The 72089-nt window shown below is 45.6% G+C and overlaps 1 long non-coding RNA gene across 1 annotated transcript; it reads left to right on the plus strand.

The window, feature by feature from the left end:
* Positions 1 to 36959: 36959 nt before the first annotated feature.
* LOC139068972 (uncharacterized) lies at positions 36960 to 38439 on the plus strand. The gene is made up of 2 exons (XR_011520202.1): positions 36960 to 38269; positions 38352 to 38439. It is a non-coding gene; the product is annotated as an uncharacterized lncRNA (long non-coding RNA).
* Positions 38440 to 72089: the final 33650 nt, after the last annotated feature.

Genomic DNA, 72089 nt, shown 5'->3' on the forward strand with positions numbered 1-72089 from the left:
GTCCTGATGTCACTTTAAATAAGTAGTCCAGTTACACCTTTGTTGGCTTGTAACTTGGCTTTTGAATATCCTAGAGAGGTAAGGTTTCTTTTAGAGTACTCCAATTAACAGCCCCCATTACCCCAAAAAGGAATGGAGTCATTAGCACTTATGGTTTTTAAATGGCACCCAGAATTATGTTGCACGAAGCACAATTTCACATCATTCTGGGTTCATTTGTGTGAAAACAAGGTCCAATCAGGCTGAAACGTTACAGGAAGGTAGAATCTATTGAGTTGTAAGTGATCTGAACGTTTCATGATGATAGCACTTTCCTAAGGGGGTCAAACCATGTCCCAAAGGTAACCGGATCTGGTGTCAATTTAAAGAAGTAGTCCAGTTACACATTTGTGGGCTTATAACTTGGCTTCTGAATGTCCTAGAGAGGTCCGGTTTGTTTTAGTGTACTCCAATCAACAGCCCCTACAACCACAAAAAGGAATGGAGTCATTACCACTTATGGTTTGTAAATGGCACCCAGAATTATGTTGCACGAAGCACAATTTCACATCATTCTGGGTCCATTTGTGTGAAAACAAGGTCCAATCAGGCTGAAACGTTACAAGAAAGTAGAATCTATTGAGTTGTAAGTGATCTGAACGTTTCATGATGATCGCACATTCCTATAGGGGGTCAAACCATGTCCCAAAGGTCACCGGGCCTGGTGTCACTTTAAAGAAGTAGTCCAGTTACACATTTGTGGGCTTATAACTTGGCTTCTGAATGTCCTAGAGAGGTCTGGTTTGTTTTAGAGTACTCCAATTAACAGCCCCCATTACCCCAAAAAGGAATGGAGTCATTAGCACTTATGGTTTTTAAATGGCACCCAGAATTATGTTGCACGAAGCACAATTTCACATCATTCGGGGTTCATTTGTGTGAAAACAAGGTCCAATCAGATTGAAACATTACAGGAAGGTAGAATCTATTGAGTTGTAAGTGATCTGAACGTATCATGATGATAGCACTTTCCTAAGGGGGTCAAACCATGTCCCAAAGGTCACCGGGCCTGGTGTCAATTTAAAGAAGTAGTCCAGTTACACCTTTGTGGGCTTATAACTTGGCTTCTGAATGCCCTAGAGAGGTCAGGTTTGTTTTAGTGTACTCCAATCAACAGCCCCTACAACCACAAAAAGGAATGGAGTCACTAGCACTTATGGTTTTTAAATGGCACCCAGAATTATGTTGCACGAAGCACAATTTCACATCATTCTGGGTTCATTTGTGTGAAAACAAGGTCCAATCAGGCTGAAATGTTACAAGAAGGTAGAATCTATTGAGTTGTAAGTGATCTGAACGTTTCATGACGATCACACATTCCTATAAGGGGTAAAACCATGTCCCAAAGGTCACCAGGCCTGGTGTCACTTTAAAGAAGTAGTCCAGTTACACATTTGTGGGCTTATAACTTGGCTTCTGAATGTCCTAGAGAGATCAGGTTTGTTTTAATGTACTCCATTCAACAGCCCCTACAACCACAAAAAGGAATGGAGTCATTAGCACTTATGGTTTGGAAATGGCACCCAGAATTATGTTGCACGAAGCACAATTTCACATCATTCTGGGTCCATTTGTGTGAAAACAAGGTCCAATCAGGCTGAAACGTTACAAGAAGGTATAATCTATTGAGTTGTAAGTGATCTGAACGTTTCATGAAGATCGCACATTCCTATAGGGGGTCAGACCATGTCCCAAAGGTCACCGGTCCTGGTGTCACTTTAAAGAAGTAGTCCAGTTACACCTTTGTTGGCTTGTAACTTGGCTTTTGAATATCCTAGAGAGGTAAGGTTTCTTTTAGAGTACTCCAATTAACAGCCCCCATTACCCCAAAAAGGAATGGAGTCATTAGCACTTATGGTTTTTAAATGGCACCCAGAATTATGTTGCACGAAGCACAATTTCACATCATTCTGGGTTCATTTGTGTGAAAACAAGGTCCAATCAGGCTGAAACGTTACAGGAAGGTAGAATCTATTGAGTTGTAAGTGATCTGAATGTTTCATGATGATCGCACATTCCTATAGGGGGTCAAACCATGACCCAAAGGTCACCGGGCCTGGTGTCACTTTAAAGAAGTAGTCCAGTTACACATTTGTGGGCTTATAACTTGGCTTCTGAATGTCCTAGAGAGGTCAGGTTTGTTTTAGAGTACTCCAATTAACAGACCCCATTACCCCAAAAAGGAATGGAGTCACTAGCACTTATGGTTTTTAAATGGCACCCAGAATTATGTTGCACGAAGCACAATTTCACATCATTCGGGGTTCATTTGACTGAAAACAAGGTCCAATCAGGCTGAAACGTTACAGGAAGGTAGAATGTATTGAGTTGTAAGTGATCTGAACATTTCATGATGATAGCACTTTCCTAAGGGGGTCAAACCATGTCCCAGAGGTCACCGGATCTGGTGTCAATTTAAAGAAGTAGTCCAGTTACACATTTGTGGGCTTATAACTTGGCTTCTGAATGTCCTAGAGAGGTCCGGTTTGTTTTAGTGTACTCCAATCAACAGCCCCTACAACCACAAAAAGGAAAGGAGTCATTACCACTTATGGTTTGTAAATGGCACCCAGAATTATGTTGCACGAAGCACAATTTCACATCATTCTGGGTTCATTTGTGTGAAAACAAGGTCCAATCAGGCTGAAACGTTACAGGAAGGTAGAATCTATTGAGTTGTAAGTGATCTGAATGTTTCATGATGATAGCACATTCCTATAGGGGGTCAAACCATGTCCCAAAGGTCACCGGGCCTGGTGTCACTTTAAAGAAGTAGTCCAGTTACACATTTGTGGGCTTATAACTTGGCTTCTGAATGTCCTAGAGAGGTCAGGTTTGTTTTAGAGTACTCCAATTAACTGCCCCCATTACCCCAAAAAGGAATGGAGTCATTAGCACTTATGGTTTTTAAATGGCACCCAGAATTATGTTAAACGAAGCACAATTTCACATCATTCTGGGTCCATTTGTGTGAAAACAAGGTCCAATCAGGCTGACACGTTACAAGAAGGTAGAATCTATTGAGTTGTAAGTGATCTGAACGTTTCATGATGATCGCACTTTCCTATAAGGGGTCAAACCATGTCCCAAAGGTCACCGGGCCTGGTGTCACTTTAAAGAAAGAGTCCAGTTACACCTTTGTGGGCTTATAACTTGGCTTCTGAATGTCCTAGAGAGGTCAGGTTTGTTTTAGTGTACTCCAATCAACAGCCCCTACAACCACAAAAAGGAAAGGAGTCATTAGCACTTATGGTTTGTAAACGGCACCCAGAATTATGTTGCACAAAGCACAATTTCACATCATTCTGGGTCCATTTGTGTGAAAACAAGGTCCAATCAGGCTGAAACGTTATAAGAAAGTAGAATCTATTGAGTTGTAAGTGATCTGAATGTTTCATGATGATCGCACATTCCTATAGGGGGTCAAACCATGTCCCAAAGGTCACCGGGCCTGGTGTCACTTTAAAGAAGTAGTCCAGTTACACATTTGTGGGCTTATAACTTGGCTTCTGAATGTCCTAGAGAGGTCAGGTTTGTTTTAGAGTACTCCAATTAACAGCCCCCATTACCCCAAAAAGGAATGGAGTCATTAGCACTTATGGTTTTTAAATGGCACCCAGAATTATGTTGCACGAAGCACAATTTCACATCATTCGGGGTTCATTTGTGTGAAAACAAGGTCCAATCAGGCTGAAACGTTACAGGAAGGTAGAATCTATTTAGTTGTAAGTGATCTGAACATTTCATGATGATAGCACTTTCCTAAGGGGGTCAAACCATGTCCCAGAGGTCACCGGATCTGGTGTCAATTTAAAGAAGTAGTCCAGTTACACATTTGTGGGCTTATAACTTGGCTTCTGCATGTCCTAGAGAGATCAGGTTTGTTTTAGTGTACTCCAATCAACAGCCCCTACAACCACAAAAAGGAATGGAGTCATTAGCACTTATGGTTTGGAAATGGCACCCAGAATTATGTTGCACGAAGCACAATTTCCCATCATTCTGGGTTCATTTGTGTGAAAACAAGGTCCAATCAGGCTGAAACGTTACAAGAAGGTAGAATCTATTGAGTTGTAAGTGATCTGAACGTTTCATGAAGATCACACATTCCTATAGGGGGTCAAACCATGTCCCAAAGGTCACCGGTCCTGGTGTCACTTTAAAGAAGTAGTCCAGTTACACCTTTGTTGGCTTGTAACTTGGCATTTGAATATCCTAGAGAGGTAAGGTTTCTTTTACAGTACTCCAATTAACAGCCCCCATTACCCCAAAAAGGAATGGAGTTATTAGCACTTATGGTTTTTAAATGGCACCCAGAATTATGTTGCACGAAGCACAATTTCACATCATTCTGGGTTCATTTTTGTGAAAACAAGGTCCAATCAGGCTGAAACGTTACAGGAAGGTAGAATCTATTGAGTTGTAAGTGATCTGAACGTTTCATGATGATAGCACTTTCCTAAGGGGGTCAAACCATGTCCCAAAGGTCACCGGGCCTGGTGTCAATTTAAAGAAGTAGTCCAGTTACACATTTGTGGGCTTATAACTTGGCTTCTGAATGTCCTAGAGAGGTCAGGTTTGTTTTAGAGTACTCCAATTAACAGACCCCATTACCCCAAAAAGGAATGGAGTCACTAGCACTTATGGTTTTTAAATGGCACCCAGAATTATGTTGCACGAAGCACAATTTCACATCATTCGGGGTTCATTTGACTGAAAACAAGGTCCAATCAGGCTGAAACGTTACAGGAAGGTAGAATGTATTGAGTTGTAAGTGATCTGAACATTTCATGATGATAGCACTTTCCTAAGGGGGTCAAACCATGTCCCAGAGGTCACCGGATCTGGTGTCAATTTAAAGAAGTAGTCCAGTTACACATTTGTGGGCTTATAACTTGGCTTCTGAATGTCCTAGAGAGGTCCGGTTTGTTTTAGTGTACTCCAATCAACAGCCCCTACAACCACAAAAAGGAAAGGAGTCATTACCACTTATGGTTTGTAAATGGCACCCAGAATTATGTTGCACGAAGCACAATTTCACATCATTCTGGGTTCATTTGTGTGAAAACAAGGTCCAATCAGGCTGAAACGTTACAGGAAGGTAGAATCTATTGAGTTGTAAGTGATCTGAATGTTTCATGATGATAGCACATTCCTATAGGGGGTCAAACCATGTCCCAAAGGTCACCGGGCCTGGTGTCACTTTAAAGAAGTAGTCCAGTTACACATTTGTGGGCTTATAACTTGGCTTCTGAATGTCCTAGAGAGGTCAGGTTTGTTTTAGAGTACTCCAATTAACTGCCCCCATTACCCCAAAAAGGAATGGAGTCATTAGCACTTATGGTTTTTAAATGGCACCCAGAATTATGTTAAACGAAGCACAATTTCACATCATTCTGGGTCCATTTGTGTGAAAACAAGGTCCAATCAGGCTGACACGTTACAAGAAGGTAGAATCTATTGAGTTGTAAGTGATCTGAACGTTTCATGATGATCGCACTTTCCTATAAGGGGTCAAACCATGTCCCAAAGGTCACCGGGCCTGGTGTCACTTTAAAGAAAGAGTCCAGTTACACCTTTGTGGGCTTATAACTTGGCTTCTGAATGTCCTAGAGAGGTCAGGTTTGTTTTAGTGTACTCCAATCAACAGCCCCTACAACCACAAAAAGGAAAGGAGTCATTAGCACTTATGGTTTGTAAACGGCACCCAGAATTATGTTGCACAAAGCACAATTTCACATCATTCTGGGTCCATTTGTGTGAAAACAAGGTCCAATCAGGCTGAAACGTTATAAGAAAGTAGAATCTATTGAGTTGTAAGTGATCTGAATGTTTCATGATGATCGCACATTCCTATAGGGGGTCAAACCATGTCCCAAAGGTCACCGGGCCTGGTGTCACTTTAAAGAAGTAGTCCAGTTACACATTTGTGGGCTTATAACTTGGCTTCTGAATGTCCTAGAGAGGTCAGGTTTGTTTTAGAGTACTCCAATTAACAGCCCCCATTACCCCAAAAAGGAATGGAGTCATTAGCACTTATGGTTTTTAAATGGCACCCAGAATTATGTTGCACGAAGCACAATTTCACATCATTCGGGGTTCATTTGTGTGAAAACAAGGTCCAATCAGGCTGAAACGTTACAGGAAGGTAGAATCTATTGAGTTGTAAGTGATCTGAACATTTCATGATGATAGCACTTTCCTAAGGGGGTCAAACCATGTCCCAGAGGTCACCGGATCTGGTGTCAATTTAAAGAAGTAGTCCAGTTACACATTTGTGGGCTTATAACTTGGCTTCTGCATGTCCTAGAGAGATCAGGTTTGTTTTAGTGTACTCCAATCAACAGCCCCTACAACCACAAAAAGGAATGGAGTCATTAGCACTTATGGTTTGGAAATGGCACCCAGAATTATGTTGCACGAAGCACAATTTCCCATCATTCTGGGTTCATTTGTGTGAAAACAAGGTCCAATCAGGCTGAAACGTTACAAGAAGGTAGAATCTATTGAGTTGTAAGTGATCTGAACGTTTCATGAAGATCACACATTCCTATAGGGGGTCAAACCATGTCCCAAAGGTCACCGGTCCTGGTGTCACTTTAAAGAAGTAGTCCAGTTACACCTTTGTTGGCTTGTAACTTGGCATTTGAATATCCTAGAGAGGTAAGGTTTCTTTTACAGTACTCCAATTAACAGCCCCCATTACCCCAAAAAGGAATGGAGTTATTAGCACTTATGGTTTTTAAATGGCACCCAGAATTATGTTGCACGAAGCACAATTTCACATCATTCTGGGTTCATTTTTGTGAAAACAAGGTCCAATCAGGCTGAAACGTTACAGGAAGGTAGAATCTATTGAGTTGTAAGTGATCTGAACGTTTCATGATGATAGCACTTTCCTAAGGGGGTCAAACCATGTCCCAAAGGTCACCGGGCCTGGTGTCAATTTAAAGAAGTAGTCCAGTTACACCTTTGTGGGCTTATAACTTGGCTTCTGAATGCCCTAGAGAGGTCAGGTTTGTTTTAGTGTACTCCAATCAACAGCCCCTACAACCACAAAAAGGAATGGAGTCATTAGCACTTATGGTTTTTAAATGGCACCCAGAATTATGTTGCACGAAGCACAATTTCACATCATTCTGGGTTCATTTGTGTGAAAACAAGGTCCAATCAGGCTGAAACGTTACAGGAAGGTAGAATCTATTGAGCTGTTAGTGATCTGAACGTTTCATGATGATAGCACTTTCCTAAGGGGGTCAAACCATGTCCCAAAGGTCACTGGATCTGGTGTCAATTTAAAGAAGTAGTCCAGTTACACATTTGTGGGCTTATAACTTGGCTTCTGAATGTCCTAGAGAGATCAGGTTTGTTTTAATGTACTCCAATCAACAGCCCCCACAACCACAAAAAGGAATGGAGTCATTAGCACTTATGGTTTGGAAATGGCACCCAGAATTATGTTGCACGAAGCACAATTTCACATCATTCTGGGTCCATTTGTGTGAAAACAAGGTCCAATCAGGCTGAAACGTTACAAGAAGGTAGAATATATTGAGTTGTAAGTGATCTGAACGTTTCATGAAAATCGCACATTCCTATAGGGGGTCAAACCATGTCCCAAAGGTCACCGGTCCTGATGTCACTTTAAATAAGTAGTCCAGTTACACCTTTGTTGGCTTGTAACTTGGCTTTTGAATATCCTAGAGAGGTAAGGTTTCTTTTAGAGTACTCCAATTAACAGCCCCCATTACCCCAAAAAGGAATGGAGTCATTAGCACTTATGGTTTTTAAATGGCACCCAGAATTATGTTGCACGAAGCACAATTTCACATCATTCTGGGTTCATTTGTGTGAAAACAAGGTCCAATCAGGCTGAAACGTTACAGGAAGGTAGAATCTATTGAGTTGTAAGTGATCTGAACGTTTCATGATGATAGCACTTTCCTAAGGGGGTCAAACCATGTCCCAAAGGTAACCGGATCTGGTGTCAATTTAAAGAAGTAGTCCAGTTACACATTTGTGGGCTTATAACTTGGCTTCTGAATGTCCTAGAGAGGTCCGGTTTGTTTTAGTGTACTCCAATCAACAGCCCCTACAACCACAAAAAGGAATGGAGTCATTACCACTTATGGTTTGTAAATGGCACCCAGAATTATGTTGCACGAAGCACAATTTCACATCATTCTGGGTCCATTTGTGTGAAAACAAGGTCCAATCAGGCTGAAACGTTACAAGAAAGTAGAATCTATTGAGTTGTAAGTGATCTGAACGTTTCATGATGATCGCACATTCCTATAGGGGGTCAAACCATGTCCCAAAGGTCACCGGGCCTGGTGTCACTTTAAAGAAGTAGTCCAGTTACACATTTGTGGGCTTATAACTTGGCTTCTGAATGTCCTAGAGAGGTCTGGTTTGTTTTAGAGTACTCCAATTAACAGCCCCCATTACCCCAAAAAGGAATGGAGTCATTAGCACTTATGGTTTTTAAATGGCACCCAGAATTATGTTGCACGAAGCACAATTTCACATCATTCGGGGTTCATTTGTGTGAAAACAAGGTCCAATCAGATTGAAACATTACAGGAAGGTAGAATCTATTGAGTTGTAAGTGATCTGAACGTATCATGATGATAGCACTTTCCTAAGGGGGTCAAACCATGTCCCAAAGGTCACCGGGCCTGGTGTCAATTTAAAGAAGTAGTCCAGTTACACCTTTGTGGGCTTATAACTTGGCTTCTGAATGCCCTAGAGAGGTCAGGTTTGTTTTAGTGTACTCCAATCAACAGCCCCTACAACCACAAAAAGGAATGGAGTCACTAGCACTTATGGTTTTTAAATGGCACCCAGAATTATGTTGCACGAAGCACAATTTCACATCATTCTGGGTTCATTTGTGTGAAAACAAGGTCCAATCAGGCTGAAATGTTACAAGAAGGTAGAATCTATTGAGTTGTAAGTGATCTGAACGTTTCATGACGATCACACATTCCTATAAGGGGTAAAACCATGTCCCAAAGGTCACCAGGCCTGGTGTCACTTTAAAGAAGTAGTCCAGTTACACATTTGTGGGCTTATAACTTGGCTTCTGAATGTCCTAGAGAGATCAGGTTTGTTTTAATGTACTCCATTCAACAGCCCCTACAACCACAAAAAGGAATGGAGTCATTAGCACTTATGGTTTGGAAATGGCACCCAGAATTATGTTGCACGAAGCACAATTTCACATCATTCTGGGTCCATTTGTGTGAAAACAAGGTCCAATCAGGCTGAAACGTTACAAGAAGGTATAATCTATTGAGTTGTAAGTGATCTGAACGTTTCATGAAGATCGCACATTCCTATAGGGGGTCAGACCATGTCCCAAAGGTCACCGGTCCTGGTGTCACTTTAAAGAAGTAGTCCAGTTACACCTTTGTTGGCTTGTAACTTGGCTTTTGAATATCCTAGAGAGGTAAGGTTTCTTTTAGAGTACTCCAATTAACAGCCCCCATTACCCCAAAAAGGAATGGAGTCATTAGCACTTATGGTTTTTAAATGGCACCCAGAATTATGTTGCACGAAGCACAATTTCACATCATTCTGGGTTCATTTGTGTGAAAACAAGGTCCAATCAGGCTGAAACGTTACAGGAAGGTAGAATCTATTGAGTTGTAAGTGATCTGAATGTTTCATGATGATCGCACATTCCTATAGGGGGTCAAACCATGACCCAAAGGTCACCGGGCCTGGTGTCACTTTAAAGAAGTAGTCCAGTTACACATTTGTGGGCTTATAACTTGGCTTCTGAATGTCCTAGAGAGGTCAGGTTTGTTTTAGAGTACTCCAATTAACAGACCCCATTACCCCAAAAAGGAATGGAGTCACTAGCACTTATGGTTTTTAAATGGCACCCAGAATTATGTTGCACGAAGCACAATTTCACATCATTCGGGGTTCATTTGACTGAAAACAAGGTCCAATCAGGCTGAAACGTTACAGGAAGGTAGAATGTATTGAGTTGTAAGTGATCTGAACATTTCATGATGATAGCACTTTCCTAAGGGGGTCAAACCATGTCCCAGAGGTCACCGGATCTGGTGTCAATTTAAAGAAGTAGTCCAGTTACACATTTGTGGGCTTATAACTTGGCTTCTGAATGTCCTAGAGAGGTCCGGTTTGTTTTAGTGTACTCCAATCAACAGCCCCTACAACCACAAAAAGGAAAGGAGTCATTACCACTTATGGTTTGTAAATGGCACCCAGAATTATGTTGCACGAAGCACAATTTCACATCATTCTGGGTTCATTTGTGTGAAAACAAGGTCCAATCAGGCTGAAACGTTACAGGAAGGTAGAATCTATTGAGTTGTAAGTGATCTGAATGTTTCATGATGATAGCACATTCCTATAGGGGGTCAAACCATGTCCCAAAGGTCACCGGGCCTGGTGTCACTTTAAAGAAGTAGTCCAGTTACACATTTGTGGGCTTATAACTTGGCTTCTGAATGTCCTAGAGAGGTCAGGTTTGTTTTAGAGTACTCCAATTAACTGCCCCCATTACCCCAAAAAGGAATGGAGTCATTAGCACTTATGGTTTTTAAATGGCACCCAGAATTATGTTAAACGAAGCACAATTTCACATCATTCTGGGTCCATTTGTGTGAAAACAAGGTCCAATCAGGCTGACACGTTACAAGAAGGTAGAATCTATTGAGTTGTAAGTGATCTGAACGTTTCATGATGATCGCACTTTCCTATAAGGGGTCAAACCATGTCCCAAAGGTCACCGGGCCTGGTGTCACTTTAAAGAAAGAGTCCAGTTACACCTTTGTGGGCTTATAACTTGGCTTCTGAATGTCCTAGAGAGGTCAGGTTTGTTTTAGTGTACTCCAATCAACAGCCCCTACAACCACAAAAAGGAAAGGAGTCATTAGCACTTATGGTTTGTAAACGGCACCCAGAATTATGTTGCACAAAGCACAATTTCACATCATTCTGGGTCCATTTGTGTGAAAACAAGGTCCAATCAGGCTGAAACGTTATAAGAAAGTAGAATCTATTGAGTTGTAAGTGATCTGAATGTTTCATGATGATCGCACATTCCTATAGGGGGTCAAACCATGTCCCAAAGGTCACCGGGCCTGGTGTCACTTTAAAGAAGTAGTCCAGTTACACATTTGTGGGCTTATAACTTGGCTTCTGAATGTCCTAGAGAGGTCAGGTTTGTTTTAGAGTACTCCAATTAACAGCCCCCATTACCCCAAAAAGGAATGGAGTCATTAGCACTTATGGTTTTTAAATGGCACCCAGAATTATGTTGCACGAAGCACAATTTCACATCATTCGGGGTTCATTTGTGTGAAAACAAGGTCCAATCAGGCTGAAACGTTACAGGAAGGTAGAATCTATTGAGTTGTAAGTGATCTGAACATTTCATGATGATAGCACTTTCCTAAGGGGGTCAAACCATGTCCCAGAGGTCACCGGATCTGGTGTCAATTTAAAGAAGTAGTCCAGTTACACATTTGTGGGCTTATAACTTGGCTTCTGCATGTCCTAGAGAGATCAGGTTTGTTTTAGTGTACTCCAATCAACAGCCCCTACAACCACAAAAAGGAATGGAGTCATTAGCACTTATGGTTTGGAAATGGCACCCAGAATTATGTTGCACGAAGCACAATTTCCCATCATTCTGGGTTCATTTGTGTGAAAACAAGGTCCAATCAGGCTGAAACGTTACAAGAAGGTAGAATCTATTGAGTTGTGAGTGATCTGAACGTTTCATGATGATAGCACTTTCCTAAGGGGGTCAAACCATGTCCCAAAGGTCACCGGATCTGGTGTCAATTTAAAGAAGTGGTCCAGTTACACATTTGTGGGCTTATAACTTGGCGTCTGAATGTCCTAGAGAGATCAGGTTTGTTTTAGTGTACTCCAATCAACAGCCCCTACAACCACAAAAAGGAATGGAGTCATTAGCACTTATGGTTTGGAAATGGCACCCAGAATTATGTTGCACGAAGCACAATTTCACATCATTCTGGGTCCATTTGTGTGAAAACAAGGTCCAATCAGGATGAAACGTTACAAGAAGGTAGAATCTATTGAGTTGTAAGTGATCTGAACGTTTCATGATGATCGCACATTCCTATAGGGGGTCAAACCATGTCCCAAAGGTCACCGGGCCTGGTGTCACTTTAAAGAAGTAGTCCAGTTACACATTTGTGGGCTTATAACTTGGCTTCTGAATGTCCTAGAGAGGTCAGGTTTGTTTTAGAGTACTCCAATTAACAGCCCCCATTACCCCAAAAAGGAATGGAGTCATTAGCACTTATGGTTTTTAAATGGCACCCAGAATTATGTTGCACGAAGCACAATTTCACATCATTCGGGGTTCATTTGTGTGAAAACAAGGTCCAATCAGGCTGAAACGTTACAGGAAGGTAGAATCTATTGAGTTGTAAGTGATCTGAACGTTTCATGATGATAGCACTTTCCTAAGGGGGTCAAACCTTGTCCCAAAGGTCACCGGGCCTGGTGTCAATTTAAAGAAGTAGTCCAGTTACACCTTTGTGGGCTTATAACTTGGCTTCTGAATGCCCTAGAGAGGTCAGGTTTGTTTTAGTGTACTCCAATCAACAGCCCCTACAACCACAAAAAGGAATGGAGTCATTAGCACTTATGGTTTTTAAATGGCACCCAGAATTATGTTGCACGAAGCACAATTTCACATCATTCTGGGTTCATTTGTGTGAAAACAAGGTCCAATCAGGCTGAAATGTTACAAGAAGGTAGAATCTATTGAGTTGTAAATGATCTGAACTTTTCATGACGATCACACATTCCTATGGGGGTAAACCCATGTCCCAAAGGTCACCAGGCCTGGTGTCACTTTAAAGAAGTAGTCCAGTTATACATTTGTGGGCTTATAACTTGGCTTCTGAATGTCCTAGAGAGATCAGGTTTGTTTTAATGTACTCCAATCAACAGCCCCTACAACTACAAAAAGGAATGGAGTCATTAGCACTTATGGTTTGGAAATGGCACCCAGAATTATGTTGCACGAAGCACAATTTCACATCATTCTGGGTCCATTTGTGTGAAAACAAGGTCCAATCAGGCTGAAACGTTACAGGAAGGTAGAATCTATTGAGTTGTAAGTGATCTGAATGTTTCATGATGATAGCACATTCCTATAGGGGGTCAAACCATGTCCCAAAGGTCACCGGGCCTGGTGTCACTTTAAAGAAGTAGTCCAGTTACACATTTGTGGGCTTATAACTTGGCTTCTGAATGTCCTAGAGAGGTCAGGTTTGTTTTAGAGTACTCCAATTAACTGCCCCCATTACCCCAAAAAGGAATGGAGTCATTAGCACTTATGGTTTTTAAATGGCACCCAGAATTATGTTAAACGAAGCACAATTTCACATCATTCTGGGTCCATTTGTGTGAAAACAAGGTCCAATCAGGCTGACACGTTACAAGAAGGTAGAATCTATTGAGTTGTAAGTGATCTGAACGTTTCATGATGATCGCACTTTCCTATAAGGGGTCAAACCATGTCCCAAAGGTCACCGGGCCTGGTGTCACTTTAAAGAAAGAGTCCAGTTACACCTTTGTGGGCTTATAACTTGGCTTCTGAATGTCCTAGAGAGGTCAGGTTTGTTTTAGTGTACTCCAATCAACAGCCCCTACAACCACAAAAAGGAAAGGAGTCATTAGCACTTATGGTTTGTAAACGGCACCCAGAATTATGTTGCACAAAGCACAATTTCACATCATTCTGGGTCCATTTGTGTGAAAACAAGGTCCAATCAGGCTGAAACGTTATAAGAAAGTAGAATCTATTGAGTTGTAAGTGATCTGAATGTTTCATGATGATCGCACATTCCTATAGGGGGTCAAACCATGTCCCAAAGGTCACCGGGCCTGGTGTCACTTTAAAGAAGTAGTCCAGTTACACATTTGTGGGCTTATAACTTGGCTTCTGAATGTCCTAGAGAGGTCAGGTTTGTTTTAGAGTACTCCAATTAACAGCCCCCATTACCCCAAAAAGGAATGGAGTCATTAGCACTTATGGTTTTTAAATGGCACCCAGAATTATGTTGACCGAAGCACAATTTCACATCATTCGGGGTTCATTTGTGTGAAAACAAGGTCCAATCAGGCTGAAACGTTACAGGAAGGTAGAATCTATTGAGTTGTAAGTGATCTGAACATTTCATGATGATAGCACTTTCCTAAGGGGGTCAAACCATGTCCCAGAGGTCACCGGATCTGGTGTCAATTTAAAGAAGTAGTCCAGTTACACATTTGTGGGCTTATAACTTGGCTTCTGCATGTCCTAGAGAGATCAGGTTTGTTTTAGTGTACTCCAATCAACAGCCCCTACAACCACAAAAAGGAATGGAGTCATTAGCACTTATGGTTTGGAAATGGCACCCAGAATTATGTTGCACGAAGCACAATTTCCCATCATTCTGGGTTCATTTGTGTGAAAACAAGGTCCAATCAGGCTGAAACGTTACAAGAAGGTAGAATCTATTGAGTTGTGAGTGATCTGAACGTTTCATGATGATAGCACTTTCCTAAGGGGGTCAAACCATGTCCCAAAGGTCACCGGATCTGGTGTCAATTTAAAGAAGTGGTCCAGTTACACATTTGTGGGCTTATAACTTGGCGTCTGAATGTCCTAGAGAGATCAGGTTTGTTTTAGTGTACTCCAATCAACAGCCCCTACAACCACAAAAAGGAATGGAGTCATTAGCACTTATGGTTTGGAAATGGCACCCAGAATTATGTTGCACGAAGCACAATTTCACATCATTCTGGGTCCATTTGTGTGAAAACAAGGTCCAATCAGGATGAAACGTTACAAGAAGGTAGAATCTATTGAGTTGTAAGTGATCTGAACGTTTCATGATGATCGCACATTCCTATAGGGGGTCAAACCATGTCCCAAAGGTCACCGGGCCTGGTGTCACTTTAAAGAAGTAGTCCAGTTACACATTTGTGGGCTTATAACTTGGCTTCTGAATGTCCTAGAGAGGTCAGGTTTGTTTTAGAGTACTCCAATTAACAGCCCCCATTACCCCAAAAAGGAATGGAGTCATTAGCACTTATGGTTTTTAAATGGCACCCAGAATTATGTTGCACGAAGCACAATTTCACATCATTCGGGGTTCATTTGTGTGAAAACAAGGTCCAATCAGGCTGAAACGTTACAGGAAGGTAGAATCTATTGAGTTGTAAGTGATCTGAACGTTTCATGATGATAGCACTTTCCTAAGGGGGTCAAACCTTGTCCCAAAGGTCACCGGGCCTGGTGTCAATTTAAAGAAGTAGTCCAGTTACACCTTTGTGGGCTTATAACTTGGCTTCTGAATGCCCTAGAGAGGTCAGGTTTGTTTTAGTGTACTCCAATCAACAGCCCCTACAACCACAAAAAGGAATGGAGTCATTAGCACTTATGGTTTTTAAATGGCACCCAGAATTATGTTGCACGAAGCACAATTTCACATCATTCTGGGTTCATTTGTGTGAAAACAAGGTCCAATCAGGCTGAAATGTTACAAGAAGGTAGAATCTATTGAGTTGTAAATGATCTGAACTTTTCATGACGATCACACATTCCTATGGGGGTAAACCCATGTCCCAAAGGTCACCAGGCCTGGTGTCACTTTAAAGAAGTAGTCCAGTTATACATTTGTGGGCTTATAACTTGGCTTCTGAATGTCCTAGAGAGATCAGGTTTGTTTTAATGTACTCCAATCAACAGCCCCTACAACTACAAAAAGGAATGGAGTCATTAGCACTTATGGTTTGGAAATGGCACCCAGAATTATGTTGCACGAAGCACAATTTCACATCATTCTGGGTCCATTTGTGTGAAAACAAGGTCCAATCAGGCTGAAACGTTACAAGAAGGTAGAATCTATTAAGTTGTAAGTGATCTGAATGTTTCATGATGATCGCACATTCCTATAGGGGGTCAAACCATGACCCAAAGGTCACCGGGCCTGGTGTCACTTTAAAGAAGTAGTCCAGTTACACATTTGTGGGCTTATAACTTGGCTTCTGAATGTCCTAGAGAGGTCAGGTTTGTTTTAGAGTACTTCAATTAACAGCCCCCATTACCCCAAAAAGGAATGGAGTCATTAGCACTTATGGTTTTTAAATGGCACCCAGAATTATGTTGCACGAAGCACAATTTCACATCATTCGGGGTTCATTTGACTGAAAACAAGGTCCAATCAGGCTGAAACGTTACAGGAAGGTAGAATCTATTGAGTTGTAAGTGATCTGAACATTTCATGATGATAGCACTTTCCTAAGGGGGTCAAACCATGTCCCAGAGGTCACCGGATCTGGTGTCAATTTAAAGAAGTAGTCCAGTTACACATTTGTGGGCTTATAACTTGGCTTCTGAATGTCCTAGAGAGGTCCGGTTTGTTTTAGTGTACTCCAATCAACAGCCCCTACAACCACAAAAAGGAAAGGAGTCATTACCACTTATGGTTTGTAAATGGCACCCAGAATTATGTTGCACGAAGCACAATTTCACATCATTCTGGGTCCATTTGTGTGAAAACAAGGTCCAATCAGGCTGAAACGTTACAAGAAAGTAGAATCTATTGAGTTGTAAGTGATCTGAACGTTTCATGTTGATCGCACATGCCTATAGGGGGTCAAACCATGTCCCAAAGGTCACCGGGCCTGGTGTCACTTTAAAGAAGTAGTCCAGTTACACATTTGTGGGCTTATAACTTGGCTTCTGAATGTCCTAGAGAGGTCTGGTTTGTTTTAGAGTACTCCAATTAACAGCCCCCATTACCCCAAAAAGGAATGGAGTCATTAGCACTTATGGTTTTTAAATGGCATCCAGAATTATGTTGCACGAAGCACAATTTCACATCATTCGGGGTTCATTTGTGTGAAAACAAGGTCCAGTCAGGCTGAAACGTTACAGGAAGGTAGAATCTATTGAGTTGTAAGTGATCTGAACGTTTCATGATGATAGCACTTTCCTAAGGGGGTCAAACCATGTCCCAAAGGTCACCGGGCCTGGTGTCAATTTAAAGAAGTAGTCCAGTTACACCTTTGTGGGCTTATAACTGGGCTTCTGAATGCCCTAGAGAGGTCAGGTTTGTTTTAGTGTACTCCAATCAACAGCCCCTACAACCACAAAAAGGAATGTAGTCATTAGCACTTATGGTTTTTAAATGGCACCCAGAATTATGTTGCACGAAGCACAATTTCACATCATTCTGGGTTCATTTGTGTGAAAACAAGGTCCAATCAGGCTGAAATGTTACAAGAAGGTAGAATCTATTGAGTTGTAAGTGATCTGAACGTTTCATGACGATCACACATTCCTATAGGGGGTAAAACCATATCCCAAAGGTCACCAGGCCTGGTGTCACTTTAAAGAAGTAGTCCAGTTACACATTTGTGGGCTTTTAACTTGGCTTCTGAATGTCCTAGAGAGATCAGGTTTGTTTTAATGTACTCCAATCAACAGCCCCTACAACCACAAAAAGGAATGGAGTCATTAGCACTTATGGTTTGGAAATGGCACCCAGAATTATGTTGCACGAACCACAATTTCACATCATTCTGGGTCCATTTGTGTGAAAACAAGGTCCAATCAGGCTGAAACGTTACAAGAAGGTAGAATCTATTGAGTTGTAAGTGATCTGAACGTTTACTGAAGATCACACATTCCTATAGGGGGTCAAACCATGTCCCAAAGGTCACCGATCCTGGTGTCACTTTAAAGAAGTAGTCCAGTTACACCTTTGTTGGCTTGTAACTTGGCTTTTGAATATCCTAGAGAGGTAAGGTTTCTTTTAGAGTACTCCAATTAACAGCCCCCATTACCCCAAAAAGGAATGGAGTCATTAGCACTTATGGTTTTTAAATGGCACCCAGAATTATGTTGCACGAAGCACAATTTCACATCATTCTGGGTTCATTTGTGTGAAAACAAGGTCCAATCAGGCTGAAACGTTACAGGAAGGTAGAATCTATTGAGTTGTAAGTGATCTGAATGTTTCATGATGATAGCACATTCCTATAGGGGGTCAAACCATGTCCCAAAGGTCACCGGGCCTGGTGTCACTTTAAAGAAGTAGTCCAGTTACACATTTGTGGGCTTATAACTTGGCTTCTGAATGTCCTAGAGAGGTCAGGTTTGTTTTAGAGTACTCCAATTAACAGCCCCCATTACCCCAAAAAGGAATGGAGTCATTAGCACTTATGGTTTTTAAATGGCACCCAGAATTATGTTGCACGAAGCACAATTTCACATCATTCGGGGTTCATTTGTGTGAAAACAAGGTCCAATCAGGCTGAAACGTTACAGCAAGGTAGAATCTATTGAGTTGTAAGGGATCTGAACATTTCATGATAAAAGCACTTTCCTAAGGGGGTCAAACCATGTCCCAGAGGTCACCGGATCTGGTGTCAATTTAAAGTAGTCCAGTTACACATTTGTGGGCTTATAGCTTGGCTTCTGAATGTCCTAGAGAGATCAGGTTTGTTTTAGTGTACTCCAATCAACAGCCCCTACAACCACAAAAAGGAATGGAGTCATTAGCACTTATGGTTTGGAAATGGCACCCAGAATTATGTTGCACGAAGCACAATTTCACATCATTCTGGGTTCATTTGTGTGAAAACAAGGTCCAATCAGGCTGAAACCTTAAAAGAAGGTAGAATCTATTGAGTTGTAAGTGATCTGAACGTTTCATGATGATAGCACTTTCCTAAGGGGGTCAAACCATGTCCCAAAGGTCACCGGATCTGGTGTCAATTTAAAGAAGTGGTCCAGTTACACATTTGTGGGCTTATAACTTGGCTTCTGAATGTCCTAGAGAGGTCAGGTTTGTTTTAGTGTACTCCAATCAACAGCCCCTACAACCACAAAAAGGAATGGAGTCATTAGCACTTATGGTTTGTAAATGGCACCCAGAATTATGTTGCACAAAGCACAATTTCACATCATTCTGGGTCCATTTGTGTGAAAACAAGGTCCAATCAGGCTGAAACGTTATAAGAAAGTAGAATCTATTGAGTTGTAAGTGATCTGAATGTTTCATGATGATCGCACATTCCTATAGGGGGTCAAACCATGTCCCAAAGGTCACCGGGCCTGGTGTCACTTTAAAGAAGTAGTCCAGTTACACATTTGTGGGCTTATAACTTGGCTTCTGAATGTCCTAGAGAGGTCAGGTTTGTTTTAGAGTACTCCAATTAACAGCCCCCATTACCCCAAAAAGGAATGGAGTCATTAGCACTTATGGTTTTTAAATGGCACCCAGAATTATGTTGCACGAAGCACAATTTCACATCATTCGGGGTTCATTTGTGTGAAAACAAGGTCCAATCAGGCTGAAACGTTACAGGAAGGTAGAATCTATTGAGTTGTAAGTGATCTGAACATTTCATGATGATAGCACTTTCCTAAGGGGGTCAAACCATGTCCCAGAGGTCACCGGATCTGGTGTCAATTTAAAGAAGTAGTCCAGTTACACATTTGTGGGCTTATAACTTGGCTTCTGCATGTCCTAGAGAGATCAGGTTTGTTTTAATGTACTCCAATCAACAGCCCCTACAACCACAAAAAGGAATGGAGTCATTAGCACTTATGGTTTTTAAATGGCACCCAAAATTATGTTGCACGAATCACAATTTCACATCATTCTGGGTTCATTTGTGTGAAAACAAGGTCCAATCAGGTTGAAACGTTACAGGAAGGTAGATTCTATTGAGCTGTAAGTGATCTGAACGTTTCATGATGATAGCACTTTCCTAAGGGGGTCAAACCATGTCCCAAAGGTCACTGGATCTGGTGTCAATTTAAAGAAGTAGTCCAGTTACACATTTGTGGGCTTATAACTTGGCTTCTGAATGTCCTAGAGAGATCAGGTTTGTTTTAATGTATTCCAATCAACAGCCCCTACAACCACAAAAAGGAATGGAGTCATTAGCACTTATGGTTTGGAAATTGCACCCAGAATTATGTTGCACGAAGCACAATTTCACATCATTCTTTATCCATTTGTGTGAAAACAAGGTCCAATCAGGCTGAAACGTTACAAGAAGGTAGAATCTATTGAGTTGTAAGTGATCTGAACGTTTCATGAAGATCGCACATTCCTATAGGGGGTCAAACCATGTCCCAAAGGTCACCGGTCCTGGTGTCACTTTAAAGAAGTAGTCCAGTTACAACTTTGTTGGCTTGTAACTTGGCTTTTGAATATCCTAGAGAGGTCAGGTTTCTTTTAGAGTACTCCAATTAACAGCCCCCATTACCCCAAAAGGAATGGAGTCATTAGCACTTATGGTTTTTAAATGGCATCCAGAATTATTTTGCACGAAGCACAATTTCACATCATTCTGGGTTCATTTGTGTGAAAACAAGGTCCAATCAGGCTGAAACGTTACAGGAAGGTAGAATCTATTGAGTTGTAAGTGATCTGAACGTTTCATGATGATCGCACTTTCCTATAGGGGGTCAAACCATGTCCCAAAGGTCACCGGGCCTGGTGTCAATTTAAAGTAGTCCAGTTACACATTTGTGGGCTTATAACTTGGCTTCTGAATGTCCTAGAGAGGTCAGGTTTGTTTTAGAGTACTCCAATTAACAGCCCCCATTACCCCAAAAAGGAATGGAGTCATTAGCACTTATGGTTTTTAAATGGCACCCAGAATTATGTTGCACGAAGCACAATTTCACATCATTCTGGGTCCATTTGTGTGAAAACAAGGTCCAATCAGGCTGACACGTTACAAGAAGGTAGAATCTATTGAGTTGTAAGTGATCTGAACGTTTCATGATGATCAAACTTTCCTATAAGGGGTCAAACCATGTCCCAAAGGTCACCGGGCCTGGTGTCACTTTAAAGAAAGAGTCCAGTTACAACTTTGTGGGCTTATAACTTGGCTTCTGAATGTCCTAGAGAGATCAGGTTTGTTTTAGTGTACTCCAATCAACACTCCCTACAACCACAAAAAGAAATGGAGTCATTAGCACTTATGGTTTTTAAATGGCACCCAGAATTATGTTGCACGAAGCACAATTTCACATCATTCTGGGTCCATTTGTGTGAAAACAAGGTCCAATCAGGATGAAACGTTACAAGAAGGTAGAATCTATTGAGTTGTAAGTGATCTGAACGTTTCATGATGATCGCACATTCCTATAGGGGGTCAAACCATGTCCCAAAGGTCACCGGGCCTGGTGTCACTTTAAAGAAGTAGTCCAGTTACACATTTGTGGGCTTATAACTTGGCTTCTGAATGTCCTAGAGAGGTCAGGTTTGTTTTAGAGTACTCCAATTAACAGCCCCCATTACCCCAAAAATGAATGGAGTCATTAGCACTTATGGTTTTTAAATGGCACCCATAATTATGTTGCACGAAGCACAATTTCACATCATTCGGGGTTCATTTGTGTGAAAACAAGGTCCAATCAGGCTGAAACGTTACAGGAAGGTAGAATCTATTGAGTTGTAAGTGATCTGAACGTTTCATGATGATAGCACTTTCCTAAGGGGGTCAAACCATGTCCCAGAGGTCACCGGATCTGGTGTCAATTTAAATAAGTAGTCCAGTTACACATTTGTGGGCTTATAACTTGGCTTCTGAATGTCCTAGAGAGATCAGGTTTGTTTTAGTGTACTCCAATCAACAGCCCCTACAACCACAAAAAGGAATGGAGTCATTAGCACTTATGGTTTTTAAATGGCACCCGAAATTATGTTGCACGAATCACAATTTCACATCATTCTGGGTTCATTTGTGTGAAAACAAGGTCCAATCAGGTTGAAACGTTACAGGAAGGTAGATTCTATTGAGCTGTAAGTGATCTGAACGTTTCATGATGATAGCACTTTCCTAAGGGGGTCAAACCATGTCCCAAAGGTCACTGGATCTGGTGTCAATTTAAAGAAGTAGTCCAGTTACACATTTGTGGGCTTATAACTTGGCTTCTGAATGTCCTAGAGAGATCAGGTTTGTTTTAATGTACTCCAATCAACAGCCCCTACAACCACAAAAAGGAATGGAGTCATTAGCACTTATGGTTTTTAAATGGCACCCAGAATTATGTTGCACGAAGCACAATTTCACATCATTCTTTATCCATTTGTGTGAAAACAAGGTCCAATCAGGCTTAAACGTTACAAGAAGGTAGAATCTATTGAGTTGTAAGTGATCTGAACGTTTCATGAAGATCGCACATTCCTATAGGGGGTCAAACCATGTCCCAAAGGTCACCGGTCCTGGTGTCACTTTAAAGAAGTAGTCCAGTTACACCTTTGTTGGCTTGTAACTTGGCTTTTGAATATCCTAGAGAGGTCAGGTTTCTTTTAGAGTACTCCAATTAACAGCCCCCATTACCCCAAAAGGAATGGAGTCATTAGCACTTATGGTTTTTAAATGGCATCCAGAATTATTTTGCACGAAGCACAATTTCACATCATTCTGGGTTCATTTGTGTGAAAACAAGGTCCAATCAGGCTGAAACGTTACAGGAAGGTAGAATCTATTGAGTTGTAAGTGATCTGAACGTTTCATGATGATCGCACTTTCCTATAGGGGGTCAAACCATGTCCCAAAGGTCACCGGGCCTGGTGTCACTTTAAAGAAGTAGTCCAGTTACACATTTGTGGGCTTATAACTTGGCTTCTGAATGTCCTAGAGAGGTCAGGTTTGTTTTAGAGTACTCCAATTAACAGCCCCCATTACCCCAAAAAGGAATGTAGTCATTAGCACTTATGGTTTTTAAATGGCACCCAGAATTATGTTGCACGAAGCACAATTTCACATCATTCTGGGTTCATTTGTGTGAAAACAAGGTCCAATCAGGCTGAAACGTTAAAAGAAGGTAGAATCTATTGAGTTGTAAGTGATCTGAACGTTTCATGATGATAGCACTTTCCTAAGGGGGTCAAACCATGTCCCAAAGGTCACCGGATCTGGTGTCAATTTAAAGAAGTGGTCCAGTTACACATTTGTGGGCTTATAACTTGGCTTCTGAATGTCCTAGAGAGATCAGGTTTGTTTTAGTGTACTCCAATCAACAGCCCCTACAACCACAAAAAGGAATGGAGTCATTAGCACTTTTGGTTTGGAAATGGCACCCAGAATTATGTTGCACGAAGCACAATTTCACATCATTCTGGGTCCATTTGTGTGAAAACAAGGTCCAATCAGGCTGACACGTTACAAGAAGGTAGAATCTATTGAGTTGTAAGTGATCTGAACGTTTCATGATGATCGCACTTTCCTATAAGGGGTCAAACCATGTCCCAAAGGTCACCGGGCCTGGTGTCACTTTAAAGAAAGAGTCCAGTTACACCTTTGTGGGCTTATAACTTGGCTTCTGAATGTCCTAGAGAGATCAGGTTTGTTTTAGTGAACTCCAATCAACAGACCCTACAACCACAAAAAGGAATGGAGTCATTAGCACTTATGGTTTTTAAATGGCACCCAGAATTATGTTGCACGAAGCACAATTTCACATCATTCTGGGTTCATTTGTGTGAAAACAAGGTCCAGTCAGGATGAAACGTTAAAAGAAGGTAGAATCTATTGAGTTGTAAGTGATCTGAACGTTTCATGGTGATCGCACATTCCTATAGGGGGTAAAACCATGTCCCAAAGGTCACCAGGCCTGGTGTCAATTTAAAGAAGTAGACCAGTTACACATTTGTGGGCTTATAACTTGGCTTCTGAATGTCCTAGAGAGATCAGGTTTGTTTTAGTGTACTCCAATCAACACTCCCTACAACCACAAACAGAAATGGAGTCATTAGCACTTATGGTTTTTAAATGGCACCCAGAATTATGTTGCACGAAGCACAATTTCACATCATTCTGGGTTCATTTGTGTGAAAACAAGGTCCAATCAGGCTGAAACGTTACAGGAAGGTAGAATCTATTGAGTTGTAAGTGATCTGAACGTTTCATGATGATCGCACTTTCCTATAGGGGGTCAAACCATGTCCCAAAGGTCACCGGGCCTGGTGTCACTTTAAAGAAGTAGTCCAGTTACACATTTGTGGGCTTATAACTTGGCTTCTGAATGTCCTAGAGAGGTCAGGTTTGTTTTAGAGTACTCCAATTAACAGCCCCCATTACCCCAAAAAGGAATGTAGTCATTAGCACTTATGGTTTTTAAATGGCACCCAGAATTATGTTGCACGAAGCACAATTTCACATCATTCTGGGTTCATTTGTGTGAAAACAAGGTCCAATCAGGCTGAAACGTTAAAAGAAGGTAGAATCTATTGAGTTGTAAGTGATCTGAACGTTTCATGATGATAGCACTTTCCTAAGGGGGTCAAACCATGTCCCAAAGGTCACCGGATCTGGTGTCAATTTAAAGAAGTGGTCCAGTTACACATCTGTGGGCTTATAACTTGGCTTCTGAATGTCCTAGAGAGATCAGGTTTGTTTTAGTGTACTCCAATCAACAGCCCCTACAACCACAAAAAGGAATGGAGTCATTAGCACTTTTGGTTTGGAAATGGCACCCAGAATTATGTTGCACGAAGCACAATTTCACATCATTCTGGGTCCATTTGTGTGAAAACAAGGTCCAATCAGGCTGACACGTTACAAGAAGGTAGAATCTATTGAGTTGTAAGTGATCTGAACGTTTCATGATGATCGCACTTTCCTATAAGGGGTCAAACCATGTCCCAAAGGTCACCGGGCCTGGTGTCACTTTAAAGAAAGAGTCCAGTTACACCTTTGTGGGCTTATAACTTGGCTTCTGAATGTCCTAGAGAGATCAGGTTTGTTTTAGTGAACTCCAATCAACAGACCCTACAACCACAAAAAGGAATGGAGTCATTAGCACTTATGGTTTTTAAATGGCACCCAGAATTATGTTGCACGAAGCACAATTTCACATCATTCTGGGTTCATTTGTGTGAAAACAAGGTCCAGTCAGGATGAAACGTTACAAGAAGGTAGAATCTATTGAGTTGTAAGTGATCTGAACGTTTCATGGTGATCGCACATTCCTATAGGGGGTAAAACCATGTCCCAAAGGTCACCAGGCTTGGTGTCAATTTAAAGAAGTAGACCAGTTACACATTTGTGGGCTTATAACTTGGCTTCTGAATGTCCTAGAGAGATCAGGTTTGTTTTAGTGTACTCCAATCAACACTCCCTACAACCACAAAAAGAAATGGAGTCATTAGCACTTATGGTTTTTAAATGGCACCCAGAATTATGTTGCACGAAGCACAATTTCACATCATTCTGGGTTCATTTGTGTGAAAACAAGGTCCAATCAGGCTGAAACGTTACAAGAAGGTAGAATCTATTGAGTTGTAAGTGATCTGAACGTTTCATGATGATCGCACATTCCTATAGGGGGTCAAACCATGTCCCAAAGGTCACCGGGCCTGGTGTCACTTTAAAGAAGTAGTCCAGTTACACCTTTGTGGGCTTATAACTTGGCTTCTGAATCTCCTAGAGAGATCAGGTTTGTTTTAATGTACTCCAATCAACAGCCCCTACAACCACAATAAGGAATGGAGTCATTAGCACTTATGGTTTGTAAATGGCACCCAGAATTATTTTGCACGAAGCACAATTTCACATCATTCTGGGTTTATTTGTGTGAAAACAAGGTCCAATCAGGCAGAAACGTTAAGGAAGGTAGAATCTATTGAGTTGTAAGTGATCTGAACGTTTCATGATGATAGCACTTTCCTAAGGGGGTCAAACCATGTCCCAAAGGTCACCGGATCTGGTGTCAATTTAAAGAAGTAGTCCAGTTACACATTTGTGGGCTTATAACTTGGCTTCTGAATGTCCCAGAGAGATCAGGTTTGTTTTAGTGTACTCCAATCAACAGCCCCTACAACCACAAAAAGGAATGGAGTCATTAGCACTTATGGTTTTTAAATGGCACCCAGAATTATGTTGCACGAAGCACAATTTCACATCATTCTGGGTTCATTTGTGTGAAAACAAGGTCCAATCAGGCTGAAACGTTACAAGAAGGTAGAATCTATTGAGTTGTAAGTGATCTGAACGTTTCATGATGATCGCACATTCCTATAGGGTGTAAAACCATGTCCCAAAGGTCACCAGGCCTGGTGTCACTTTAAAGAAGTAGTCCAGTTACACATTTCTGGGCTTATAACTTGGCTTCTGAATGTTCTAGAGAGATCATGTTTGTTTTAGTGTACTCCAATCAACAGACCCTACAACCACAAAAAGGAATGGAGTCATTAGCACTTATGGTTTGTAAATGGCACCCAGAATTATGTTGCACGAAGCCTAATTTCACATCATTCTGGGTCCATTTGTGTGAAAACAAGGTCCAATCAGGCTGAAACGTTACAAGAAGGTAGAATCTGTTGAGTTGTAAGTGATCTGAACATTTCATGATGATCGCACATTCCTATAGGGGGTCAAACCATGTCCCAAAGGTCACCGGGCCTGGTGTCACCTTAAAGAAGTAGTCCAGTTACACATTTGTGGGCTTGTAACTTGGCTTCTGATCATCCTAGAGAGGTCCGGTTTGTTTTAGAGTACTCCAATTAACAGCCCCCAATACCCCAAAAAGGAATGGAGTCATTAGCACTTATGGTTTTTAAATGGCACCCAGAATTTTGTTGCACGAAGCACAATTTCACATCATTCTGGGTTCATTTGTGTGAAAACAAGGTCCAATCAGGCTGAAATGTTACAAGAAGGTAGAATCTATTGAGTTGTAAGTGATCTGAACGTTTCATGATGATCGCACATTCCTATAGGGGGTCAAACCATGTCCCAAAGGTCACCGGGCCTGGTGTCACTTTAAAGAAGTAGTCCAGTTACACCTTTAATGGGCTTATAACTTGGCTTCTGAATGTCCTAGAGAGATCAGGTTTGTTTTAATGTACTCCAATCAACAGCCCCTACAACCACAAAAAGGAATGGAGTCATTAGCACTTATGGTTTGTAAAAGGCACACAGAATTATGTTGCACGAAGCAAATTTTCACATCATTCTGGGTCCATTTGTGTGAAAACAAGGTCCAGTCAGGCTGAAACGTTACAAGAAGGTAGAATCTATTGAGTTGTATGTGATCTGAACGTTTCATGATGATCGCACATTCCTATAGGGGGTCAAACCATGTCCCAAAGGTCACCAGGCCTCGTGTCACTTTAAAGAAGTAGTCCAGTTACACATTTGTGGGCTTATAACCTGGCTTCTGAATGTCCTAGAGAGATCAGGTTTGTTTAATGTACTCCAGTCAACAGCCCCTACAACCACAAAAAGGAATGGAGTCATTAGCACTTATGGTTTGTAAATGGCACCCAGAAGTATGTTGCACGAAGCAAAATTTCACATCATTCTGGGTCCATTTGTGTGAAAACAAGGTCCAATCAGGCTGAAACGTTACAAGAAGGTAGAATCTATTGAGTTGTAAGTGATCTGAAGGTTTCATGATGATTGCACATTCCTATAGGGGGTAAAACCATGTCCCAAAGGTCAACAGGCCTGGTGTCACTTTAAAGAAGTAGTCCAGTTACACATTTGTGGGCTTATAACTTGGCTTCTGAATGTCCTAGAGAGATCAGGTTTGTTTTAGTGTACTCCAATCAACAGCCCCTACAACCACAAAAAGGAATGGAGTCATTAGCACTTATGGTTTTTAAATGGCACCCAGAATTATGTTGCACGAAGCACAATTTCACATCATTCTGGGTTCATTTGTGTGAAAACAAGGTCCAATCAGGCTGAAATGTTACAAGAAGGTAGAATCTATTGAGTTGTAAGTGATCTGAACGTTTCATGATGATCGCACATTCCTATAGGGGGTCAAACCATGTCCCAAAGGTCACCGGGCCTGGTGTCACTTTAAAGAAGTAGTCCAGTTACACCTTTGTGGGCTTATAACTTGGCTTCTGAATGTCCTAGAGAGATCAGGTTTGTTTTAGTGTACTCCAATCAACAGCCCCTACAACCACAAAAAGGAATGGAGTCATTAGCACTTATGGTTTGTAAATGGCACCCAGAATTATGTTGCACGAAGCACAATTTCACATCATTCTGGGTTCAATTGTGTGAAAACAAGGTCCAATCAGGCTGAAACGTTACAAGAAGGTAGAATCTATTGAGTTGTAAGTGAACTGAACGTTTCATGATGATCGCACATTCCTATAGGGGGTCAAACCATGTCCCAAAGGTCACCGGGCCTGGTGTCACTTTAAAGAAGTAGTCCAGTTACACCTTTGTGGTCTTATAACTTGGCCTCTGAATGTCCTAGAGAGATCAGGTTTGTTTTAATGTACTCCAATCAACAGCCCCTACAACCACAAAAAGGAATGGAGTCATTAGCACTTATGGTTTGTAAATGGCACCCAGAATTATGTTGCACGAAGCACAATTTCACATCATTCTGGGTTCATTTGTGTGAAAACAAGGTCCAATCAGGCTGAAATGTTACAAGAAGGTAGAATCTATTGAGTTGTAAGTGATCTGAACGTTTCATGATGATCTCACATTCCTATAGGGGGTCAAACCATGTCCCAAAGGTCACCGGGCCTGGTGTCACTTTAAAGAAGTAGTCCAGTTACACCTTTGTGGGCTTATAACTTGGCTTCTGAATATCCTAGAGAGGTCAGGTTTGTTTGAGAGTACTCCAATAAACAGCTCCCATTACCACAAAAAGGAATGGAGTCATTAGCACTTATGGTTTGTAAATGGCACCCAGAATTATGTTGCACGAAGCACAATTTCACATCATTCTGGGTCCATTTGTGTGAAAACAAGGTCCAATCAGGCTGAAACATTACAAGAAGGTAGAATCTATTGAGTTGTAAGTGATCTGAACGTTTCATGATGATCGCATATTCCTATAGGGGGTCAAACCATGTCCCAAAGGTCACCAGGCCTGGTGTCAATTTAAAGAAGTAGTCCAGTTACACATTTGTGGGCTTATAACTTGGCTTCTGAATGTCCTAGAGAGGTCAGGTTTGTTTTAGAGTACTCCAATTAACAGCCCCCATTACCCCAAAAAGGAATGGAGTCATTAGCACTTATGGTTTGCAATTGGCACCCAGAATTATGTTGCACGAAGCACAATTTCACATCATTCTGGGTTCATTTGTGTGAAAACAAGGTCCAATCAGGCAGAAACGTTACAGGAAGGTAGAATCTATTGAGTTGTAAGGGATCTGAACGTTTCATGATGATAGCACTTTCCTAAGGGGGTAAAACCATGTCCCAAAGGTCACCAGGCCTGGTGTCACTTTAAAGAAGTAGTCCAGTTACACATTTGTGGGCTTATAACTTGGCTTCTGAATGTCCTAGAGAGATCAGGTTTGTTTTAGTGTACTCCAATCAACAGCCCCTTCAACCACAAAAAGGAATTGAGTCATTAGCACTTATGGTTTGTAAATGGCACCCAGAATTATGTTGCACGAAGCACAATTTAACATCATTCTTTGTCCATTTGTGTGAAAACAAGGTCCAATCAGGCTGAAACGTTACAAGAAGGTAGAATCTATTGAGTTGTAAGTGATCTGAACGTTTCATGATGATCGCACATTCCTATAGGGGGTCAAACCATGTCCCAAAGGTCACCGGGCCTGGTGTCACTTTAAAGAAGTAGTCCAGTTACACATTTGTGGGCTTATAACTTGGCTTCTGAATATCCTAGAGAGGTCAGGTTTGTTTTAGAGTACTCTAATTAACAGCCCCCATTACCCCAAAAAGGAATGGAGTCATTAGCACTTATGGTTTTAAAATGGCACCCAGAATTATGTTGCATGAAGCACAATTTCACATCATTCTGGGTTCATTTGTGTGAAAACAAGATCCAATCAGGCAGAAACGTTACAGGAAGGTAGAATCTATTGAGTTGTAAGTGATCTGAACGTTTCATGATGATAGCACTTTCCTAAGGGGGTCAAACCATGTCCCAAAGGTCACCGGATCTGGTGTCAATTTAAAGAAGTAGTCCAGTTACACATTTGTGGGCTTATAACTTGGCTTCTGAATATCCTAGAGAGGTCAGGTTTGTTTTAGAGTACTCCAATTAACAGCCCCCATTACCCCAAAAAGGAATGGAGTCATTAGCACTTATGGTTTGTAAATGGCACCCAGAATTATGTTGCACAAAGCACAATTTAACATCATTCTGGGTCCATTTGTGTGAAAACAAGGTCCAATCAGGCTGAAATGTTAAAAGAAGGTAGAATCTATTGAGTTGTAAGTGATCTGAACGTTTCATGATGATCGCATATTCCTATAGGGGGTCAAACCATGTCCCAAAGGTCACCAGGCCTGGTGTCAATTTAAAGAAGTAGTCCAGTTACACATTTGTGGGCTTATAACTTCTCGTCTCGTCTCGTCTCGTCTCGTCTTCCTCCGCTTATCCGGGTCCGGGTCGCGGGGGCAGCAACCCAACTAGGGAGCTCCAGGCCGTCCTCTCCCCGGCCTTGTCCACCAGCTCCTCCGGCAGGACCCCAAGGCGTTCCCGGACCAGATTGGAGATGTAACTTCTCCAACGTGTCCTGGGTCGACCCAGGGGCCTTCTGCCGGCAGGACATGCCCGAAACACCTCCCCAGGGAGGCGTCCAGGAGGCATCCTGACCAGATGCCCAAACCACCTCAACTGGCTCCTTTCGATCCGGAGGAGCAGCGGTTCTACTCCGAGTCCCTCCCGAATGTCCGAGCTCCTCACCCTATCTCTAAGGCTGAGCCCGGCCACCCTACGGAGGAAACTCATTTCGGCCGCTTGTATCCGCGATCTCGTTCTTTCGGTCATTACCCAAAGCTCATGACCATAGGTGAGGATTGGGACGTAGATCGACCGGTAAATCGAGAGCCTGGCTTTCTGGCTCAGCTCCCTCTTCCCCACGACAGATCGGCTCAGCGTCCGCATCACTGCAGACGCCGAACCAATCCGCCTGTCGATCTCCCGATCCCTCCTACCCTCACTCGTGAACAAGACCCCGAGATACTTAAACTCCTCCACTTGAGGTAGGACCTCTCCCCCGACCCGGAGGTGGCAAGCCACCCTTTTCCGGTCGAGAACCATGGTCTCAGATTTGGAGGTGCTGATCCTCATCCCAGCCGCTTCACATTCGGCCGCGAACCTACCCAGCAAGAGCTGAAGGTCAGAGCTGGATGAAGCTAGGAGGACCACATCATCCGCAAAAAGCAGAGACGAGATTCTCCTGCCACCAAACTCGACACACTCCACACCACGGCTGCGTCTAGAAATTCTGTCCATAAAAGTGATGAACAGAACCGGTGACAAAGGGCAGCCCTGGCGGAGTCCAACCCTCACTGGGAACAGGCCCGACTTACTACCGGCTATGCGGACCAAACTCACGCTCCTCTGGTAAAGGGACTGAATGGCCCTTAACAGAAAGCCACCCACCCCATACTCCTGGAGCGTCCCCCACAGGGTGCCCCTGGGGACACGGTCATAAGCCTTCTCCAAATCCACAAAGCACATGTGGATTGGTTGGGCAAACTCCCATGCCCCCTCCATCACCCTTGCAAGGGTATAGAGCTGGTCCACAGTTCCACGGCCAGGACGAAAACCACATTGCTCCTCCTCTATCTGAGATTCAACTATCGATCGGACCCTCCTCTCCAGTACCTTGGAGTAGACCTTTCCAGGGAGGCTGAGGAGTGTGATCCCCCTATAGTTGGAACACACCCTCAGGTCACCCTTCTTAAAGATGGGGACCACCACCCCGGTCTGCCACTCCCTAGGAACTGCCCCCGATGACCACGCAATGTTGTAGAGACGTGTCAACCATGACAGCCCTACAACATCCATAGCCTTAAGATACCCAGGTCGAACCTCATCCGCCCCCGGGGCTCCGCCGCTGTGTAGTTGTTTGACTACCTCAGCAACTTCTGCCCCCGAGATCGGACAGTCCATCCCCAGGCTTCCCAGCTCTGGTTCCTCCTCGGAATGCGCATTGGTGGGATTGAGGAGCTCCTCAAAGTATTCCTTCCACCGTCCGACTATAGCCTCAGTTGACGTCAGCAGCTCCCCATCCCCACTGTAAACAGTGTGAGCGAGTTGCTGCCTTCCTCTCCTGAGGCGCCGGACAGTTTGCCAGAACCTCTTTGGAGCCGATCGATAGTCTTTCTCCATGGCCTCACCAAACTCCTCCCACGCCCGAGATTTTGCCTCGGCAACTGCCACTGCTGCACCCCGCTTGGCTATCCGGTACCTGTCTGCTGCCTCCGGAGACCCACAGACCAGCCACGCCCTGTAGGCCTCCTTCTTCAGCCTGACGGCTCCCCGAACCTCTGGTGTCCACCAGCGGGTACGGGGGTTGCCACCACGACTGGCACCGGCCACCTTACGACCACAGCTAGCAACAGCCGCCTCGACAATCGCAGAGTGGAACAAGGCCCACTCGGACTCAATGTCCCCCACTGCTCTCGGGACGTGGTCAAAGCTCTGCCGGAGGTGGGAGTTGAAGACCGTCTTGACAGGTTCTTCTGCCAGGCGTTCCCAGCAGACCCTCACTATGCGTTTGGGTCTGCCAGGTCTACGCGGCATGTTCCCTTGCCATCTGATCCAACTCACCACCAGGTGGTGATCAGTTGACAGCTCCGCCCCTCTCTTCACTCGGGTGTCCAAAACATACGGTCGCAGGTCAGATGATACGACTACAAAATCTATCATCGACCTGTGACCTAGGCTGCCCTGGTACCAAGTGTACCGGTGGGCATCCTTATGTTCGAACATGGTGTTCGTTATGGCCAAACTGCGGCTTGCACAGAAGTCCAATAACAAAACACCGCTCGAGTTCTGATCAGGTGGGCCGTTCCTCCCAATCACACCCCTCCAGGTCAAGCTGTCATTGCCCACGTGAGCATTGAAGTCCCCCAGCAGGACAATGGAGTCCCCTGATGGAGCACTATCTAGCACTCGTCCCAGGGACTCCAAAAAGGGTGGGTACTCTGAACTGATATTTGGCCCATAAGCACAAACAACAGTCAGGACCCGTTCCCCGACCCGAAGGCGCAAGGAAGCTACCCTCTTGTCCCCCGGGGTAAACCCCAACACACAGGCAGAGAGTCTCGGGGCTAACAAAAAGCCAACCCCAGCCCTCCGCCTCTCACCCGGAGCAACTCCAGCAAAGTAGAGTGTCCAACCCCTCTCCAGGTCTCGGGTTCCAGAGCCAATGCAATGTGTCGAGGTGAGTCCGACTATATCTAGCCGGTACCGCTCAACCTCTGCCACAAGCTCCGGCTCCTTCCCCGCCAGCGAGGTGACGTTCCATGTCCCAAAAACTAGTTTCCTTGTCCGGGGATTGGACCGCCAAGGCTCCCGCCTTGGTCTGCCACCCGATTCACATTGCACTGGACCCTTCATGTTCCTCCTGCGGGTGGTGGGTCCACAGTTGGACGAGCCCATGTATCCGGTTCGGGCTGGGCCCGGCCGGGCCCCATGGGCGAAAGCCCGGCCACCAGGCGCTCGCTCACGGGCCCCAACCCCAGGCCTGGCTCCAGGGTGGGACCCCGGTAACCCTCCGGGCCGGGTACTCCGACTCTTCGTTTTCACCACCATGAAAGATCCTTCGAACCGTTCTTTGTCTCACCCTTCACCTAAGACCAATTTGTCATGGGAGACCCTACCAGGGGCACTAAGTGCCCCAGACAACATAGCTCCTAGGATCATTAGGGCACTCAAACTCCTCCACCACGATAAGGTGACGGTTCAAGGAGGAGGGGCTTATAACTTGGCTTCTGAATATCCTAGAGAGGTCAGGGTTGTTTTAGAGTACTCCAATTAACAGCCCCCATTACCCCAAAAAGGAATGGAGTCATTAGCACTTATGGTTTGCAAATGGCACCCAGAATTATGTTGCACGAAGCACAATTTCACATCATTCTGGGTTCATTTGTGTGAAAACAAGGTCCAATCAGGCAGAAACGTTACAGGAAGGTAGAATCTATTGAGTTGTAAGTGATCTGAACGTTTCATGATGATAGCACTTTCCTAAGGGGGTCAAACCATGTCCCAAAGGTCACGGGATCTGGTGTCAATTTAAAGAAGTAGTCCAGTTACACATTTGTGGGCTTATAACTTGGCTTCTGAATGTCCTAGAGAGATCAGGTTTGTTTTAGTGTACTCCAATCAACAGCCCCAACAACCACAAAAAGGAATGGAGTCATTAACACTTATGGTTTGTAAATGGCACCCAGAAATATGTTGCACGGAGCACAATTTCACATCATTCTGGGTCCATTTGTGTGAAAACAAGGTCCAATCAGGCTGAAACGTTACAAGAAGGTAGAATCTATTGAGTTGTAAGTGATCTGAACGTTTCATGATTATCGCACATTCCTATAGGGGGTAAAACCATGTCCCAAAGGTCACCAGGCCTGGTGTCACTTTAAAGAAGTAGTCCAGTTTCACATTTGTGGGCTTATAACTTGGCTTCTGAATGTCCTAGAGAGATCAGGTTTGTTTCAGTGTACTCCAATCCACACCCCTACAACCACAAAAAGGAATGGAGTCATTAGCACTTATGGTTTGTAAATGGCATCCAGAATTATGTTGCACGAAGCATAATTTCACATCATTCTGGGTCCATTTGTGTGAAAACAAGGTCCAATCAGGCTGAAACGTTACAAGAAGGTAGAATCTATTGAGTTGTAAGTGATCTGAACATTTCATGATGATCGCACATTCCTATAGGGGGTAAAACCATGTCCCAAAGGTCACCAGGCCTGGTGTCACTTTAAAGAAGTAGTCCAGTTCCACATTTGTGGGCTTATAACCTGGCTTCTGAATGTCCTAGAGAGATCAGGTTTGTTTTAGTGTACTCCAATCAACAGCCCCTACAACCACAAAAAGGAATGGAGTCATTAGCACTTATGGTTTGTAAATGGCACCCAGAATTATGTTGCACGAAGCACAATTTCACATCATTCTGGGTCTATTTGTGTGAAAACAAGGTCCAATCAGGCTGAAACGTTACAAGAAGGTAGAATCTATTGAGTTGTAAGTGATCTGAATGTTTCATGATGGTCGCACATTCCTATAGGGGGTAAAACCATGTCCCAAAGGTCACCAGGCCTGGTGTCACTTTAAAGAAGTAGTCCAGTTACACATTTGTGGGCTTATAACTTGGCTTCTGAATGTCCTAGAGAGATCAGGTTTGTTTTAGTGTACTCCAATCAACAGCCCCTAAAACCACAAAAAGGAATGGAGTCATTAGCACTTATGGTTTGTAAATGGCACCCAGAATTATGTTGCACGAAGCACAATTTCACATCATTCTTTATCCATTTGTGTGAAAACAAGGTCCAATCAGGCTGAAGCGTTACAAGAAGGTAGAATCTATTGAGTTGTAAGTGATCTGAACGTTTCATGATGATCGCACATTCCTATAGGGGGTCAAACCATGTCCCAAAGGTCACCGGGCCTGGTGTCACTTTAAAGAAGTAGTCCAGTTACACCTTTGTGGGCTTATAACTTGGCTTCTGAATATCCTAGAGAGGTCAGGTTTGTTTTAGAGTACTCCAATTAACAGCCCCCATTACCACAAAAAGGAATGGAGTCATTAGCACTTATGGTTTTTAAATGGCACCCAGAATTATGTTGCATGAAGCACAATTTCACATCATTCTGGGTTCATTTGTGTGAAAACAAGGTCCAATCAGGCTGAAACGTTACAAGAAGGTAGAATCTATTGAGTTGTAAGTGATCTGAACGTTTCATGATGATCGCACATTCCTATAGGGGGTCAAACCATGTCCCAAAGGTCACCGGGCCTGGTGTCACTTTAAAGAAGTAGTCCAGTTACACCTTTGTGGGCTTATAACTTGGCTTCTGAATATCCTAGAGAGGTCAGGTTTGTTTTAGAGTACTCCAATAAACAGCCCCCATTACCACTAAAAGGAATGGAGTCATTAGCACTTATGGTTTGTAAATGGCATCCAGAATTATGTTGCACGAAGCACAATTTCACATCATTCTGGGTTCATTTGTGTGAAAACAAGGTCCAATCAGGCAGAAACGTTACAGGAAGGTAGAATCTATTGAGTTGTAAGTGATCTGAACGTTTCATGATGATAGCACTTTCCTAAGGGGGTCAAACCATGTCCCAAAGGTCACCGGATCTGGTGTCAATTTAAAGAAGTAGTCCAGTTACAAATTTGTGGGCTTATAACTTGGCTTCTGAATATCCTAGAGAGGTCAGGTTTGTTTTAGAGTACTCCAATTAACAGCCCCCATTACCCCAAAAAGGAATGGAGTCATTAGCACTTATGGTTTTAAAATGGCACCCAGAATTATCATGCACGAAGCACAATTTCACATCATTCTGGGTTCATTTGTGTGAAAACAAGGTCCAATAAGGCAGAAATGTTACAGGAAGGTAGAATCTATTGAGTTGTAAGTGATCTGAATGTTTCATGATGATAGCACTTTCCTAAGGGGGTTAAACCATGTCCCAAAGGTCACCGGATCTGGTGTCAATTTAAAGAAGTAGTCCAGTTACACATTTGTGGGCTTATAACTTGGCTTCTGAATGTCCTAGAGAGATCAGGTTTGTTTTAATGTACTCCAATCAACAGCCCCTACAACCACAAAAAGGAAAGGAGTCATTAGCACTTATGGTTTGTAAATGGCACACAGAATTATGTTGCACGAAGCACAATTTCACATCATTCTCGGTCCATTTGTGTGAAAACAAGGTCCAATCAGGCTGAAACGTTACAAGAAGGTAGAATCTATTGAGTTGTAAGTGATCTGAACGTTTCATGATGATCGCACATTCCTATAGGGGGTCAAACCATGTCCCAAAGGTCACCGGGCCTGGTGTCACTTTAAAGAAGTAGTCCAGTTACACCTTTGTGGGCTTATAACTTGGCTTCTGAATATCCTAGAGAGGTCAGGTTTGTTTTAGAGTACTCCAATAAACAGCCCCCATTACCACAAAAAGGAATGGAGTCATTAGCACTTATGGTTTGTAAATGGCATCCAGAATTATGTTGCACGAAGCACAATTTCACATCATTCTGGGTTCATTTGTGTGAAAACAAGGTCCAATCAGGCAGAAACGTTACAGGAAGGTAGAATCTATTGAGTTGTAAGTGATCTGAACGTTTCATGATGATAGCACTTTCCTAAGGGGGTCAAACCATGTCCCAAAGGTCACCGGATCTGGTGTCAATTTAAAGAAGTAGTCCAGTTACAAATTTGTGGGCTTATAACTTGGCTTCTGAATATCCTAGAGAGGTCAGGTTTGTTTTAGAGTACTCCAATTAACAGCCCCCATTACCCCAAAAAGGAATGGAGTCATTAGCACTTATGGTTTTAAAATGGCACCCAGAATTATCATGCACGAAGCACAATTTCACATCATTCTGGGTTCATTTGTGTGAAAACAAGGTCCAATAAGGCAGAAATGTTACAGGAAGGTAGAATCTATTGAGTTGTAAGTGATCTGAATGTTTCATGATGATAGCACTTTCCTAAGGGGGTTAAACCATGTCCCAAAGGTCACCGGATCTGGTGTCAATTTAAAGAAGTAGTCCAGTTACACATTTGTGGGCTTATAACTTGGCTTCTGAATGTCCTAGAGAGATCAGGTTTGTTTTAATGTACTCCAATCAACAGCCCCTACAACCACAAAAAGGAAAGGAGTCATTAGCACTTATGGTTTGTAAATGGCACACAGAATTATGTTGCACGAAGCACAATTTCACATCATTCTCGGTCCATTTGTGTGAAAACAAGGTCCAATCAGGCTGAAACGTTACAAGAAGGTAGAATTGTCATGAGCCGGGGTGAGTACTCCTGTTCTCATAACCATCTGTGAGTCTCTTGCCAGGAGAGGGAGTGGCCCAGCTGTTCCTGATCAGCAATCAGCGGGGTGCCTTCCTATTTAAGGTGGATGGTGGACAAACTTCGACGCCGGAAGATTGCCTCAGTTTTGGTAGTAACCAGCCACTCGTGAGATCTCTAGTGTTCTTAGGTTAAATGTTATTCGTAGTGTTTGCGCTCATATTGGATTTACCCTTCCTCAGGATTACTGTCAACCTCCTTGGATTCTGACCTCTACCATGATTTTGGATCTTCAGCACACGGACCATATCACCACCGCCATAACCCACCTCTCATCTCACCCAGTGCCCCCATCCACCAGGACGCCCCGCTTATCTCCACCTCTGCTCCCTCTCCTGCGCTTCCCCGGCTCTCTACCTCTCCCTCCTCCTGCCAACACAAACACCCACCACAGTAAGTCTGCTGAACACCTCTGCCTGCCTACAAAGGATTGTGACACCAGAACCTTTGCTCACCCGTGTTCTCCCTTCCCCAGACGCTGAACTGATTGTTGCAGTTTCAACCACAGAATTATCTGTGCATCTTAAGTCTCCCCTTATAAATAAATCTTTTTGTTTCATCCATTTTTGGTCAGTGTTGTGTTCTGCATGTCCTGGGTTAGGTACCTTCCCCCAATCATGACAGAATCTTCCGGCCAGAATATTAACCCCGCAGACGCAGCACTGACCAGTTTCTCCCACAGACTTTCACAGCAGGAACAAGTCATACCTCAACTCGTGGAACAACTCACCGCAGCCAATGCCCGCTATCAGCATTTGGAGAGTTTAGTTCAACAGATCCATGATCGGCTTCCCCAACAGCCTTCTCCAGCAGAATCCCAACCTTCCATTCCGCTTGCCTCCGCTGCACCTGGATCCGCGCATATGGAGATGAATCATTTCCGCCTGGCTTCCTCTCCACCTGCAGTCACGTATAGTGGTGAGTTCGAGGACTGTCGGAGTTTTCTCTTACAATGCCGTTTGGCGTTTGAGCGCTCACCAGGAGCTTTTACGTTGGACTCCGTTAAGATCTCTTATGTGATTGGACTTCTAAGAGGCAGAGCTTTAAGATGGGCTGAGGCCAAGAGCCACAATGACTCTTTCCTTACCGGCTCATATGCTGATTTTCTATCTGAGTTTACCCTGACTTTTGGTGTTACTGAATCCTTAGCGGACACCAGGAAGCAGCTCTGGTCCTTCTCTCAGGGGCGCAGATCCGTAGCTGAGATGTCAGTTGAGTTCCGAACCCTTGCAGCCAGAACTTCCTGGAAAGAGGACGCTTTAATTGCGGCTTTTACTGAGGCCTTGAATGATCGTGTCCGCGATCAACTTGCTCTTTGTCCTGAGCCTCGCTCCCTAGATGAGCTGATACATCTGGCCATTTCTATAGACCGCCGTCACCAGGAATTAAGACGACCCAGCGCCCGTTACAATGAATCCCAGTTTTCTGACCGCTCCAGACAGGCTGCTCAGCGATCGCCTCCTGAGAGCCACGCCCCCGAGGAGCCAATGCAAATGGGAAGGAACAGACTGACACAAGAGGAGCGGCAACACCGGTTAAGGTCAGGTCTCTGCATGTACTGTGGTGAGCCAGGTCACTTTGCTAGAAGCTGTCCGCAGTTAAAAGGCAGAGTCCACCTGTAAACAGGGGACTACTGGTGGGCGGTAATTCTAGTTCTGCAGTTCCCCGTTTTACCCTTCCTTGTTCTATCATGGTCGATTCTAAACAGATCCAGCTGGAGGCTCTTGTGGACTCTGGATGTGAGCGCTCCCTGCTGGATGCTGGGTTGATGAAGAGGTGGAACATACCCACCATCCGGCTGAACCCTCCGCTCTCCGTCACATCTCTGGATGAACGTTATCTGTCCTCAATCACTCACAAGACGCTTCCTCTTCATCTCCAGGTATCAGGAAACCACACCGAGCAAATTGAGTTTTTTGTGTTTCCTTCTCCCCAGTCCCTTGTGGTTCTCGGTCATTCCTGGCTAGAACTACATAACCCCCAACTGGACTGGAGCAGGAACCAAATCACGGGCTGGAGCCCCAACTGCTCGCAGAACTGTCTGCGTTCTGTATCCCCTTCCCCTCGCTGCCACCCAACGCCCTTGGAGGAGGAGCTTGATCTGTCTGCCGTTCCCCCAGCATATCACGATCTCAGGCAAGTGTTCAGTAAGACTCGAGCTTCGGCTCTGCCACCTCACCGTCCATTTGACTGTTCGATTGACCTTTTGCCCGGAGCTCCTTTACCCTCTAGCCGGCTGTACCAGCTTTCGAAGCCTGAGAGGGAGAGCATGGAGACTTATATTCAGGATGCCTTGTCTGCTGGCACAATCCGTCCTTCTACATCACCTCTGGGAGCCGGGTTTTTCTTTGTGCCCAAGAAGGATGGAACTTTAAGGCCCTGCATCGATTACAGAGGACTGAATCAGATTTCTGTGAAAAACAAGTATCCTTTACCTCTGCTGTCATCAACCTTCGAGCCCATCCAGGACTCGGTGATCTTTACCAGGTTGGACCTCAGAAACGCATACCATTTAGTGCGTATCTGTCAGGGTGATGAGTGGAAAACAGCTTTTAAGACACCCATGGGACATTTTGAATATTTAGTTATGCCATTTGGACAGACCAATGCACCCGCTGTTTTCCAGACTCTTGTAAACACTGTTTTGGGTGATTATTTAAATAAGTTTGTCACTGTCTACCTAGACGACATCCTTATTTTTTCCAGGACTGAGACTGAGCACGTTCAGCATGTTAGAGCGGTTCTGCAGCGGCTGCTGGAGAACTGTTTGTACGTGAAGGCGGAGAAGTGCGAGTTCCATGTTCCAACGGTAAAGTTCCTGGGTTTTGTGATCGAGTGTGGAAAGCTCAAGGCAGACCCAGAGAAGGTACGGGCAGTTCTGGAGTGGCCCACACCCACTTCCAGAAAACAGTTGCAGAGGTTTTTAGGCTTTGCTAACTTTTACCGAAGGTTCATAAGGAACTATAGTCAGACTGCCGCTCCTCTCACCTCACTCACCTCTGTTAAGAGACCTTTTGTTTGGTCCTCCGAAGCGGATGCCGCTTTTCAGGCGCTAAAGAGACGCTTCACTGAAGCCCCAGTGCTCCACAGACCAGATCCCCAACTGCAATTCACCCTTGAGGGGGATGCCTCTGACACTGGGGTGGGGGCAGTCCTGTCACAGGTTGCTCCATCAGACCACTGCTTGCATCCCTGCGCATTCTTCTCACGCCGTCTCACGCCGGCTGAGAGCAGATATGATGTTGGAGACCGGGAGTTACTGGCGGTCAAGCTGGCTATCGAAGAGTGGAGACACTGGTTGGAGGGAGCGGAAAAGCCGTTTGTCATTTGGACTGACCACAAGAACCTTGTGTACCTGCGGGAGGCAAAGAGACTCAACCCCCGACAGTATCGGTGTTCCCTCTTTTTCTCTCGGTTTAACTGTGTGATTTCTTTTCGACCAGGGCACAAGAACTCTAAACCCGATGCCCTTTCTCGGCAGTTCGCGCCCGATCAGGAGACTGAACCCGCCACCATCCTGCCTCCTGAGTGTGTCGTTGGTGGAGTGACTTGGGAGATCAGGGACCAAGTGCTTCAGGCCCAACGAACTGACCCTGACCCTGGAAATGGACCCCCGAAAAGACTGTTTGTGCCGCAGGGCATGCGGGGCAAGGTGATCCATTGGGGTCATACGGGGCGGTTCGCCATTCATCCCGGAGTAGGACGCACAGTGGCGCTCCTGCGGAGAACTTTTTGGTGGCCTACATTGTACCAGGACATTAAAAGTTATGTATCTGCTTGTCATATTTGTGCTCAACAGAAGGGGGATAACAAAACGCCTGCTGGTCTTTTAAATCCCCTACCCACACCCTCACGGCCGTGGTCTCACATAGCACTGGACTTTGTTTGTGGTTTACCTGTCTCTCATGGTTTTAACACTAATCTCACTGTTGTAGATAGGTTTTCAAAGGCATGTCACCTCGTTGTGTTAAAGTCTCTTCCCTCTGCTGCTGTTACCGCACAGTTACTGGTAAAACATGTGTTTCGCCTCCACGGCATTCCGGAGGAGATTTTGTCAGACCGAGGTCCCCAGTTCGTGGCACGGGTCTGGAAAGACTTTGCTGAGACTCTGGGGGCTCGTGTCGCGCTCACATCTGGCCATCATCCACAGACTAACGGCCAGTGTGAGCGCATGAATCAAGAACTGGGGGCAATACTTTGCTGTGTGTGCTCTACCCATCCTGCTACCTGGAGCTCTCATCTCGCCTGGGTGAAGTACGCGCATAACAGCCACACATCCACAGCCACAGGTCAGTGACCATTTGAGGCATCTTTAGGGTACCAGCCCTCTCTGTTTCCTCTGCAGTCTTCCACAGCCATTTCTGTGCCGCAGTTCCTCAGGGGTGCCAGACGTGCATGGGTTTCTACCCGGGCAGCGCTGGGACGGACGGCGAGCAGGAATAAGCAGCTGGCTGATCGCAGGCGACGACCAGCGCCTGCTTACTCCCCAGGTCAACGGGTTTGGCTGTCCTCCAAAGACATTCCCCTGAAGGCAGCCAACCGCAAGCTCACCCCTCGGTTTCTGGGACCATTTGAGATACTGGATGTACCAACCCCTTCCAACGTGTGCCTGGACCTTCCACAGACTCTAAAGGTACATCCAGTATTTCATGTTTCGTTGGTGAAACCTCTAGGCTCCAGTCCGCTGTGTCCGGTTCCTGCACCTCCCCCGCCGGCTAGGCTCTACAAGGGAGGTTTGCTGTACACGGTCAACCGGATTCTGGACTCTCGGCCCCGTGGGCAGGGCATGCAGTATCTGGTTGACTGGGAGGGATATGGACTGGAGGAACGTTCGTGGGTTCCTCGCTCCTTCATCGAAGACCCTTCCCTCATCCGGGAGTATGAAGAATCTGTTTTTTACGCCGTGGGGCGTCCGTTGAGGGGGGGGTACTGTCATGAGCCGGGGTGAGTACTCCTGTTCTCATAACCATCTGTGAGTCTCTTGCCAGGAGAGGGAGTGGCCCAGCTGTTCCTGATCAGCAATCAGCGGGGTGCCTTCCTATTTAAGGTGGATGGTGGACACACTTCGACGCCGGAAGATTGCCTCAGTTTTGGTAGTAACCAGCCACTCGTGAGATCTCTAGTGTTCTTAGGTTAAATGTTATTCGTAGTGTTTGCGCTCATATTGGATTTACCCTTCCTCAGGATTACTGTCAACCTCCTTGGATTCTGACCTCTACCAGGATTTTGGATCTTCAGCACACGGACCATATCACCACCGCCATAACCCACCTCTCATCTCACCCAGTGCCCCCATCCACCAGGACGCCCCGCTTATCTCCACCTCTGCTCCCTCTCCTGCGCAACCCCGGCTCTCTACCTCTCCCTCCTCCTGCCAACACAAACACCCACCACAGTAAGTCTGCTGAACACCTCTGCCTGCCTACAAAGGATTGTGACACCACAACCTTTGCTCACCCGTGTTCTCAACTTCCCCAGACGCTGAACTGATTGTTGCAGTTTCAACCACAGAATTATCTGTGCATCTTAAGTCTCCCCTTATAAATAAATCTTTTTGTTTCATCCATTTTTGGTCAGTGTTGTGTTCTGCATGTCCTGGGTTAGGTACCTTCCCCCAATCATGACAAGAATCTATTTAGTTGTAAGTGATCTGAACGTTTCATGATGATCGCACATTCCTATAGGGGGTAAAACTATGTCCCAAAGGTCACCAGGCCTGGTGTCACTTTAAAGAAGTAGTCCAGTTACACATTTGTGGGCTTATAACTTGGCTTCTGAATATTCTAGAGAGATCAGGTTTGTTTTAATGTACTCCAATAAACAGCCCCTACAACCACAAAAAGGAATGGAGTCATTAGCACGTATGGTTTGTAAATGGCACCCAGAAATATGTTGCACGAAGCACAATTTCACATCATTCTGGGTCCATTTGTGTGAAAACAAGGTCCAATCAGGCTGAAACATTACAAGAAGGTAGAATCTATTGAGTTGTAAGTGATCTGAACGTTTCATGATGATTGCACATTCCTATAGGGGGAAAAACCATGTCCCAAAGGTCACCAGGCCTGGTGTCACTTTAAAGAAGTAGTCCAGTTACACATTTGTGGGCTTATAACTTGGCTTCTGAATGCCCTAGAGAGATCAGGTTTGTTTTAGTGTACTCCAATCAACAGACCCTACAACCACAAAAAGGAATGGAGTCATTAGCACTTATGGTTTGTAAATGGCACCCAGAATTATGTTGCACGAAGCACAATTTCACATCATTCTGGGTCCATTTGTTTGAAAACAAGGTCCAATCAGGCTAAAATGTTACAAGAAGGTAGAATCTATTGAGTTGTAAGTAATCTGAATGTTTCATGATGATCGCACATTCCTATAGGGGGTCAAACCATGTCCCAAAGGTCACCGGGCCTGGTGTCACCTTAAAGAAGTAGTCCAGTTACACATTTGTGGGCTTATAACTTGGCTTCCGAATATCCTAGAGAGGTCCGGTTTGTTTTAGAGTACTCCAATTAACAGCCCCCATTACCCCAAAAAGGAATGGAGTCATTAGCACTTATGGTTTTTAAATGGCACCCAGAATTATGTTGCACGAAGCACAATTTCACATCATTCTGGGTTCATTTGTTTGAAAACAAGGTCCAATCAGGCAGAAACGTTACAGGAAGGTAGAATCTATTGAGTTGTAAGTGATCTGAACATTTCATGATGATAGCACTTTCCTAAGGGGGTCAAACAATGTCCCAAAGGTCACCGGATCTGGTGTCAATTTAAAGAAGTAGTCCAGTTACACATTTGTGGGCTTATAACTTGGCTTCTGAAAGTCCTAGAGAGATCAGGTTTGTTTTAGTGTACTCCAATCAACAGCCCCTACAACCACAAAAAGGAATGGAGTCATTAGCACTTATGGTTTGTAAATGGCACCCAGAATTATGTTGCACGAAGCACAATTTCACATCATTCTGGGTCCATTTGTGTGAAAACAAGTTCCAATCAGACTGAAACGTTACAAGAAGGTAGAATCTATTAAGTTGTAAGTGATCTGAACGTTTCATGATGATCGCACATTCCTATAGGGGGTAAAACCATGTCCCAAAGGTCACCAGGCCTGGTGTCACTTTAAAGAAGTAGTCCAGTTACACATTTGTGGGCTTATAACTTGGCTTCTGAATGTCCTAGAGAGATCAGGTTTGTTTTAGTGTACTCCAATCAACAGCCCCTACAACCACAAAAAGAAATGGAGTCATTAGCACTTATGGTTTGTAAATGGCACCCAGAATTATGTTGCACGAAGCACAATTTCACATCATTCTGGGTCCATTTGTGTGAAAACAAGGTCCAATCAGGCTGAAACATTACAAGAAGGTAGAATCTATTGAGGTGTAAGTGATCTGAACGTTTCATGATGATCGCACATTCCTATAGGGGGTAAAACCATGTCCCAAAGGTCACCAGGCCTGGTGTCACTTTAAAGAAGTAGTCAGGTTACACATTTGTGGGCTTATAACTTGGCTTCTGAATATCCTAGAGAGGTCAGGTTTGTTTTAGAGTACTCCAATTAACAGCCCCCATTACCCCAAAAAGGAATGGAGTCATTAGCACTTATGGTTTTTAAATGACACCCAGAATTATGTTGCACGAAGCACAATTTCACATCATTCTGGGTTCATTTGTGTGAAAACAAGGTCCAATCAGGCAGAAACATTACAGGAAGGTAGAATCTATTGAGTTGTAAGTGATCTGAACGTTTCATGATGATAGCACTTTCCTAAGGGGGTCAAACCATGTCCCAAAGGTCACCGGATCTTGTGTCAATTTAAAGAAGTAGTCCGGTTACACATTTGTGGGCTTATAACTTGGCTTCTGAATGTCCTAGAGAGATCAGGTTTGTTTTAGTGTACTCCAATCAACAGCCCCTACAACCACAAAACGGAATGGAGTCATTAGCACTTATGGTTTTTAAATGGCACCTAGAATTATGTTGCACGAAGCACAATTTCACATCATTCTGGGTTCATTTGTGTGAAAACAAGGTCCAATCAGGCTGAAACGTTACAAGAAGGTAGAATCTATTGAGTTGTAAGTGATCTGAACGTTTCATGGTGATCGCACATTCCTATAGGGGGTCAAACCATGTCCCAAAGGTCACCGGGCCTGGTGTCACTTTAAAGAAGTAGTCCAGTTACACCTTTGTGGGCTTATAACCTGGCTTCTGAATGTCCTAGAGAGATCAGGTTTGTTTTAATGTACTCCAATCAACAGCCCCTACAACCACAAAAAGGAATGGAGTCATTAGCACTTATGGTTTGTAAATGGCACCCAGAATTATGTTTCACGAAGCACAATTTCACATCATTCTGGGTCCATTTGTGTGAAAACAAGGTCCAATCAGGCTGAAACGTTACAAGAAGGTAGAATCTATTAAGTTGTAAGTGATCTGAACGTTTCATGATGATCGCACATTCCTATAGGGGGTAAAACCATGTCCCAAAGGTCACCAGGCCTGGTGTCACTTTAAAGAAGTAGTCCAGTTACACATTTGTGGGCTTATAACTTGGCTTCTGAATGTCCTAGAGAGATCAGGTTTGTTTTAGTGTACTCCAATCAACAGCCCCTACAACCACAAAAAGGAATGGAGTCATTAGCACTTATGGTTTTTAAATGGCACCCAGAATTATGTTGCACGAAGAACAATTTCACATCATTCTGGGTTCATTTGTGTGAAAACAAGGCCCAATCAGGCTGAAACGTTACAAGAAGGTAGAATCTATTGAGTTGTAAGTGATCTGAACGTTTCATGATGATCACACATTCCTATAGGGGGTCAAACCATGTCCCAAAGGTCACCGGGCCTGGTGTCACTTTAAAGAAGTAGTCCAGTTACACCTTTGTTGGGCTTATAACTTGGCTTCTGAATGTCCTAGAGAGATCAGGTTTGTTTTAATGTACTCCAATCAACAGCCCCTACAACCACAAAAAGGAATGGAGTCATTAGCACTTATGGTTTGTAAATGGCACCCAGAATTATGTTGCACGAAGCACAATTTCACATCATTCTGTGTCCATTTGTGTGAAAACAAGGTCCAATCAGGCTGAAACGTTACAAGAAGGTAGAATCTATTGAGTTGTAAGTGATCTGAACGTTTCATGATGATTGCACATTCCTATAGGGGGAAAAACCATGTCCCAAAGGTCACCAGGCCTGGTGTCACTTTAAAGAAGTAGTCCAGTTACACATTTGTGGGCTTATAACTTGGCTTCTGAATGTCCTAGAGAGATCAGGTTTGTTTTAGTGTACTCCAATCAACAGACCCTACAACCACAAAAAGGAATGGAGTCATTAGCACTTATGGTTTGTAAATGGCACCCAGAATTATGTTGCACGAAGCACAATTTCACATCATTCTGGGTCCATTTGTGTGAAAACAAGGTCCAATAGGGCTAAAATGTTACAAGAAGGTAGAATCTATTGAGTTGTAAGTGATCTGAATGTTTCATGATGATCGCACATTCCTATAGGGGGTCAAACCATGTCCCAAAGGTCACCGGGCCTGTTGTCACCTTAAAGAAGTAGTCCAGTTACATATTTGTGGGCTTATAACTTGGCTTCCGAATATCCTAGAGAGGTCCGGTTTGTTTTAGAGTACTCCAATTAACAGCCCCCATTACCCCAAAAAGGAATGGAGTCATTAGCACTTATGGTTTTTAAATGGCACCCAGAATTATGTTGCACGAAGCACAATTTCACATCATTCTGGGTTCATTTGTTTGAAAACAAGGTCCAATCAGGCAGAAACGTTACAGGAAGGTAGAATCTATTGAGTTGTAAGTGATCTGAACGTTTCATGATGATAGCACTTTCCTAAGGGGGTCAAACCATGTCCCAAAGGTCACCGGATCTGGTGTCAATTTAAAGAAGTAGTCCAGTTACACATTTGTGGGCTTATAACTTGGCTTCTGAAAGTCCTAGAGAGATCAGGTTTGTTTTAGTGTACTCCAATCAACAGCCCCTACAACCACAAAAAGGAATGGAGTCATTAGCACTTATGGTTTGTAAATGGCACCCAGAATTATGTTGCACGAAGCACAATTTCACATCATTCTGGGTCGATTTGTGTGAAAACAAGTTCCAATCAGACTGAAACGTTACAAGAAGGTAGAATCTATTAAGTTGTAAGTGATCTGAACGTTTCATGATGATCGCACATTCCTATAGGGGGTAAAACCATGTCCCAAAGGTCACCAGGCCTGGTGTCACTTTAAAGAAGTAGTCCAGTTACACATTTGTGGGCTTATAACTTGGCTTCTGAATGTCCTAGAGAGATCAGGTTTGTTTTAGTGTACTCCAATCAACATCCCCTACAACCACAAAAAGAAATGGAGTCATTAGCACTTATGGTTTTTAAATGGCACCCAGAATTATGTTGCACGAAGCACAATTTCACATCATTCTGGGTTCATTTGTGTGAAAACAAGGTCCAATCAGGCTGAAACGTTACAAGAAGGTAGAATCTATTGAGTTGTAAGTGATCTGAACGTTTCATGATGATCGCACATTCCTATAGGGGGTCAAACCATGTCCCGAAGGTCACCGGGCCTGGTGTCACTTTAAAGAAGTAGTCCAGTTACACCTTTGTGGGTTTATAACTTGGCTTCTGAATGTCCTAGAGAGATCAGGTTTGTTTTAATGTACTCCAATCATCAGCCCCTACAACCACAAAAAGGAATGGAGTCATTAGCACTTATGGTTTGTAAATGGCACCCAGAATTATGTTGCACGAAGCACAATTTCACATCATTCTGGGTCCATTTGTGTGAAAACAAGGTCCAATCAGGCTGAAACGTTACAAGAAGGTAGAATCTATTGAGTTGTAAGTGATCTGAACGTTTCATGATGATCGCACATTCCTATAGGGGGTAAAACCATGTCCCAAAGGTCACCAGGCCTGGTGTCACTTTAAAGAAGTAGTCCAGTTACACATTTGTGGGCTTATAACTTGGCTTCTGAATATCCTAGAGAGGTCAGGTTTGTTTTAGAGTACTCCAATTAACAGCCCCCATTACCCCAAAAAGGAATGGAGTCATTAGCACTTATGGTTTTTAAATGACACCCAGAATTATGTTGCACGAAGCACAATTTCACATCATTCTGGGTTCATTTGTGTGAAAACAAGGTCCAATCAGGCAGAAACATTACAGGAAGGTAGAATCTATTGAGTTGTAAGTGATCTGAACGTTTCATGATGATAGCACTTTCCTAAGGGGGTCAAACCATGTCCCAAAGGTCACCGGATCTTGTGTCAATTTAAAGAAGTAGTCCGGTTACACATTTGTGGGCTTATAACTTGGCTTCTGAATGTCCTAGAGAGATCAGGTTTGTTTTAGTTTACTCCAATCAACAGCCCCTACAACCACAAAATGGAATGGAGTCATTAGCACTTATGGTTTTTAAATGGCACCTAGAATTATGTTGCACGAAGCACAATTTCACATCATTCTGGGTTCATTTGTGTGAAAACAAGGTCCAATCAGGCTGAAACGTTACAAGAAGGTAGAATCTATTGAGTTGTAAGTGATCTGAACGTTTCATGGTGATCGCACATTCCTATAGGGGGTCAAACCATGTCCCAAAGGTCACCGGGCCTGGTGTCACTTTAAAGAAGTAGTCCAGTTACACCTTTGTGGGCTTATAACCTGGCTTCTGAATGTCCTAGAGAGATCAGGTTTGTTTTAATGTACTCCAATCAACAGCCCCTACAACCACAAAAAGGAATGGAGTCATTAGCACTTATGGTTTGTAAATGGCACCCAGAATTATGTTTCACGAAGCACAATTTCACATCATTCTGGGTCCATTTGTGTGAAAACAAGGTCCAATCAGGCTGAAACGTTACAAGAAGGTAGAATCTATTAAGTTGTAAGTGATCTGAACGTTTCATGATGATCGCACATTCCTATAGGGGGTAAAACCATGTCCCAAAGGTCACCAGGCCTGGTGTCACTTTAAAGAAGTAGTCCAGTTACACATTTGTGGGCTTATAACTTGGCTTCTGAATGTCCTAGAGAGATCAGGTTTGTTTTAGTGTACTCCAATCAACAGCCCCTACAACCACAAAAAGGAATGGAGTCATTAGCACTTATGGTTTTTAAATGGCACCCAGAATTATGTTGCACGAAGAACAATTTCACATCATTCTGGGTTCATTTGTGTGAAAACAAGGCCCAATCAGGCTGAAACGTTACAAGAAGGTAGAATCTATTGAGTTGTAAGTGATCTGAACGTTTCATGATGATCACACATTCCTATAGGGGGTCAAACCATGTCCCAAAGGTCACCGGGCCTGGTGTCACTTTAAAGAAGTAGTCCAGTTACACCTTTGTTGGGCTTATAACTTGGCTTCTGAATGTCCTAGAGAGATCAGGTTTGTTTTAATGTACTCCAATCAACAGCCCCTACAACCACAAAAAGGAATGGAGTCATTAGCACTTATGGTTTGTAAATGGCACCCAGAATTATGTTGCACGAAGCACAATTTCACATCATTCTGTGTCCATTTGTGTGAAAACAAGGTCCAATCAGGCTGAAACGTTACAAGAAGGTAGAATCTATTGAGTTGTAAGTGATCTGAACGTTTCATGATGATCGCACATTTCTATAGGGGGTAAAACCATGTCCCAAAGGTCACCAGGCCTGGTGTCACTTTAAAGAAGTAGTCCAGTTACACCTTTGTGGGCTTATAACCTGGCTTCTGAATGTCCTAGAGAGATCAGGTTTGTTTTAATGTACTCCAATCAACAGCCCCTACAACCACAAAAAGGAATGGAGTCATTAGCACTAATGGTTTGTAAATGGCACCCAGAATTATGTTGCACGAAGCACAATTTCACATCATTCTGGGTCCATTTGTGTGAAAACAAGGTCCAATCAGGCTGAAACGTTACAAGAAGGTAGAATCTATTAAGTTGTAAGTGATCTGAACGTTTCATGATGATCGCACATTCCTATAGGGGGTAAAACCATGTCCCAAAGGTCACCAGGCCTGGTGTCACTTTAAAGAAGTAGTCCAGTTACACATTTGTGGGCTTATAACTTGGCTTCTGAATGTCCTAGAGAGATCAGGTTTGTTTTAGTGTACTCCAATCAACAGCCCCTACAACCACAAAAAGGAATGGAGTCATTAGCACTTATGGTTTTTAAATGGCACCCAGAATTATGTTGCACGAAGAACAATTTCACATCATTCTGGGTTCATTTGTGTGAAAACAAGGCCCAATCAGGCTGAAACGTTACAAGAAGGTAGAATCTATTGAGTTGTAAGTGATCTGAACGTTTCATGATGATCGCACATTCCTATAGGGGGTCAAACCATGTCCCAAAGGTCACCGGGCCTGGTGTCACTTTAAAGAAGTAGTCCAGTTACACCTTTGTTGGGCTTATAACTTGGCTTCTGAATGTCCTAGAGAGATCAGGTTTGTTTTAATGTACTCCAATCAACAGCCCCTACAACCATAAAAAGGAATGGAGTCATTAGCACTTGTGGTTTGTAAATAGCACCCAGAATTATGTTGCACGAAGCACAATTTCACATCATTCTGTGTCCATTTGTGTGAAAACAAGGTCCAATCAGGCTGAAACGTTACAAGAAGGTAGAATCTATTGAGTTGTAAGTGATCTGAACGTTTCATGATGATCGCACATTTCTATAGGGGGTAAAACCATGTCCCAAAGGTCACCAGGCCTGGTGTCACTTTAAAGAAGTAGTCCAGTTACACATTTGTGGGCTTATAACTTGGCTTCTGAATATCCTAGAGAGGTCAGGTTTGTTTTAGAGTACTCCGATTAACAGCCCCCATTACCCCAAAAAGGAATGGAGTCATTAGCACTTATGGTTTTTAAATGGCACCCAGAATTATGTTGCACGAAGCACAATTTCACATCATTCTGGGTTCATTTGGGTGAAAACAAGGTCCAATCAGGCAGAAACGTTACAGGAAGGTAGAATCTATTGAGTTGTAAGTGATCTGAACGTTTCATGATGATAGCACTTTCCTAAGGGGGTCAAACCATGTCCCAAAGGTCACCGGATCTGGTGTCAATTTAAAGAAGTAGTCCAGTTACACATTTGTGGGCTTATAACTTGGCTTCTGAATGTCCTAGAGAGATCAGGTTTGTTTTAGTGAACTCCAATCAACAGCCCCTACAACCACAAAACGGAATGGAGTCATTAGCACTTATGGTTTTTAAATGGCACCCAGAATTATGTTGCACGAAGCACAATTTCACATAATTCTGGGTTCATTTGTGTGAAAACAAGGTCCAATCAGGCTGAAACGTTACAAGAAGGGAGAATCTATTGAGTTGTAAGTGATCTGAACGTTTCATGGTGATCGCACATTCCTATAGGGGGTCAAACCATGTCCCAAAGGTCACCGGGCCTGGTGTCACTTTAAAGAAGTAGTCCAGTTACACCTTTGTGGGCTTATAACCTGGCTTCTGAATGTCCTAGAGAGATCAGGTTTGTTTTAATGTACTCCAATCAACAGCCCTTACATCCACAAAAAGGAATGGAGTCATTAGCACTTATGGTTTGTAAATGGCACCCAGAATTATGTTGCACGAAGCACAATTTCACATCATTCTGGGTCCATTTGTGTGAAAACAAGGTCCAATCAGGCTGAAACGTTACAAGAAGGTAGAAACTATTGAGTTGTAAGTGATCTGAACGTTTCATGATGATCGCACATTCCTATAGGGGGTCAAACCATGTCCAAAAGGTCACCAGGCCTGGTGTCACTTTAAAGAATTAGTCCAGATACACATTTGTGGGCTTATAACTTGGCTTCTGAATGTCCTAGAGAGATCAGGTTTGTCTTAGTGTACTCCAATCAACAGCCCCTACAACCACAAAAAGAAATGGAGTCATTAGCACTTATGGTTTTTAAATGGCACCCAGAATTATGCTGCACGAAGCACAATTTCACATCATTCTGGGTTCATTTGTGTGAAAACAAGGTCCAATCAGGCTGAAACGTTACAAGAAGGTAGAATCTCTTGAGTTGTAAGTGATCTGAATGTTTCATGATGATCGCACGTTCCTATAGGGGGTCAAACCATGTCCCTAAGGTCACCGGGCCTGGTGTCACTTTAAAGAAGTAGTCCAGTTACACCTTTGTGGGCTTATAACTTGGCTTCTGAATGTCCTAGAGAGATCAGGTTTGTTTTAATGTACTCCAATCAACAGCCTCTACAACCACAAAAAGGAATGGAGTCATTAGCACTTATGGTTTGTAAATGGCACCCAGAATTATGTTAAACGAAGCACAATTTCACATCATTCTGGGTCCATTTGTGTGAAAACAAGGTCCAATCAGGCTGAAACGTTACAAGAAGGTAGAATCTATTGAGTTGTAAGTGATCTGAACGTTTCATGATGATCGCACATTCCTATAGGGGGTAAAACCATGTCCCAAAGGTCACCAGGCCTGGTGTCACTTTAAAGAAGTAGTCCAGTTACACATTTGTGGGCTTATAACTTGGCTTCTGAATATCCTAGAGAGGTCAGGTTTGTTTTAGAGTACTCCAATTAACAGCCCCCATTACCCCAAAAAGTAATGGAGTCATTAGCACTTATGGTTTTTAAATGGCACCCAGAATTATGTTGCACGAAGCACAATTTCACATCATTCTGGGTTCATTTGTGTGAAAACAAGGTCCAATCAGGCAGAAACGTTACAGGAAGGTAGAATCTATTGAGTTGTAAGTGATCTGAACGTTTCTTGATGATAGAACTTTCCTAAGGGGGTCAAACCATGTCCCAAAGGTCACCGGATCTGGTGTCAATTTAAAGAAGTAGTCCAGTTACACCTTTGTGGGCTTATAACCTGGCTTCTGAATGTCCTAGAGAGATCAGGTTTGTTTTAATGTACTCCAATCAACAGCCCCTACAACCACAAAAAGGAATGGAGTCATTAGCACTAATTGTTTGTAAATGGCACCCAGAGATATGTTGAAAGAAGCACAATTTCACATCATTCTGGGTTCATTTGTGTGAAAACAAGGTCCAATCAGGCAGAAACGTTACAGGAAGGTAGAATCTATTGAGTTGTAAGTGATCTGAACGTTTCATGATGATAGCACTTTCCTAAGGGGGTCAAACCATGTCCCAAAGGTCACCGGATCTGGTGTCAATTTAAAGAAGTAGTCCAGTTACACATTTGTGGGCTTATAACTTGGCTTCTGAATGTCCTAGAGAGATCAGGTTTGTTTTAGTGAACTCCAATCAACAGCCCCTACAACCACAAAAAGGAATGGAGTCATTAGCACTTATGGTTTTTAAATGGCACCCAGAATTATGTTGCACGAAGCACAATTTCACATCTTTCTGGGTTCATTTGTGTGAAAACAAGGTCCAATCAGGCTGAAACGTTACAAGAAGGTAGAATCTATTGAGTTGTAAGTGATCTGAACGTTTCATGGTGATCGCACATTCCTATAGGGGGTCAAAGCATGTCCCAAAGGACACCGGGCCTGGTGTCACTTTAAAGAAGTAGTCCAGTTACACCTTTGTGGGCTTATAACCTGGCTTCTGAATGTCCTAGAGAGATCAGGTTTGTTTTAATATACTCCAATCAACAGCCCCTACAACCACAAAAAGGAATGGAGTCATTAGCACTTATGGTTTGTAAATGGCACCCAGAATTATGTTGCACGAAGCACAATTTCACATCATTCTGGGTCCATTTGTGTGAAAACAAGGTCCAATCAGGCTGAAACGTTACAAGAATGTAGAATCTATTGAGTTGTAAGTGATCTGAACGTTTCATGATGATCGCACATTCCTATAGGGGGTCAAACCATGTCCAAAAGGTCACCGGGCCTGGTGTCACTTTAAAGAATTAGTCCAGTTACACCTTTGTGGGCTTATAACTTGGCTTCTGAATGTCCTAGAGAAATCAGGTTTGTTTTAATGTACTCCAATCAACAGCCCCTACAACCACAAAAAGGAATGGAGTCATTAGCACTTATGGTTTGTAAATGGCACCCATAATTATGTTGCACGAAGCACAATTTCACATAATTCTGGGTCCATTTGTGTGAAAACAAGGTCCAGTCAGGCTGAAACGTTACAAGAAGGTAGAATCTATTGAGTTGTAAGTTATCTGAACGTTTCATGATGATCGCACATTCCTATAGGGGGTAAAACCATGTCCCAAAGGTCACCAGGCCTGGTGTCACTTTAAAGAAGTAGTCCAGTTACACATTTGTGGGCTTATAACTTGGCTTCTGAATGTCCTAGAGAGATCAGGTTTGTTTTAGTGTACTCCAATCAACAGCCCCTACAACCACAAAAAGGAATGGAGTCATTAGCACTTATGGTTTTTTTAATGGCACCCAGAATTATGTTGCACGAAGCACAATTTCACATCATTCTGGGTTCATTTGTGTGAAAACAAGGTCCAATCAGGCTGAAACGTTACAAGAAGGTAGAATCTATTGAGTTGTAAGTGATCTGAACGTTTCATGATGATCGCACATTCCTATAGGGGGTCAAACCATGTCCCAAAGGTCACCGGGCCTGGTGTCAATTTAAAGAAGTAGTCCAGTTACACATTTGTGGGCTTATAACTTGGCTTCTGAATGTCCTAGAGAGATCAGGTTTGTTTTAGTGTACTCCAATCAACAGCCCCTACAACCACAAAAAGCAATGGAGTCATTAGCACTTATGGTTTGTAAATGGCACCCAGAATTATGTTGCACGAAGCACAATTTCACATCATTCTGGGTCCATTTGTGTGAAAACAAGGTCCAATCAGGCTGAAACGTTACAAGAAGGTAGAATCGATTGAGTTGTAAGTGATCTGAACGTTTCATGATGATCGCACATTCCTATAGGGGGTCAAAACCATGTCCCAAAGGTCACCGGGCCTGGTGTCACTTTAAAGAAGTAGTCCAGTTACACCTTTGTGGGCTTATAACTTGGCTTCTGAATGTCCTAGAGAGATCAGGTTTGTATTAATGTACTCCAATCAACAGCCCCTACAACCACAAAAAGGAATGGAGTCATTAGCACTTTTGGTTTGTAAATGTTACCCAGAATTATGTTGCACGAAGCACAATTTCGCATCATTCTGGGTCCATTTGTGTGAAAACAAGGTCCAATCAGGCTGAAACGTTACAAGAAGGTAGAATCTATTGAGTTGTAATTGATCTGAACGTTTCATGATGATCGCACATTCCTATAGGGGGTCAAACCATGTCCCAAATGTCACCGGGCCTGGTGTCAATTTAAAGAAGTAGTCCAGTTACACCTTTGTGGGCTTATAACTTGGCTTCTGAATGTCCTAGAGAGATCAGGTTTGTTTTAGTGTACTCCAATCAACAGCCCCTACAACCACAAAAAGGAATGGAGTCATAAGCACTTATGGTTTGTAAATGGCACCCAGAATTATGTTGCACGAAGCACAATTTCACATCATTCTGGGTCAATTTGTGTGCAAACAAGGTCCAATCAGGCTGAAACGTTACAAGAAGGTAGAATCTATTGAGTTGTAAGTGATCTGAACGTTTCATGATGATCACACATTCCTATAGGGGGTCAAACCATGTCCCAAAGGTCACCGGGCCTGGTGTCACTTTAAAGAAGTAGTCCAGTTACACATTTGTGGGCTTATAACTTGGCTTCTGAATATCCTAGAGAGGTCAGGTTTGTTTTAGAGTACTCCAATTAACAGCCCCCATTACCCCAAAAAGGAATGGAGTCATTAGCACTTATGGTTTTTAAATGGCACCCAGACTTATGTTGCACGAAGCACAATTTCACATCATTCTGGGTTCATTTGTGTGAAAACAAGGTCCAATCAGGAAGAAACGTTACAGGAAGGTAGAATCTATTGAGTTGTAAGTGATCTGAACATTTCATGATGATAGCACTTTCCTAAGGGGGTCAAACCATGTCCCAAAGGTCACCGGATCTGGTGTCAATTTAAAGAAGTAGTCCAGTTACACATTTGTGGGCTTATAATTTGGCTTCTGAATGTCCTAGAGAGATCATGTTTGTTTTAGTGTACTCCAATCTACAGCCCCTACAACCACAAAACGGAATGGAGTCATTAGCACTTATGGTTTTTAAATGGCACCCAGAATTATGTTGCAGGAAGCACAATTTCACATCATTCTGGGTTCATTTGTGTGAAAACAAGGTCCAATCAGGCTGAAACGTTACAAGAAGGTAGAATCTATTGAGTTGTAAGTGATCTGAACGTTTCATGATGATCGCACATTCCTATAGGGGGTAAAACCATGTCCCAAAGGTCACCAGGCCTGGTGTCACTTTAAAGAAGTAGTCCAGTTACACCTTTGTGGGCTTATAACTTGGCTTCTGAATGTCCTAGAGAGATCAGGTTTTTTTAGTGTACTCCAATCAACAGACCCTACAACCACAAAAAGGAATGGAGTCATTAGCACTTATGGTTTGTAAATGGCACCCAGAATTATGTTGCACGAAGCACAATTTCACATCATTCTGGGTCCATTTGTGTGAAAACAAGGTCCAATCAGGCTGAAACGTTACAAGAAGGTAGAATCTATTGAGTTGTAAGTGATCTGAACGTTTCATGATGATCGCACATTCCTATAGGGGGTCAAACCATGTCCTAAAGGTCACCAGGCCTGGTGTCACTTTAAAGAAGTAGTCCAGTTACACATTTGTGGGCTTATAACTTGGCTTCTGAATATCCTAGAGAGGTCCGGTTTGTTTTAGAGTACTCCAATTAACAGCCCCCATTACCCCAAAAAGGAATGGAGTCATTAGCACTTATGGTTTTTAAATGGCACCCAGAATTTTGTTGCACGAAGCACAATTTCACATCATTCTGGGTTCATTTGTGTGAAAACAAGGTCCAATCAGGCAGAAACGTTACAGGAAGGTAGAATCTATTGAGTTGTAAGTGATCTGAACGTTTCATGATGATAGCACTTTCCTAAGGGGGTCAAACCATGTCCCAAAGGTCACCGGATCTGGTGTCAATTTAAAGAAGTAGTCCAGTTACACATTTGTGGGCTTATAACTTGGCTTCTGAATGTCCTAGAGAGATCAGGTTTGTTTTAGTGTACTCCAATCAACAGCCCCTACAACCACAAAAAGGAATGGAGTCATTAGCACTTATGGTTTGTAAATGGCACCCAGAATTATGTTGCACGAAGCACAATTTCACATCATTCTGGGTCCATTTGTGTGAAAACAAGGTCCAATCAGGCTGAAACGTAACAAGAAGGTAGAATCTATTAAGTTGTAAGTGATCTGAACGTTTCATGATGATCGCACATTCCTATAGGGGGTAAAACCATGTCCCAAAGGTCACCAGGCCTGGTGTCACTTTAAAGAAGTAGTCCAGTTACACATTTGTGGGCTTATAACTTGGCTTCTGAATGTCCTAGAGAGATCAGGTTTGTTTTAGTGTACTCCAATCAACAGCCCCTACAACCACAAAAAGGAATGGAGTCATTAGCACTTATGGTTTTTAAATGGCACCCTGAATTATGTTGCACGAAGAACAATTTCACATCATTCTGGGTTCATTTGTGTGAAAACAAGGCCCAATCAGGCTGAAACGTTACAAGAAGGTAGAATCTATTGAGTTGTAAGTGATCTGAACGTTTCATGATGATCGCACATTCCTATAGGGGGTCGAACCATGTCCCAAAGGTCACCGGGCCTGGTGTCACTTTAAAGAAGTAGTCCAGTTACACCTTTGTTGGGCTTATAACTTGGCTTCTGAATGTCCTAGAGAGATCAGGTTTGTTTTAATGTACTGGAATCAACAGCCCCTACAACCACAAAAAGGAATGGAGTCATTAGCACTTATGGTTTGTAAATGGCACCCAGAATTATGTTGCACGAAGCACAATTTCACATCATTCTGGGTCCATTTGTGTGAAAACAAGGTCCAATCCGGCTGAAACGTTACAAGAAGGTAGAATCTATTGAGTTGTAAGTGATCTGAACGTTTCATGATGATCGCACATTCCTATAGGGGGTCAAACCATGTCCCAAAGGTCACCGGGCCTGGTGTCACTTTAAAGAAGTAGTCAAGTTACACCTTTGTGGGCTTATAACTTGGCTTCTGAATGTCCTAGAGAGATCAGGTTTGTATTAATGTACTCCAATCAACAGCCCCTACAACCACAAAAAGGAATGGAGTCATTAGCACTTATGGTTTGTAAATGGCACCCAGAACTATGTTGCACGAAGCACAATTTCACATCATTCTGGGTCCATTTGTGTGAAAACAAGGTCCAATCAGGCTGAAACGTTACAAGAAGGTAGAATCTATTGAGTTGTAAGTAATCTGAACATTTCATGATGATCGCACATTCCTATAGGGGGTAAAACCATGTCCCAAAGGTCACCAGGCCTGGTGTCACTTTAAAGAAGTAGTCCAGTTACACATTTGTGGGCTTATAACTTGGCTTCTGAATGTCCTAGAGAGATCAGGTTTGTTTTAGTGTACTCCAATCAACAGCCCCTACAACCACAAAAAGGAATGGAGTCATTAGCACTTATGGTTTGTAAATGGCACCCAGAATTATGTAACGTGAGGAAATATGGGTTTTCTATCACAAAGGTGGTGTTGGACTCAGCTGTGTCAAAGCTGGGTCGCTGAGAACTTTCACCCACAGATTAAGACCTGAACGCCAGCGAGTCTGGGAGGAAACCATAACATCTGCCACCTGCAGTCTACCAGAAGATGTGTTTACATGAGTTGTACCCAGACCAAGTCAAAACATAAAGTTTAAACTTCTTTTTCTTGATTTTAATGTTAAAGTAACCATTATCATTTTGCTCATTATAAATGTGATTAATCAAATGAATGACTATTTAGCTTTGGGGTAATTATAATGGTTTAATGAATCCATTCTTAAATAATGTTGAGAATGTTTGTTACTGACCTTCACACACACTCAAGCACAAACATTCACACACATCCACACACACCTGCTCACAGTAAACTCCAGACACATTTGATGACGCACGTTTGCTTTGAGAAGAGAAAGGTTTTTGGTAAGTTTTCAGTCTTATGATGCAGTTCGTGTTGGACAACGAGAGAGAACAGACCTGAAAACCAAAGGGGGGGCAGAGCCTGTTGGCTCGTTCTTCCCCCCTTCTCTCACGCTGTTTCTGCCACGCCAGGCAGAATAGCTGAACCGCAACTTCTAACGCAGACTCATTACCGAGTCTTTTGATTTCTGAGTGAATTAACTTAAGAAAGCGCGTCGACAAAACGCTTTACCATCAACGTGTACCGAGGGGCAACTCTGGACCGGGTCGCAGCGCATCTTTGTCTTCTTTGCCAGCCAAGGTGACCTGGATGAAACATCCTAAGGTGACGTCCCGGGTCCAACAGAGGGTCCGATTTTCGGTGAGGCAAAACACGACAGATAGCGTTTTGATGCATCTTTTCCACTAAACCTAAGTTTATTCAAACCATCACTTCACTCAGACACCTGTTTCTTCCTGAAGCAACACCAGATGCACACATGCATTCATCTCATCTCATGTTCAATTCTCACTACACTTGGCACCCACACGCATCCATAATCACATCATATCACTCTCAATCTTCATTCACCTACAGAAGGTCTATTTGAGCATTAACAGCATATCAACTGTTAAAAAGATTGTCCCACAAAGTTATCAATGTTGAGTGTATTTCCTGTTTGTCAATTTCAAAATCATTAGTTTAATTTGAAGAATTAAAACTTTTAAACGTCAAACTGGTTTCCTCATTGAACTGAAACACAGACACTCAGATATTATCGGCAGTTTATGGATGAAAACAACCTTTGAGTCTTCTGAACAATATAAAATTTGGTTATTTATTTATTAAAATTAATATTCCGAATTAATACGTAGCATGGTTCCTCTTTCATAAAAGAGCATAAATCCATAACGCTACATTTAATGGCGAGCGTATCCAGTCTTCTATATCTGCGATATGTCTGATTTCTTACATCTAAAAGCTACAAACAACGCTTTTCTCTGTGTTTCACTTTGATGTCTTATTTTGAACTTAACCGGAAATTGTTCCGCTCACTAAATTCTCCGACCTCAGAACCGAGACTAAATTCTCGGACACCTTTCGTCTCAGTGTGTTGACACTGTGGGCGAGCTATTGTGGAAAATATCTCCATTGCATGAGCGACTTATAGAAGCCGAATCTAAACGGAATGCCCGTAGGCACCTACTGTTGCTTGATTGCACGGTAAACGTCGTAAGCCGGGTTATGGCCGTCACGCGTTACTGCATTCAGATTGCGTGCGCTTTTTAAACGGAATGCTCGGTGACACCTGCCGGAGCTTGACTGCTCGGTAAACGTCGTAAAGCGAGGCACAGCCGTTACGCGTTACTGCATTCAGATTGCGTACGTTTTTTTTAAAGTCCGTATTAAAAGTGGAGTGAGATGCCTACTTGTTAATCGGGGAAATTTCAGTCTGGCCGCTACAGACAAAGAACGCTAGGCCTGGCCGGGGAGCTAAGCTAGCGCCACAGTTAGACAAATAGGGCACGCGTCCCGTTAAATTGTCATCATTTCTGGCACAGTCAGTCTGTGTCCTCACAAAACCCGCATTGGCGGTGATTCTTGTAAATCGCTACGGTGTGTAGAATCTACATTTTGCTACGTTTGTCCGTCTGATACCAACACGGCAGCGTAGGGTTTGTTATTTTTTTATTATTTTTATTTTGGACCGGTGAACGGGTCGGCTTTCACAGCCTCCGTTGCTCGGTTCCATGCCTTTTTCTTCCATCTTGTGAAGTAGTGTGTATTCATTTCTCTATCAACAATTCCTTGTTTTACCCTGTGTCATAAAGTTAAGTAGGCTACGGACAGTCCTTGTTGTGTGAGACATATTAAGGAATCTGCCCGGAGTTTTACGTCGGCTCAGAAGGTAGAAACGCGAGTTGCTCTGAACTTAATGGGAGATGGACGAGACACGACAAAATCTTTCTTGCACTGTTACACCTGATGTAAGGTTCTCTGACGTTCTGCTTCCAGAACATGCCAAGACGCAGGAAATTCACCGGCCGAGCATCGCTGGTCCCTCCGCCCGCCCGAACGGGCCCGTTTTAGGCGGGTGCCGCCGGTCGGGAACAGTGGGGACTAGTGGCTGCGGTTCGGTGCCAGCTGCACTGGGTCGGAGGTGGTTCTGGTCTGCACTTCATGTCGTGAATTCGAGCAGCATGCTGTTTACAGTCATAACGCTTTTTCTTTACCTTTGTTTCTTCCAGGGGGTCAAAAACCCACCATCAACATCAAGGTTTGAAATAAACAACACTTTCTCTGCTGCTTTTAAGCTGAATAAATCTCTTGAGCCTATGGTTAACCTCTCTGACAAACAGGTTGTGCTTAACCCTTTGGTTCCTAATGCTTCTCCTCTGTCATCCATGTTAAAGGCTGAACATCTCTCCAGCATGGGTGTGCAATCTTCAGGCTGTGATCCACCGCTTCAGTCAGAGGTCCGTTTTACTCGTCAGTCCGCTTCATGCACAAACCAGCTTCTTTATCGGGGCGTGATGGAAACGTCAGCCGCCGTGAAACGCTTGTGGTCTCCGGACGGAGCTACCAGGCCATTTGGGGGGTTTGTGCCCGGACATCTTGACCTTTATGTGAATGACCTTGTCACTTTTCAGTTTGTGACCTCTGCTAATACGGTGGCCAATTCTTTTCTCCTTTCACAGGGGTGTGACTTAGTCTCGGGCGTCTGTGCTCTCTTTCCTGTGATTTCTCTTACAGGTGACCGCGACGACGCAGAAAACCCTGCGGTTTCCAGCAGTCCTGTGGTCAGTGGCGATATTAAAGGTGGCTCGGTGGTTGCTGCGCACACCTCTCTCACGGGCTCGGGAAGGCAACCCGGCCCGGGAGGTGTAGGTGCGTGCAGTGATGCTCTGCTCGGGGCCCCTCCTGACAAAGGGGGGGTGCTGAGTGGCTCTGAGTTTTCCGTTGCGGACTTCAACCGGTTCGGGGGAACGCCTCCTCCGAGCGGGCGGGTCATTGCAGAAATCGACACTGACCTTCCACCAATTCAGCTGACAACATTGACCTCCGACCCGGAGTTAGGTGCTGCACCTTCTACGGGGCGGAGTTCTAGTCAGTCTGTAAATAATCTGGTTAAACCGGGTTTTTCTGATTCTGTGTGGGAACCTCCATCATTCTTGGGAATAAAGTATTCTTGGTTTCAGTTTTCAGGACAGACCATGTTCCTAAAGCTAGCGACATGTCTGTATCTGATTCTAAACATGGCTAGGTTTGCTTTGACACCCGTGACACAACCATCCTTGGATTACTCCTTTTCAGAACCTCCAAGTCCAACACCTCCAGGTCTTTGGACATCTGAACACCTACTCTTTCAGCACGATTCAGGTGACACTGTGCATCTTCTTGGTAATAGAGCTTTTAAGAGCTTAAGAACTGTTCTTTGTTATGCTTCTCCTGTCTCACAGACACGGCATACGTTTGAGAAACAAAAGGGGGGTGGGGAGCCTCCTCCCGCTTTGCGAGCATCGGTTTCGCATTTCCAGTTCACTACCATTTCTGATCACAACAAAGTCGCCTCCGTAAAGCTGCAACACAACTTTGAGCAGGTAAAATCAGGTTCTGATCTAACAGCTGGGTCTGACTGAGCGCCTCCAGGAGAGAGTGCCAAACAAGACGCGCCCCTAGGAGCGTCTTGCCACATGTCAACACTGGGTCTGACAGAGGGCCTCCAGGAGAGAGGCCCAAGCAAGACGCGCCCCGAGGAGTGTCTTGCCACATGTCAACACTGGGTCTGACTGAGCGCCTCCAGGAGAGAGGCCCAAGCAAGACGCGCACCGAGGAGCGTCTTGCCACATGTCAACACTGGGTCTGACTGAGCGCCTCCAGGAGAGAGGCCCAAGCAAGACGCGCACCGAGGAGCGTCTTGCCACATGTCAGCACTTGGTCTGACTGAGCGCCTCCAGGAGAGAAGCCCAAGCAAGACGCGCCCCTAGGAGCGTCTTGCCACATGTCAACACTGGGTCTGACAGAGGGCCTCCAGGAGAGAGGCCCAAGCAAGACGCGCCCCGAGGAGCGTCTTGCCACATGTCAACACTGGGTCTGACAGAGGGCCTCCAGGAGAGAGGCCCAAGCAAGACGCGCCCCGAGGAGTGTCTTGCCACATGTCAATCACTGGGTCTGACTGAGCGCCTCCAGGAGAGAGGCCCAAGCAAGACACGCCCCGAGGAGCGTCTTGACACATGTAAACACTGGGTCTGACTGAGGGCCTCAATGAGATAAGCCCAATCAAGACGCGCCCCGAGGAGCGTCTTGCCACAAGTCAACACTGGGTCTGACAGAGGGCCTCCAGGAGAGAGGCCCAAGCAATACGTGCCCCGAGGAGCGTCTTGCCACATGTCACCACTGGGTCTGATTGAGCGCCTCCAGGAGAGAGAGCCAAGCAAGACGCGCCCCTAGGAGCGTCTTGCCACATGTCAACACTGGTTCTGACAGAAGGCCTCCAGGAGAGAGGCCCAAGCAAGACGCGCCCCGAGGAGTGTCTTGCCACATGTCAACACTGGGTCTGACTGAGCGCCTCCAGGAGAGAGGCCCAAGCAAGACGCGCACCGAGGAGCGTCTTGCCACATGTCAACACTGGGTCTGACTGAGCGCCTCCAGGAGAGAGGCCCAAGCAAGATGCGCACCGAGGAGTGTCTTGCCACATGTCAGCACTTGGTCTGACTGAGCGCCTCCAGGAGAGAAGCCCAAGCAAGACGCGCCCCTAGGAGCGTCTTGCCACATGTCAACACTGGGTCTGACAGAGGGCCTCCAGGAGAGAGGCCCAAGCAAGACGCGCCCCGAGGAGCATCTTGCCACATGTCAACACTGGGTCTGACAGAGGGCCTCCAGGAGAGAGGCCCAAGCAAGACGCGCCCCGAGGAGTGTCTTGCCACATGTCAATCACTGGGTCTGACTGAGCGCCTCCAGGAGAGAGGCCCAAGCAAGACACGCCCCGAGGAGCGTCTTGACACATGTCAACACTGGGTCTGACTGAGGGCCTCAATGAGATAAGCCCAAGCAAGACGCGCCCCGAGGAGTGTCTTGCCACATGTCAATCACTGGGTCTGACTGAGCGCCTCCAGGAGAGAGGCCCAAGCAAGATGCGCCCCGAGGAGCGTCTTGCCACATGTCAGCACTCGGTCTGACTGAGCGCCTCCAGGAGAGAGGCCCAAGCAAGACGCGCCCCTAGGAGCGTCTTGCCACATGTCAACACTGGGTCTGACTGAGCGCCTCCAGGAGAGAGGCCCAAGCAAGACGCGCCCCGAGGAGTGTCTTGCCACATGTCAACACTGGGTCTGACAGAGGGCCTCCAGGAGAGAGGCCCAAGCAACACGCGCCCCGAGGAGCGTCTTTCCATATGTCACCACTGGGTTTGACTGAGCGCCTCAAGGAGAGAGGCCCAAGCAAGACGCGCCCCGAGGAGCGTCTTGCCACATGTCAGCACTCGGTCTGACTGAGTGCCTCCAGGAGAGAGGCCCAAGCAAGATGCGCCCCTAGGAGCGTCTTGCCACATGTCAACACTGGGTCTGACAGCGGGCCTCCAGGAGAGAGGCCCAAGCAAGACGCGCCCCGAGGAGTGTCTTGCCACCTGTCAACACTGGGTCTGACTGAGGGCCTCCAGGAGAGAGGCCCAAGCAATACGCGCCCCGAGGAGTGTCTTGCCACATGTCACCACTGGGTCTGACTGAGCACCTCCAGGAGAGAGGCCCAAGCAAGACGCGCCCCGAGGAGCGTCTTGCCACATGTCAGCACTCGGTCTGACTGAGCGCCTCCAGGAGAGAGGCCCAAGCAAGACGCGCCCCTAGGAGCGTCTTGCCACATGTCAACACTGGGTCTGACTGAGCGCCTCCAGGAGAGAGGCCCAAGCAAGACGCGCCCCGAGGAGCGTCTTGCCACATGTCAACACTGGGTCTGACAGAGGGCCTCCAGGAGAGAGGCCCAAGCAACACGCGCCCCGAGGAGCGTCTTGCCATATGTCACCACTGGGTCTGATTGAGCGCCTCCAGGAGAGAGGCCCAAGCAAGACGCGCCCCGAGGAGCGTCTTGCCACACGTCAGCACTCGGTCTGACTGAGCGCCTCCAGGAGAGAGGCCCAAGCAAGACGCGCCCCTAGGAGCGTCTTGCCACATGTCAACACTGGGTATGACAGAGGGCCTCCAGGAGAGAGGCCCAAGCAATACGTGCCCCGAGGAGCGTCTAGCCACATGTTACCACTGGGTCTGACTTAGCGCCTCCAGGAGAGAGGCCCAAGCAAGACGTGCCCCGAGGAGCGTCTTGCCACATGTCATCACTGGGTCTGACTGAGCGCCTCCAGGAGAGAGGCCCAAGCAAGAAGCGCCCCGAGTAGAGTCTTGACACATGTCAACACTGGGTCTGACTGAGCGCCTCCAGGAGAGAGGCCCAAGCAAGAAGCGCCCCGAGGAGCGTCTTGCCACATGTCAACAATGGGTCTGACTGAGGGCCTCCAGGAGAGAAGCCCAAGCAAGACGCGCCCCGAGGAGCGTCTTGCCACATATCAACAATGGGTCTGACTGAGCGCCTCCAGGAGAGAGGCCCAAGCAAGATGCGCCCCGAGGAGTGTCTTGACACTTGTCAACACTGGGTCTCACAGAGGGCCTCCAGGAGAGAGGCCCAAGCAAGACGCGCCCCGAGGAGTGTCTTGCCACATGTCAACACTGGGTCTGACTGAGCGCCTCCAGGAGAGAGGCGCAAGCAAGACGCGCCCCGAGGAGCGTCTTGCCACATGTCACCACTGGGTCTGAATGAGAGCGTCCAGGAGAGAGGCCCAAACAAGGCACGCCCCGAGGAGCGTCTTGCAACATGTCAACACTGGGTCTGACTGAGCGCCTCCAGGAGAGAGGCCAAAGTAAGACGTGCCCCGAGGAGTGTCTTGCCACATGTCAACACTGGGTCTGACTGAGTGCCTCCAGGAGAGAGGCCCAAGCAAGACGCGCCCCGAGGAGCGTCTTGCCACATGTCAACACTGGGTCTGACTGAGCGCCTCCAGGAGAGAGGCCCAAGCAAGATGTGCCCCGAGGAGCGTCTTGCCACATGTCAACACTGGGTCTGACTGAGCGCCTCCAGGAGATGGCCCAAGCAAGAAGCGCCCCGAGGAGAGTCTTGCCACATGTCAACACTGGGTCTGACTGAGCCCCTCCAGGAGAGAGGCCCAAGCAAGAAGCGCCCCGAGGAGCGTCTTGCCACATGTCAACAATTGGTCTGACTGAGGGCCTCCAGGAGAGAGGCCCAAGCAAGACGCGGCCCGAGGAGTGTCTTGACACTTGTCAACACTGGGTCTGACTGAGGGCCTCCATGAGAGAAGCCCAAGCAAGACGCGCCCCGAGGAGTGTCTTGCCACATGTCAACACTGGGTCTGACAGAGGGCCTCCAGGAGAGAGGCCCAAGCAACACGCGCCCCGAGGAGCGTCTTGCCATACGTCACCACTGGGTCTGACTGAGCGCCTCCAGGAGAGAGAGCCAAGCAAGACGCGCCCCTAGGAGCGTCTTGCCACATGTCAACACTGGGTCTGACAGAAGGCCTCCAGGAGAGAGGCCCAAGCAAGACGCGCCCCGAGGAGTGTCTTGCCACATGTCAACACTGGGTCTGACTGAGCGCCTCCAGGAGAGAGGCCCAAGCAAGACGCGCACCGAGGAGCGTCTTGCCACATGTCAACACTGGGTCTGACTGAGCGCCTCCAGGAGAGAGGCCCAAGCAAGATGCGCACCGAGGAGTGTCTTGCCACATGTCAGCACTTGGTCTGACTGAGCGCCTCCAGGAGAGAAGCCCAAGCAAGACGCGCCCCTAGGAGCGTCTTGCCACATGTCAACACTGGGTCTGACAGAGGGCCTCCAGGAGAGAGGCCCAAGCAAGACGCGCCCCGAGGAGCGTCTTGCCACATGTCAACACTGGGTCTGACAGAAGGCCTCCAGGAGAGAGGCCCAAGCAAGACGCGCCCCGAGGAGTGTCTTGCCACATGTCAACACTGGGTCTGACTGAGCGCCTCCAGGAGAGAGGCCCAAGCAAGACGCGCACCGAGGAGCGTCTTGCCACATGTCAACACTGGGTCTGACTGAGCGCCTCCAGGAGAGAGGCCCAAGCAAGATGTGCCCCGAGGAGCGTCTTGCCACATGTCAACACTGGGTCTGACTGAGCGCCTCCAGGAGATGGCCCAAGCAAGAAGCGCCCCGAGGAGAGTCTTGCCACATGTCAACACTGGGTCTGACTGAGCCCCTCCAGGAGAGAGGCCCAAGCAAGAAGCGCCCCGAGGAGCGTCTTGCCACATGTCAACAATTGGTCTGACTGAGGGCCTCCAGGAGAGAGGCCCAAGCAAGACGCGGCCCGAGGAGTGTCTTGACACTTGTCAACACTGGGTCTGACTGAGGGCCTCCATGAGAGAAGCCCAAGCAAGACGCGCCCCGAGGAGTGTCTTGCCACATGTCAACACTGGGTCTGACAGAGGGCCTCCAGGAGAGAGGCCCAAGCAACACGCGCCCCGAGGAGCGTCTTGCCATACGTCACCACTGGGTCTGACTGAGCGCCTCCAGGAGAGAGAGCCAAGCAAGACGCGCCCCTAGGAGCGTCTTGCCACATGTCAACACTGGGTCTGACAGAAGGCCTCCAGGAGAGAGGCCCAAGCAAGACGCGCCCCGAGGAGTGTCTTGCCACATGTCAACACTGGGTCTGACTGAGCGCCTCCAGGAGAGAGGCCCAAGCAAGACGCGCACCGAGGAGCGTCTTGCCACATGTCAACACTGGGTCTGACTGAGCGCCTCCAGGAGAGAGGCCCAAGCAAGATGCGCACCGAGGAGTGTCTTGCCACATGTCAGCACTTGGTCTGACTGAGCGCCTCCAGGAGAGAAGCCCAAGCAAGACGCGCCCCTAGGAGCGTCTTGCCACATGTCAACACTGGGTCTGACAGAGGGCCTCCAGGAGAGAGGCCCAAGCAAGACGCGCCCCGAGGAGCGTCTTGCCACATGTCAACACTGGGTCTGACAGAGGGCCTCCAGGAGAGAGGCCCAAGCAAGACGCGCCCCGAGGAGTGTCTTGCCACATGTCAATCACTGGGTCTGACTGAGCGCCTCCAGGAGAGAGGCCCAAGCAAGACACGCCCCGAGGAGCGTCTTGACACATGTCAACACTGGGTCTGACTGAGGGCCTCAATGAGATAAGCCCAATCAAGACGCGCCCCGAGGAGCGTCTTGCCACAAGTCAACACTGGGTCTGACAGAGGGCCTCCAGGAGAGAGGCCCAAGCAATACGTGCCCCGAGGAGCGTCTTGCCACATGTCACCACTGGGTCTGATTGAGCGCCTCCAGGAGAGAGGCCCAAGCAAGACGCGCCCCGAGGAGCGTCTTGCCACATGTCAACAATGGGTCTGACTGAGCGCCTCCAGGAGAGAGGCCCAAGCAAGACGCGCCCCGAGGAAAGTCTTGACACTTGTCAACACTGGGTCTGACTGAGGGCCTCCATGAGAGAAGCCCAAGCAAGACGCGCCCCGAGGAGTGTCTTGCCACATGTCAACACTGGGTCTGACAGAGGGCCTCCAGGAGAGAGGCCCAAGCAATACGCGCCCCGAGGAGCGTCTTGCCATACGTCACCACTGGGTCTGACTGAGCGCCTCCAGGAGAGAGTGCCAAACAAGACGCGCCCCTAGGAGCGTCTTGCCACATGTCAACACTGGGTCTGACAGAGGGCCTCCAGGAGAGAGGCCCAAGCAAGACGCGCCCCGAGGAGTGTCTTGCCACATGTCAACACTGGGTCTGACTGAGCGCCTCCAGGAGAGAGGCCCAAGCAAGACGCGCACCGAGGAGCGTCTTGCCACATGTCAACACTGGGTCTGACTGAGCGCCTCCAGGAGAGAGGCCCAAGCAAGACGCGCACCGAGGAGCGTCTTGCCACATGTCAGCACTTGGTCTGACTGAGCGCCTCCAGGAGAGAAGCCCAAGCAAGACGCGCCCCTAGGAGCGTCTTGCCACATGTCAACACTGGGTCTGACAGAGGGCCTCCAGGAGAGAAGCCCAAGCAAGACGCGCCCCTAGGAGCGTCTTGCCACATGTCAACACTGGGTCTGACTGAGGGCCTCCATGAGAGAAGCCCAAGCAAGACGCGCCCCGAGGAGTGTCTTGCCACATGTCAACACTGGGTCTGACAGAGGGCCTCCAGGAGAGAGGCCCAAGCAATACGCGCCCCGAGGAGCGTCTTGCCATACGTCACCACTGGGTCTGACTGAGCGCCTCCAGGAGAGAGTGCCGAACAAGACGCGCCCCTAGGAGCGTCTTGCCACATGTCAACACTGGGTCTGACAGAGGGCCTCCAGGAGAGAGGCCCAAGCAAGACGCGCCCCGAGGAGTGTCTTGCCACATGTCAACACTGGGTCTGACTGAGCGCCTCCAGGAGAGAGGCCCAAGCAAGACGCGCACCGAGGAGCGTCTTGCCACATGTCAACACTGGGTCTGACTGAGGGCCTCCATGAGAGAAGCCCAAGCAAGACGCGCCCCGAGGAGTGTCTTGCCACATGTCAACACTGGGTCTTACTGAGCGCCTCCAGGAGAGAGGCCCAAGCAAGACGCGCACCGAGGAGCGTCTTGCCACATGTCAACACTGGGTCTGACTGAGGGCCTCCATGAGAGAAGCCCAAGCAAGACGCGCCCCGAGGAGCGTCTTGCCACATGTCACCACTGGGTCTGATTGAGCGCCTCCAGGAGAGAGGCCCAAGCAAGACGCGCCCCGAGGAGCGTCTTGCCACATGTCAACAATGGGTCTGACTGAGCGCCTCCAGGAGAGAGGCCCAAGCAAGACGCGCCCCGAGGAGTGTCTTGACACTTGTCAACACTGGGTCTGACTGAGGGCCTCCATGAGAGAAGCCCAAGCAAGACGCGCCCCGAGGAGTGTCTTGCCACATGTCAACACTGGGTCTGACAGAGGGCCTCCAGGAGAGAGGCCCAAGCAATACGCGCCCCGAGGAGCGTCTTGCCATACGTCACCACTGGGTCTGACTGAGCGCCTCCAGGAGAGAGTGCCAAACAAGACGCGCCCCTAGGAGCGTCTTGCCACATGTCAACACTGGGTCTGACAGAGGGCCTCCAGGAGAGAGGCCCAAGCAAGACGCGCCCCGAGGAGTGTCTTGCCACATGTCAACACTGGGTCTGACTGAGCGCCTCCAGGAGAGAGGCCCAAGCAAGACGCGCACCGAGGAGCGTCTTGCCACATGTCAACACTGGGTCTGACTGAGCGCCTCCAGGAGAGAGGCCCAAGCAAGACGCGCACCGAGGAGCGTCTTGCCACATGTCAGCACTTGGTCTGACTGAGCGCCTCCAGGAGAGAAGCCCAAGCAAGACGCGCCCCTAGGAGCGTCTTGCCACATGTCAACACTGGGTCTGACAGAGGGCCTCCAGGAGAGAGGCCCAAGCAAGACGCGCCCCGAGGAGCGTCTTGCCACATGTCAACACTGGGTCTGACAGAGGGCCTCCAGGAGAGAGGCCCAAGCAAGACGCGCCCCGAGGAGTGTCTTGCCACATGTCAATCACTGGGTCTGACTGAGCGCCTCCAGGAGAGAGGCCAAAGCAAGACACGCCCCGAGGAGCGTCTTGACACATGTCAACACTGGGTCTGACTGAGGGCCTCAATGAGATAAGCCCAATCAAGACGCGCCCCGAGGAGCGTCTTGCCACAAGTCAACACTGGGTCTGACAGAGGGCCTCCAGGAGAGAGGCCCAAGCAATACGTGCCCCGAGGAGCGTCTTGCCACATGTCACCACTGGGTCTGATTGAGCGCCTCCAGGAGAGAGGCCCAAGTAAGACGCGCCCCGAGGAGCGTCTTGCCACATGTCACCACTGGGTCTGACTGAGCGCCTCCAGGAGAGAGGCCCAAGCAAGACGTGCCCCGAGGAGCGTCTTGCCACATGTCAACACTGGGTCTGACTGAGCGCCTCCAGGAGAGAGGCCCAAGCAAGAACTGCCCCGAGGAGCGTCTTGCCTCTTGTCAACAATGGGTCTGACTGAGGGCCTCCAGGAGAGAAGCCCAAGCAAGACGCGCCCCGAGGAGCGTTTTGACACTTGTCAACACTGGGTCTGACTGAGGGCCTCCATGAGAGAGGCCCAAGCAAGACGCGCCCCGAGGAGTGTCTTGCCACATGT

This window comes from Nothobranchius furzeri, chromosome 3 (genome assembly GCF_043380555.1).
Source record: "Nothobranchius furzeri strain GRZ-AD chromosome 3, NfurGRZ-RIMD1, whole genome shotgun sequence".
Lineage (NCBI taxonomy): Eukaryota > Metazoa > Chordata > Actinopteri > Cyprinodontiformes > Nothobranchiidae > Nothobranchius > Nothobranchius furzeri.